Source organism: Diospyros lotus, chromosome 9 (assembly GCF_014633365.1).
Source record: "Diospyros lotus cultivar Yz01 chromosome 9, ASM1463336v1, whole genome shotgun sequence".
NCBI classification, from domain to species: Eukaryota; Viridiplantae; Streptophyta; class Magnoliopsida; order Ericales; family Ebenaceae; genus Diospyros; species Diospyros lotus.
This window is the reverse complement of record NC_068346.1, coordinates 14064399-14136487: the sequence shown is the minus strand read 5'-3', so window position 1 is coordinate 14136487 and position 72089 is coordinate 14064399. Positions and strand designations below refer to the sequence as shown.

At 37.4% G+C, this 72089-nt stretch overlaps 3 protein-coding genes across 3 annotated transcripts; 1 reads left to right on the top strand and 2 right to left on the bottom strand.

The window, feature by feature from the left end:
• Window positions 1-14806: 14806 nt before the first annotated feature.
• Window positions 14807-15214, bottom strand: LOC127809262 (uncharacterized). The gene has a single exon (XM_052348025.1). The coding sequence runs from the start codon at window positions 15212-15214 to the stop codon at window positions 14807-14809; it is 408 nt and encodes a 135-aa protein (XP_052203985.1).
• Window positions 15215-25741: 10527 nt separating this feature from the next.
• Window positions 25742-51863, top strand: LOC127809825 (ALBINO3-like protein 1, chloroplastic). The gene is made up of 11 exons (XM_052348956.1): window positions 25742-26277; window positions 27903-28013; window positions 28215-28289; window positions 41155-41215; window positions 43305-43378; window positions 43492-43596; window positions 44031-44138; window positions 44477-44580; window positions 44738-44938; window positions 45027-45393; window positions 51352-51863. The coding sequence occupies exons 1-11, from the start codon at window positions 25918-25920 to the stop codon at window positions 51427-51429; spliced, it is 1644 nt and encodes a 547-aa protein (XP_052204916.1). The 5' UTR covers window positions 25742-25917; the 3' UTR covers window positions 51430-51863.
• A 6232-nt stretch (window positions 51864-58095) lies between these two features.
• Window positions 58096-59073, bottom strand: LOC127809261 (uncharacterized). Its single transcript, XM_052348023.1, has one exon. It carries the CDS (start codon window positions 59071-59073, stop codon window positions 58096-58098), a length of 978 nt encoding a protein of 325 aa, XP_052203983.1.
• Window positions 59074-72089: the final 13016 nt, after the last annotated feature.

Sequence of the window (72089 nt, the reverse complement as noted above, 5' to 3'; positions counted from 1 at the left end):
CATTCAAGATAGTGGAGACAGTGGGGGCGAAAGCCAAGCTGGATGTAGGTGTTCATTAAGACTGAACCAAGGTAAATTCTTGTGTGTTGTGTGTTCTTGATTGGTTCTTGATTTGTTTTTTGATTGCTGTTCATTTGCGAATTTAGGAGAGATTTCGTTTGAGTGTTTTGAGTAATCATATATGGGTGAGATCTAGGTTAACAACTTGGTATCAGAGCTGGTCATCTCTGGATTGGATTAACGTCTCAAGAATCTCAAGTCGCAGAAGGCAATCTTAGGAAAATCAGGAAATGGCGTCGATTGCCTCTCGGTCAGATATTGACAAGTTCGATGGGAGCAATGATTTCGGCCTATGGAGGATCAAGATGGAGGCACTACTCTGCAGTCTCGGACTAGAAGAAGCTCTGGAACAAGAAGAAGCAGAAAAGGGAGAATCAACTGGGAAAGAACTCCAAGCCTTAACCGTAGAACAGAGTGAAGCACGGGTGCAGATTAAGAAGAAGGCCTATAGCCTTCTTATTCTGAGCCTTGGAGATATAGTGCTCATGGAGATATCTAGGCTGAAGTCTGCGGCAAAAGTTTGGAAGAAATTGGAGGATCTATACCTCAAGAAGACCCTCTCCAGCCGGTTATTTCTAAAAGCCAGGTTTTTCAATTTCAAAATGCATGAAAACTAGAAACTCCAGGATCATTTAGATGAGTTTAACAAGCTATGTTTAGACCTAGAAAACATAGATGTTAAGTATGAAGAAGAAGACAAAGCCTTAGTTCTCCTATATTCTTTACCCAAGTCCTATGAGAATTTTGTAGATATTCTTCAGCATGGTAGGGATAAACTATCTTTAGAAGATGTTATAGGGGTTTTAAATTCTAAAGATTTGAGGATAAAGATGGATAGTAAATCATCTCTAGCAGATGCATTAACTGCAAGGTTTAGAAATCCTAAGAAAGACTCTAAGAACAAAGGTAAATCTAGATTTAAATCTAAGAATGGAAAAGGGCCGATTAAGTGTTATTATTGTCAATAAGAGGGTCACAGTAAAAGGCATTGTCTTGAGAGGAAGAAAGACTACGCTGAAAAGGAAAAATCTGATGGTGGGGTAAATGTATGTGATACCGGTTATGATAGTGCTGATGCACTAACTGCTAGTGACAATTATGATAGCCAAGATTGGGTCTTTGACTCAGGCTGCTCTTTCCATATGACTCCTAGAAAGCAATGGATCCAAAACTTCAAGGAAATTAATGGGGGAAAGGTTCTGTTAGGGAATGATTTTGAATGTAAGGTCCAAGGGGTAGGAAATGTAAAATTAAAGATGCATGATGGGACACATGGAACCCTTACTGCAGTAAGGTATGTCCCAGAACTTAAGAGAAACTTGGTTTCTCTTGGAGAATTGGATAGAGGCGGATATAAGTACAAGGGTGAGGGTGGAGTAATTAAAATTCATAAAGGCTCCCTAGTATGCATGAAGGCTGCTTTAAGAAATGGAATTTATTTTCTACAAGCAACCACTCTAAGTGGTGAAGCTGCCAGTGTAAGTTTTAATTCCCATGATAAAGCAAAGTTGTGGCAGCTAAGGATGTCACACATTAGTGAGCAAGGGCTCAAGGAACTTGCCAAACAAGGGATATTAGAGAAAGGTCAGTCCCTAGACCTAGGAAAATGTGAATCCTGCATTTATGGGAAGGCAACTAAGATCAAATTTAGTAAAACAGCCATCCACTCATCAAAGGCACCCCTAGATTACATTCATTCAGACCTATGGGGCCTAGCTCAAACCATGACTCATGGGGGCTCTCGATACTTCCTATCCATTATAGATGATTTCTCAAGAATGCTTTGGGTATATGTTCTAAAGTCTAAGGATAATACCTTTGAATCCTTTAAGACATGGAGGAAAATGGTAGAAAATCAAGTGGGCAGAAAAGAAAAAGTTATTAGGACTGATAATGGGTTAGAGTTTTGCAATAGGGACTTTGATCAAATGTGCAAGGAGGGAGGCATAGTTAGACATTTAACAGCCCCTGGAAACCCTAAGCAAAACGGGTTGGCTAAGAGGATGAACCGCACCTTGCTAGAGAGAGTAAGATGTATGCTCTCTCATGCAAGTTTGCCAAAAGCATTTTGGGGTGAGGCTGTGTCTACAGCAGCCCATATCATTAATAGATCACCCTCTGTAGCCATTAACTTCCAAACTCCATATGAAAGGTGGACATGACACAAACTGAGTCTATCACACCTTAAAATCTTTGGATGTTTAGCATTCGCCCATGTGAAACAAGGGAAACTAGAGCCAAGAACCAAGAAATGCCTATTTATAGGCTATCCCTCAGGTGTTAAAGGTTATAAGCTCTGGAATCTAGAGTCAGATGGTCCTAAGACTATAATCACAAGAGATGTGACATTTGATGAGTCTTCTACCATTAATTTTAGTAACCTTAAATCTTAGCATAGTCTAGAAAAGAATAAAGAAGCTGTCCAAGTTGAAATCCCAGGTGTTAGCCCAGCAGATACCCAGAACCATCTGAAACTGCATATGAGTTTCAGGAAAATAACCTTGAAAATGATTACGCTATTGATCAAGCCCTAGAACCTTTCCATCATGATGAAGATGAAGAGGACAGTGATGCAGATTCCAGCTTAGGTGATAAACCAATTTTGGACAGATATAGTGTTGCTAGGGATAGGCAACCTAGGGTCCGAAAACCTCCCAAGAGATTCGGTTATTCTGATCTGGTAGCTTATGCATTTACTAGTGCAACCGAAATAGAAGGGGAAGAACCTCTCACTTATGAAGAGGCAATGTCTTTTAAGGATGCTGAAAAATGGCGAGAAGCCATGAAGTCTGAAAAAAATTCTTTGAATAGGAATTAGACTTGGGAATTGGTTGAAAAACTAAAGGGGCAGCGCATAGTAGGCTGCAATTGGCTGTTTAAAATCAAGGAAGGGGTAGGAATTAACCCTAAGCCTAGGTATCTGGCTAGGCTGGTTGCTAGGGGGTTTACCCAAGTTCAAGGCATTGATTTTAATGAAGTATTCTCTCCTGTTGTGAGACATACATTTATAAGGGTTCTTTTAGCCATAACAACCAACTTAAATCTAAAATTAGAGTAGATGGATGTTACCACTGCTTTCCTCCATGGGGACTTAGAAGAGAAGATTTTAATGGATAAACCTAAGGGTTTTGAAGCTAAATGAGAGGTGGAGAAGGTATGTTTGCTTAAGAAATCATTATATGGACTTAAGCAGTCTCCAAGGCAATGGTACTGTAAGTTTGATATGGTTATGATTAGCTAAGGGTATTTGAGAAGTTTCTATGATAGTTGTGTATTATAAGCATATTTCCCCTAACATTTCAGTGTATTTACTCCTATATGTGGATGACATGCTCATTGCAAGTCAATCCCATCGAGAAATCCAGCTTCTAAAGCAAAGATTAAAAGCTGAATTTGAAATGAAACAGTTAGGTGAAGCTAGGAAAGTTCTAGGAATAGAAATTTCTAGAGACACTCAACATAGGAAGATATACCTATCTCAAAAGTCCTATTTAGCCAAGGTTTTATCCAAGTTTAAAATGGTAAATGCAAAGGTAGTTGGTGTGCCTTTTGCGCCTTATTTTAAATTGTCTTCAGACCAGTCCCCTAAAAGTGAGGAAGAAAGGAAGGAAATGAGTCATATCCCACACTCTAGTGTGGTAGGAAGCCTAATGTATAGTATGGTATGTATTCGGCCAGATTTAGCTCATCTTATGAGTGTTGTGAGCTGGTTTATGGCAAATCCTGGGAAAGTTCACTGGAATGCAGTGAAATTGATGCTTAAATATCTAACTGGAACCCTCAATCATATTCTAACATATGATGGTGCTAAGATAGGAGTTCAACCTAGTATCCTAGGTTATTCAGATGCAAATTATGTTGCTGATATAGACAAGAGGAGGTCCACATCTGGTTGGATATTTAGATTATGGAACTCTACAATTAGTTGGAAATCAAATCTCCAACATATTGTAGCTTTGTCTACAACCGAGGCAGAATATATAGCTCTTTCAAAAGCTTTTAAAGAGGCTATATGGCTTAAGGGTTTAGTTAGTGAACTCCTAGGTTTAGATGTTAAAGCAACCTTGTTATGTGATAGTCAAAGTGCCATACATTTATCTAAAAATCAGGCTCACCATGAAAGGACAAAGCACATAAATGTTAGATTTCATTTTATAAGAGAAATGATTGAAAATAAATCTATTTTCTTATCCAAAGTGGCAGGTGAAAATAATACAGCAGATATGTTTACAAAATCAGTTCTAGCAGCCAAGCTTCATTGTTTGAAGATTATTCAACTGGGTCTTGTGGGAAATTGAAGATTGTTGGATTCGGGAGAAGCCTAATCAAGTCAAATGGGTGGAGAATTTGTTAAAGCATTTATTCTAGATTAAGGCTTGTAATATTAGGGATATTTTCATGTAATGTTTCTGCTGTATTTCTAGAAGGATTTTGTTATTTTTCTAGGGCTGACCGAGTTGGTTGTAACTGCCAGTTTTGGGTAGTCGGTCATGGGGCTTTTCTTCTTTTAGTTTCTTATATAAAGATGCGGAGGGGAAGGCTTTTGTGTATGGCTTTTCTTTCTCAGATTAGTGATCTGTCTTAGGATAAGATTGAGCAGTGAGGAAGAGTGTATATCTTTCTTGTATCAACTCTATATAGCTTTCAGGTTTTTGGGCTAGGTGAGAGTTGAGTTTGAGTGCTTTGTAATCTTGTATTATCATTCAAGATAGTGGAGACAGTGGGGGCAAAAGCCAAGCTGGATATAGGTCTTCATTAAGACCGAACCAGGGTAAATTCTTGTGTGTTGTGTGTTCTTGATTGGTTCTTGATTTGTTTTCTGATTGTTGTTCATTTGCAAATTAAGGAGAGATTTCGTTTGAGTGTTTTGAGTGATCATATAAGGGTGAGATCTAGGTTAACAAAATTCTTTAAATCTTGCAGTTAAACATTTGCCTAGAACCACTCTTACACGTACACATCATTCACTTTATAAAAAAAGAAAAAAGAGTTATAATTTTTTAAAAATTTAAATGATAAAGTTTTATTTGTAGTGATAAGTGGTAAATGGATTCATATATGGGCATTAATGTCAATGGATTGATGATAGTTGGAACATTCAAAAACATATTATTATATTTAGAGTTTTTGATGAAAGCATACAGCTGAAAATATTTATAAAATTATTAATTCAATTTTGTAAGAATATTTTTTAGTAAAAAATTTTTTTCTATTGGTTTTGACAATGCTTCAGTTAATACTGTTTCTATTAGAGATTTGGAAAATATTTATAAACCAAGTTTTGGTCATAAATTTTTTAATATAAGATGTTCATGTTGTTTTGCCTTTGATGATAAAAAACTTTATAAATTTGGCATTTGAAAATGAATTATATTTTATCTTTAAAAATTAAAAATGATAAATCCATTCAATGATAAAGAATAAATATACTTTCAATGTATGCAAAATCTTTTTTTATTTATTTTGAAAACAAACATATTTTTGGAGTGTGATAAAAACTCTTTGTATATCATATACTCTTTGTAAAAGTGTACGGCAAAACTATCGACTATATTAATAAAACTGTAGATCGTTTTGTACCTTTGATTTTTGGGCTGCCAAACCAAGGCAAAACTGTCAATCAATTTTTTAAAATTATCGACCGTTTATGGCCTTTTAGCACTTGAACTGTCGATAGGACAAATTTAAAGTATTTGTTCTTTCATGTAAGTTCAAAAATTATGGACCGTTAATGTATAGTGCCGACTTGTTGTCAAAATAGTCACTCATTTGTATAAAAAAAGTTGACCAATTGCCTAAAGAAAACTGTCGACTAGTTTGGTAAAACTGTTGACCTTTTCTTTGGTAAAACTGTTGACTTTTTCTTCATAGACATGTTTAACTGCTAGTTTTTGTAGACTCTAAAAGTCTCCAACTGCTCCAAATGACGGCTAGTTAATTCAAGCTTGGGAAAAGCCTATAATTACCAGCCCATGGATGCACTAGAGAGGCTAATTAAGTGATAAGAGCTTATAAGTGTATTCATTCTTCTCATTAGTGCTTATACTTTCATTTTTCTCTCAAAAAGGTTACATATATCATTTGTAAAATTTTGTTTAAACCTTTGTGCATTTATTTGAGAGATATTGTAACTAAGAAATTCATCTCTTTGATCATCTTTTTTATATTCATTGTTGTATAATTCTTAGCAGTTGTGCTAGAAAGTCTACTTGTATGAGTAGGAGATTGTAATTCCTAGTGATTTTGCTAGAGGGCCTATTTGGTTAAGTAAGAGGCCATAGTGAATTTTGAAATCTCTAGTGGGGAGTGAGAGTAGTGGAATAGGTTGGGTTTAACCGAACCACTCTAAATTTCTTATGTCTCTAGCATATTGTAATTGTTTCTTTTGCTTATATTTCATTATTTTGTTATTTATCTTTGAAAACTTTCATAAACTTTTAAAATTCATAAACACCCAATTCACCCTCCTCTTAGGTGTGAGGTGCCATTGTTTACGCAAAGCTAACAGTTCATGCCATGTATTAACTTTATGTGTTTAAGACGGATTAACGTCTCTTGAAATTTATTTTACCCCTATTAAAAAAAGTATTTCATATTTATGGTAAATGAATTCATATATGGGCATTACATGTTATTGGATTGATGATAGTTGGAACATTCAAAAACATATTATTGCATTTAGGTTGGAACATTCAAAAAAGTATTATTGAATTTAGAGTTCTTTGATACTTCTTTGGGATTTTTGGCTTGATTTTTCTAGAGTATCCCACAACAATAGCTCCCTACTCTTTCCTTTGGTTGCAAGGCAAATGGAAGAATTAAATGTCTCTGGGTGGAATGGTCCCCGAGGATTTGGAATACAGATTGGTTGGACTGGCGTGAGTCATCGAAGTGGAGTCTTTGGATGACTTTGCTTACACATGAGCGACGGTTTATCTTCCAAAGACTTGGTTACAAATAGGAGAGGCCCCATGCTGGCCATACCTTTCGCATAATCTTACCCGAAGACTCTGACTCATTCGGAGCACCCAAAGAGTCTCCCGACTCTTCCGAAGACTTGCTTTGAGCCTTCTAACTCTTCAAAAGAGTTCCTTCTTAGAGACTTTTCCTTTTGAAAATTTTCTATCTTTCAAGGTAAAAATCATGGCTTCTTCCCAACCAATTCCTAGGCCATGGACTTGCATGTTGGGTGCCATTAGGGTTGTCATTTCCCTAAGGCTTTAATGCTTGGTGCTAAGGAAAGAGGATACAAGGAATGTTGCATGGGCATTCAGCATCCTAGCGTTATGGCGGCTAAAGAGGACTCACAAGAAGGAATTTACGACCATTGTTGAAGATGGAGAGGTGGTCATTCATATGGATAGTCTAAGGGTAGGACTCAGACTTCCATTGCACCCATTTGGGATGTAGTTTTTGAATGATGAAATCTTATTATTGGCCCAACTGCACCTTAATGGTTGGGTTATGCTACCAGGATTCTATGTCTTGTGCAAAGAGCGAGGGGTAGAGCCGACAACGACCCTGCTTAAGTGTTTTTACCTCATCCGGACCATAAGGGGAGAGAAGAAATTCGTGACCCTCCAGAACATAGTGAATAAGGTGAAGTTGTTTAGGGGGCATCACAAAAGCTGGATGGCTTCGAGACCCGCAAGCTAGTGGTCCGACCACCCTTAAACTAGAAGGTGTTGCCATTTTGGCACATCATGACCCTGAGGAAGACAGTGTGCAAGTGGCAAGACGTAAAAACAATGGTATAGGATAATTAAGAGGAAATCAATAAACAGGCCCAAAGGGGTCTAGTGGCCTTATCTAATATAATTGTCGAAGAGCGACTAATGGCGGCAAGGTGGATGGTGATAGATGAGGACGATAAGGGTGTTAGCCCATCTAAACCTGCAGCTCAAGAGGCTAGTCTTTCAGAGCTAGCCAAACCCAAGAGGGCCATTCCCCAAATACCCCATTTAAAGGATGAGGACAATGAGAAAGATGAAGAAGACGAGGAAGAGGTTGATGTCGTGGGAGATGAGGACGAGGTGGGAGAGGAAGAAGAAGAATGATGCAAGAGGGAGACAAACTCTAAGGGCGCTCGCCTTACCTTATCTTTTCATTTTTCTTTAATTTCCTGCACTTTTTTGGTTTTTTTGAAATGCAACAGTTTGCTATTTTCTTGTTTTGCAAAGATGGCCCGGTTCCATCGGAATAGAATGGCCAAGATGGCCAAGGCAATGAAATTGGCCCAGGATGTAACACCCCTCGCTTTTCCAAAGGCGTGTCACTATGCTGGGATTTACTTTTCTTTTCATTACAATGAATTCCTCAATATAAAATCCCCATATACGTACAACATTCCATACGATAATCTAAGAAATGATAACTTGAACACTTGCGGAAACTAGAATCAAAACCTGATGGATATCATAATTTCATAAAAACCACAAAATTTACATTATTATTCTCAACAACCAATTACAATAACCGATAGGCAAAAAACATATAAAACTACTTTAGACATAGGAAACATCGTGAATTGAAACTAAACTAAGCTTTAGCCATTCATTTTCCCTTATCACAGCTCAATTCAGCTAGAATGTAGAATATTCTAGGGACAGTGTCCAAATTAAAAGATGAAACTTCTAAGTGAGGGTTAAAAACAATTTCATGAATGTATGATGCTTGGACATGAATAAACATACACCCTAGTGTAACTTTGACCTACATTGTAGCCTCAACACGGAACCCTAGGCAGTCACCCCGGCACTTACCCTTAGGGAAATTCATCCTCGACACGGGAGACTCCTGCGGTATCTTGCAACACCGGTTGGGGAAATGCGGCTACAGTACAAGGGTAACATCCCACCCCATCACAAATATCAATATGCTAACAATACCAAGCCAAATGAAAACATCCCAATTATCGATGCAATAAAACATGTATAGATATGATAAGATGCACATAAATTGCATGCAATTTCACAACCTTTGTGAAAATCATGTTCAATATAGGCAAAACATACCATATATAAATTTTTGAAGAAAACCAGTCACCTTGAAAGCAATTCACGCTAAAACCTCGAAGTGCATGTCGACCTTGATTGTCTTGCCAAGACTCAATAATCACACTCTTGCTCAAATCTCGATGCCTCAATGATCATTGGCCATCATATTTAATCAAGAAATTCAATATCCTATTTTTTTTTCCAATTTTCTCTTATTTTCTTCCCATTTTCCCTCAATAATTCCAAAATAAATACCTACTCAATGTTTTTTCCAAATTTTTCACCACCATAATTCATAAAATAATTTTCTAAAAATAAGAAAATTAATTTGGGATTTAAAATGTACCTCACGCGCCCTCATGTGCTAAGTGCATGTGCTGCGAATAGGATCTGCACGTGTACTGCACGCGTATAATCCTCTTCGGCGAACACTTCTCCACTAGCGACTACAACGATCTCTGATGGTCGATTTGATCCCACCACTTTGAATTATTCTTCATGTCGATCCTAAGGATGCCTTTGGATGCCCGAAACACCAACTAAAGGTTCCCCAAATGACTGATTTACAGTTTGGCTTTGGCGAGTCCTAATTTTCCAACAAACCTTCCGAAAGCTGCTTAAATCTATACCAAATCTCTCCAAATTTATCAGAATCACTTTCCAAGACACGAGGAACAAAATCCGTTTATCGACAACACTTGATTCTTCCTCAAATTGCTTCGTTTAATTTTTGAAATATTCGACTAACCTTAAGCCCTATTTATAGTCGATTTACACCGCCTTAAACATGAAATCCAACCATACCTCAACCTTTAAATGCTCCAAATTTCATCTTATCCCTTTAAATCATCCAAATCTTCAATATTCATATCAATTTTTGGATTTTTTTAGTGGCCGAAAATCTTCGGTTGGCTACCGTCCAATCGGCAGATTACTTAGCTAATATTCGACCACACAAGCCTTATGATGGCCGTCCTGTCGGTAGAATCCTTAACTTTCAACGGCGGCAAGTGGCAACCACGTGAAGTTGCAAGTTTCATACTTGCAACTTTTGGAAATTATATTGTGGCCCCTTCAGCTTTTCTTAATTGCATTACGGCCCTTTTCTTGAAGCCCATGAGTTTTTCAACAATTGTTCATTTCCCATAGATAGCGTCATATTGCTGCTGCTAGAATAGAAAAATTAAAATTTATATGTCTTTGGAAATAGCTCGGCAGGGCCTAGCTAGGAAATGGAAATAGCTCAGGTCTTCAGGTGCTAGGTCTCGAAGTCTCCAAATGGGTCTACAACACAAGTACAATCAAAAGGCACGTGGGGAACTCTCCCTCGTGGGCCCTTTGATGCCAAAGTAAGATGGTGTCATGATGTAGAATAAAATATGAATGTATGTTGTATAAGGTTCTGGGTGAGTGTCTTCGGATGAGAGTTTTCGAAAAAGAATCTTCGGATAGGTTTAGATCTGAAGTATTAGGTCTGGGTCTTCGAGTGCTATATTCGGATCCCCATGGCATGAACACGGAGGGTATTTATGGGCTTCAATGGTTGGGGGCCTCGTGGCAAGGTAGGACACGTGGCATGTTAAGGTGTCCTGAAAGACTCTTCAGGCAAAAAGGCAGTGGAGGAGGCCGGAAGGCTTAAAGGTACCTTCGGGGATGAGATGCCCTAGAAGAAATTCCTTCGAATGAGACTTCCCTGAAGATTCTCTGAGGTCATCAGGAGACTTTTCCCAAAAGACTCTTCGGGATGAGTTTTGGGCTTTGGGGGTCTAAGGACTTAAGGCATTTAATGAGGTTTGTCCCCAAAGTCTCTTCGGAGTCATAAGGAGACTTTGTCCAAAAGACTCTTCGAGCTTAAGGGCTTAAGGTCAGGGCTACCTAGAAGACTATTTGGAGTCATCGAGAGACTTTGGTTTAGAAGACTCTTAGGGGTCTTTGGCCTTCTTCGATACTTTTTTGGGATTTTTGGTTTGATTTTTCTAGGGTATCCCACAACAGTGCTAACCAAGCTTAGTGGGAAAAGGAATTCTCTATTACACAAGCTGAAGCAGTTGGGGATTATTGCCTTTAGAAAGATTTCCATGTGAGACTTCACCAAATTTGACTTCTACCTCTCTTACTCTTATTAAGAAGCACAACGCTTAGGGAAAACATTTCCCGAGCTGGTTCTCATGCATGAAGTGGAAGACTTCGACACCCTAATTGGTGACCAAATCCCATGAGCCCCAAGACTTATCTCACTTCTCACCTTGAGAATGACCTGAGTAACTTGACAAGCCCTTGGGAGCCGTATTCCCTAGGGTTGGAAGGCAACAAGATGATTAATTCTCTTTAAGACTTGGGGCCTATCGGTCAGGATGGGGCTAAGGAGCTGCCTACTCAGCACGCCTTCCTATCGATTGTGCATGAAAAGGGCGAGATCACGGGCATCTTAGTTGGCATCAATCCTTTACCTTCTCTCTTTGGCATCCCCAGCGAGCATCTAGGGTAGATCTTCGTAGAGATGTATTTTCTTTTTCATTTTTTTAACTCTATCATGAAGCTTTTTCCTTTTCTTGAATATAATTTAGCTTTGAGCTTCTCTTTTTCATTCATCTGCATCGTTGATTATTGCTACATCTGAATGTTATATGAGGCCAAAGATCTCTTAATTCAACCAATGAATCTCACTATAACTTTTATTTTACCTATAATTATAGAAGGTATAATTCAATTAAAGAATCTATAACCATCATTGCATATCTCAACACTTAACAGAACCTTGTTAAGTGTTGGCACATGCTTGACATGATTCAATGGAAGATTTGTAAACAACTTCATTTCGTTGTTAAAGTTATTGTTGTTGCCTAATACAATAATAAATTTTTAAGTGCAAGAAAGTGTCTTGATAAGCTTCGAGTGACCCTCTTTCAGGTGCCTCGATGGTGAATGACCTTCCCTCGGGTGACCTATGGAGAAAGAAATCAGTTAGGGGTGAGGGCGAGTGTCCCATGCGAACTTTTCAATGCTTAAGTCAATCTTTAGATGAGCATAAAATGTTGAAAGCAAGAAGAGTTGAAATGGTATCAAAGTTTTGAGCGTACTTGAATAAGGATGGTGGCTCTACCATTATAGAGAGATGAATAACAGAAAGGCCACATTTTTTCGTGGGCATATTAGACTCATTTGGATTCATTGACAAGTGTTTAGGAGGTAGGTTTAACCAATTCTTCTTGGTCTCGTGCTTGTAGATTAGGTCTCTCAGGGTCTATAGTCTTCTAGAAGAGTTTTTCACATGGCTTAGAGAGAGGCTCTCGAGCTTAGCTGGCCCACGAGAGCATCTCATGTTTCCTCTTGTGTGTGAGTGATTTGTGAGATCCCCTAGAAATGTCTCTCGGCAGTGTCTCGAAAAATCCTTCTAGGAGCTTACTCGGCTATATCCATTTATTTAATAGGCTATTTTTTGGTGTGAGTAGCTTTACTCGGTGTGTGAGTAACCATATTTGACTTGGTGTTATCTCATGTTTGTTCTCTTAACCTTGCTTAGCTACATAGCTCTCGACCTTGTGCACAATCTTTTACATGGCATGGTCTCTTGGGGCAAATTGCATGGCTCTTGGGCATGCCACGTGGACACCGACCTCTCGACCACTTAGCCATACTTAGCCATGAATCTTGGCTCATTCGGCCATACTTAGCCATGAACGTTCGAATATTCCAGGGGCAAAACCCCAAGTTCGAATATTTTGTGCATGAATGCAAAATGTCATTTCCTTTCATTTCGGTTTGAGCAGACCGTACCTTAATGCTACTCTCTATTTTTACAGTCTCCTTCCCAGACCGAGGTGTATGGGTGCATTCTTGAAAAAGCAGCGGTCCCAGCCCGTACTCTCAAACCCTTATGCAGATGTGTGTTCAATAATTTCATTGTGTACATATGCACATTTCATCATAACATGTAATGAAATCTAGGTGATGCATACCATATCAAGGCATGCCAACATGGTATAAAATCATTTTCATGAAATCAAGTTTAGGGTAGAATCACTTAGTAATAAATCCAGTTTTTAGATAAGAGTCATCACATTTACCAAGGTTTTAAATCAAGACACTCATATTGAATCAAGTCTTTGGTATGAAACTACTCACCTTTGACAGATTTAATTTTTTTCTCGAAATAAGCTTCACCTAGATTTACGTGTAAAATAATCGAAGCTTAAACCGACCCCCAAACTCAAGCCCTAAAGCACCCTAAACACCATATTCAATCCATAAATATCAAACCAATTTTCCTTTTATTTTTCTCACATTTTTCCTTTAATTTTTCTCTATTTTTCCTCACTAAAGTTCTAAAATAAATATCTACATCCAAATTTTTCTAAATGTTTTTGCATGAAAAATCCTAAAATATTTTTCTAAACATTTTAAAAAAAATTTCAAAAAAACCTTGATGCGCACGCGCTCTCACACGCTAGGCGCGTGGACTGCATGTGGGGAAGACGCGTGAAGGCCACGCTCCTGTTGTCTTCTCCAGCAATGGCACACCGGAGTTCTGGGATTTTGCTTCTAGATTGATCTCCATCTTCAGTCGATCACTTTGGAGTGCTTGGAAGCTCGAAAGGACACTTGGAAGGGCCTCAACCGAGGCTTCGAACTCTCGGCCGACAGCACCGCCTCATTCTCCGGCGATCCCTCAAAACCCCTCCAAACGCACATGAAATCCCTCCATTTTCTCCTGAAATGATCTCTACACTTTCTAGAGCAAAATCCCTCTATTACTTACGCTCGATTCGGCCTCTAACACACTCGATTTTAAGCCTCAATGCCTCAAAATCCTCGGCCACTACCTCTTATTTATAGCTCAAAATCGGCCCTCGAAAATGCCTATGGCCACTTACCCGATGCCTTAACACCTCAACCTTCCATTGGGCGACCTCAAAAGCATCTAACCGCCTCCCCAACGGCCCATTTACAAGCGTTGCAACTCGGCCACCCCTTGCCCGAATTTTTTGAAGTTTTGCCCCCCCCCCCCCCGTGTGCTCGTTTGCAGGTTTGGGTTGATGCTCGAGCTTCCCCAACTTGCTTCCTCGGAATTCCCAGGGTCAGAGACGCTGAAGGATGGCCGGCTAGAGTTGCTGTCAGCCATGGCAGCTTCAACTTTCCTGAATTTATACTTTAGCCCCCCTTAAATTTTGACCTTTTCACTTTTGGTCCTTCACACAAGCCCCTAAAATTTCCCTTGCTTCCAATGAGACCCCCCAAACCAGGAATTTACATTCACACCCCGAGAATTCAAAAATGACAACGTTTAGACCTCTCTCGGGAAATTTTTGAAAACTGCATTTAGGCCATACTGACTTATTTTATAAAAATTATTCTCATTTCAATCCAAAAACACTTAAGGGTTGCTTTACTTGAAAAATCGAGGCCCCTTAAGGGTTCCATCACTTTTCGGAAACCCCCTCTGATGATTCGATTTTATCAGCTCAAACTGAAGCTGTACTAGAAACTATCTCCAATCTGATTTCTTTCAGCGGTTAAAATCATGTCTTGACTCGAGGAACGATGATGTGACCTTGCTTTTGATCTTTCGAGCTTCGAGATACTCCATTCGATTGATTCGGCTATATAACAACGACAATCTATTTTATAAGGCCCTAATTTTTTAACCATTCTAATGCTACGAAATTATAAAACATTTCCCATTTTTATTTATTTCAAAACGGGGTTTTACATTCTCCCCTCCTTACAAAAATTTTGTCCTCAAAATTTGCTTAGTCTACATCCATCCTGCTTATTGTCTCTTCAAACAAAAATGGAAAATTACGCTTCATATCCTCTTCTCGTTCCCATGTTAGCTCCTCGCTTATTGGATTCCTCCACAGCACTTGTACCAGTGGTATGGACTTGTTCCTCAATACTTGATCTCTTCGGTCCAAAATTTTAACTGGTCTCTCGAGGTATGAAAGATTCTCTCGAACCTCGACGGCTTTTGACGGCATTATCTGCGATGGATCGAGCTCATGTTTCAGGAGTTGTGACACGTGGAACACATCGTGTAGATTGGATAGAGCCATCGATAAAGTGAGTCGATAAGTAACTGGTCCAATTCTTTCTGTGACATCGTATGACCCAATATACCTGGGGCTCAACTTACCTTTCTTGTGTCCTCGAGTTGCCATCCTTAGAGGGGATAATTTTAGGTACACCTTGTCACCAACTTGAAACTCTAACTCTCTTCGCCTGACGTCAGCATATGACTTTTGACGACTTTGAGCCTCTCAAATTCTTTCTTGAATTGTCTTTATCTTTTCAGTAGTTATCTGCACAATCTCTGGACCTAATATCTGCCCTTCTCTCACTTCGGTCCAACATACTGGGGATCTACACTTGCGTCCGTATAATGCTTCATAGGGAGCCATACCAATACTACTGTGGTAAATGTTATTATATGCAAACTCCACTAACGGTAGATGCTCTTCCCAACTTCCCGTGAAGTTTAAGGCATATGCTCTCAACATATCTTCCAAGGTTTGAATAGTTCTCTTTGACTGACCGTCTGTTTGGGGATGATAGGCCGTACTTAGCCTAATTTGAGTGCCTAAGCACTTTTGCAGACTTTTCCAAAATCTTGAAGTAAACCTTGGGTCACGATCTGAGACAATACTTATTGTACCCCATGAAGTCTAACAATGTTGTCGACGTACTGTTGGGCCAGCTTATCTATAGGTTGACTTACCTTCATTGCCAGGAAACGAGTAGACTTGGTTAACCAGTCAACAATCACCCATATGGCATCATTTCCTCTAGGGCTCTTTGGTAACCCCGTTACAAAATCCATGGTGATATGTTCCCACTTCCATTCTGGGACTTCTAAGGGATGCAAACTTTCACCCGATTTTTGATACTCAATTTTTATCCTATGACATGTATCACATTGACTAACATATCTAACAATGCTCTTTTTCATTCCTAGCCACCAATACATGGTTCTTAAATCTCTAAACATTTTGGTGCCTCCTGGGTGGACTGAATACTTAGATCGATGGGCTTCCTTCAAGATCGATTTCCTTAATTCCTTTACCCGAGGTACATAAATTCTTCCTCGGAACCGAATGATACCATCTCCTAACTCTAATTTTGGAGTTTTTACCTGGCCTTGTTCATCTACCCATAATTCTACTCTGCGGTCTTCGGGAAGAGCTTGACGAATCTGCTCCATTAAATCTGACTGGATGGTGAGGCTGGCCACGTAAGCTGAATTTCCTGTCGGGGTAGCTTCTACAGTCATTAGTCTGAAAGCTTCGATTAACTTCCATTCGAACACCATCATTCTAGCCATACACATAGGTTCCTTCCTACTTAGGGCGTCGGCCACAACATTGGCTTTACCGGGGTGGTACTGGATAACGCAGTCATAATCCTTTCAAAATTCCATCCACCAACGCTGCCTCATTTTAAGATACCTTTGGGAGAACATGTACTGCAAACTTTTATGGTCGATAAAGATTTCAAACTTCTCGCCGTACAAGTAGTGTCTCCAAACCTTTAAAGCGAACACCACTGCAGCTAACTCTAAATCGTGGGTCGGGAAATTTTGTTCATGCCTCTTAAGTTGCCGAGATCCATAGGTGATCACCATTTCATGTTGCATCAAAACACAACCCAATCCATTCTTCGAGGCGTATGTGTATACCTTAAAACCTCTAGGCCCATTTGGCATTGCTAAAATCGGAGCAGTGGTAAGTTTTTCCTTAAGCATATGGAAACTTTTCTCACATCGATCATTCCAATCAAATTTTACATTCTTTTGAGTCAGCCTTGTGAGGGGTGAGGCAATCTTCGAAAACCCCTCAATGAATTTCCTATAATACCCAGTCAAACCTAGAAAACTTTTAATTTCGGTTACGGTACTAGGTTGGGTCCATTCTTTTACTGTCGTCACTTTTGCTAGGTCTACTGATATTCCTTCAACTAAAATAACATGTCCTAGGAAAGCCACTTGACTCAGCCAGAACTCACATTTGGCAAACTTGGCATACAACTGATGTTCTCTTAATGTTTGCAGTACTATCTTTAGATGTTTCCCGTGCTCTTCTTCAGAGGGTGAGTAAATTATGATGTCGTCTATGAATACAATTACGAACTTGTCCAAATATGGCTTAAAAACTTGGTTCATCGTATCCACGAATGCTGCTGGAGCATTAGTTAACCCAAATGGCATAACTAGGAACTCGTAATGATCGTATCGAGATTGAAAGGCTATTTTTGGAATATCATCCGCCTTGATCCTCAATTGATAGTATCCCGATCTTAGGTCAATCTTGGAAAAGACCTTTGCTCCTTGCAATTGGTCAAACAGTTTCTCAATTCTCGACAGCGGGTATCTATTCTTGATGGTCACCTTATTCAATTGTTGGTAATCTATACACATTCTTAAACTCCCATCTTTCTTCTTAACAAAGAGGACCAGTGCTCCCCATGGCGATATACTGGGCCTAATGAACCCCTTATCCAGTAACTTTTGAAGCTAAATCTTTAATTCTCTCACTTCTGCGGAAGCTATCTTATAGGGTGGTATGGAGACTGGGTTTGCTCATGGCATAATTTCTATGGAAAATTCAACTTCACGTTGTGGGGGTAACCCTGGCAATTCCTCAGGAAACACATCTTCAAAATTTTGGACTATTGGCACGTCTTTTATTTCTCTGGAACCTTCTATTTTTTCTTGGATGTGCGCTAGGTACCTGAAAGCTCCATTTCGCAACATTTTATCTGCCTTTAGAGCAGAGACCCATTTCTGCTTGGTTATCTTACCTTGCCCTCGAAATTTAACAATCAAGTCTTCATTCTGAAGACTAACTACTTTGGTCTTACAATTCATCGAGGCATCGTACTTGGTTAGGAAGTCCATTCCTAAGATTACGTCGAAGTCCTGAAATTCAAGAAGGATTAAGTCCACCAAGAACTCGGTTTCTCCTATCTGGATTTTTTTATTCTTATAACCTGATGAGCTTTCTAGAGACGTCCCCATTGGGGTTGATACAATCATACGACAGTTTAGACTCTTCGGTTCTTCTCCTAGTATTTCGGCTAATGCATGTGAAATGAATAAATGGCTTGCTCCTGAGTTTATCAGGACATACATAGGAAAACCAGAAGTAAACATGGTACCTTGAATGACGGCCAGATCCTCGGCCGTGTCCTGGCGTGTCAGGTTGAATACCCTCTCTTGGATTCTTGGATTCCCTGTTGGTCCTTGAGGCGGTCCTATCTGCTTTGGCTTCGGACAATCTCTTGAATAGTGCCCCGCTTGATTGCAATTGAAGCAGTTGATTCCCTTCTTAGGACAACTCTAGAAGTGACATCCTTGCTCCCCGCAGTTGTAACAAACACTCATTCCTTGCCTACAGGGCTTCTCGGGGTGATTTTTCCCGCATTTCAGACAGGTCTTACTAGGCTTAAATTGAACCTTCTTGGGGTCCAACTTCTTTCCCGTACCTTGCTTAGAATTTGAAACTAGTTGGCTAGCTCTCTGGATTGAATCGATTCTCTCCCAGTTAGCCTCAGTAGCCATTGCTTGCCGTACCACCTCAGCATAGGACTCTGCAATTATATTACCGAGGGTTTTCTGGATCCTTATCTTTAGTCCCCCTAGAAATTTTTGAGCTTTGATTCTTTCATCCGACTCATATATCGGCATGTACTTGATTAAACGAGTGAAAGCGTCTTCGTATTGAGCTACCATTGTAATACCCTAAGAACCTAGAGAAGAGTAGTATATATCAAGGATAAGTAAGGAAGGAAACAACACCAGCTGGATATCTTTTGGGCTGAATGTAGGTAAATAACTCCAGAGTTAAGTATGCTTGAGCTGGGGAAGCTCAAGGATGGGTGACCCTCATTGGGAAGTTCGAGTAGGCCCATCAGGGTAAGTTGTTCCGGTCCTTCCTATCGCTCGATACGGGATGTTACAAGTGGTATCAGAGCCGACCCTTGGTGAAGATGGTCCGATGAGGGCAGGGAGTGGCGTTAGGGCTCGAGGGCTTGTTCAAGGGGCGACTTCTGACAGGCTTCTAGGATGGCAGCCTCCCAAGGGGAGAAAGTCTGGAACCAGTTGTAAGGTCGCATGACGAGAATGTCATGTGCTCAAGGGGGGGAGAATGTAATACCCCAAGAGCCTCGAGAAGAGTAGTATATATCGAGGATAAGTAAGGAAGGAAACAACACCAGCTGGATACCTTTTGGACTGAATATATGCAAAGAACTCCCGGGTTAAGCGTGCTTGAACTGGGAAGTTCGAGTAGGCCCATCAGGATAAGTTGTTTCGGTCATTCCTATCGCTCGATATAGGATGTTACAACCATCATGCCTTCAGATTGCTTTAATTCCATGAACTCCCTCTCCTTCGCCATCCTCAAGCTAAGAGGAAAGTATTTCTCATTGAACAACTCCTTGAACCTCTCCCAACTAACGTACTGAGGTCCCACTTGAGTTGGGGCGATCATCGTTCTCTTCATTCCCTTCCACCATCTATTTGCTTCTCCTTGCAACATGAAAGTTGCATAGTTGACCTTTTCATCCCCGTTGCAGTGGAGATGATCAAGCAATTTCTCAGTTTGCTCGATCCAGAATTCTCCCTCACTAAGATTGACCCCCAACCTTCCTTGGAAGATGGGTGGATTCTAACGGCGATAAAGATCTAACATGCAAGATGGGCGACCGCTTTGCGTTTGCATTCCTTGCATAACCCCGGCCATACTCCCCACAATTCTTTTAACTTGATCCAAACGACCGCTATACGTCCTTTCCTCTTCCTGACTTGAGCTGCTCCCTGGAAAATTATTAGCTCGTCCTTCCATATTGCCTTGGCTGGGGTTCAGTGTCGTAGGTTCCGTCAGGTAAGTTCGACGAGTGTTCACCATCTGAAAGCACTGTTCTAATTAGACACTAAAAAATTTAACTAAAATAAATCATAAATCCGAATAGTGATGTAGATTTCTTATAGATTCACAAAACATGATGATTACATCACTACTTAACACAACATCTAATAGAAACTTAATAAACCTACTACATGACTTTTCTTCTAAGGTATTTCGAACTTCCAAACCCATGCATTTGCCTCATCTTCGGACTTATAAGCAGGTCCTTCGAGGTCATCCCGAGTCTCTGCTAGGTCTTCCTCATTGTCAGAACTGAAGTATTCGAGTTCAGGAGGCTCGTTCTCAATTTCCATTTCCACTAAATTTTCTTCTCCTGCTTCGTCTTCGCTCGTGTCCTCTTATTCCTCTTACTCTTCCATTGGGTCCTCTTCCTCCACTTCTTCATACATCTCGTCCATTTGGAAACAGAGTCTTTCACAAAAGTAGAAAAATAAAACGAAGTCTTCATCTTGCTGAATCCGCTCGGCAAGGGTCTTCACTTCTCCTTCTAGGACACCGACCATAAAATTTATCTGGAAAGGAACTAAGGCTGGACTTTGGCGATAATTGGGTGGGACATCTTCGATAATGTCTTCCATCTTAGCTACAAATCCATAGGCATCTTCCTCGGGATCTGGCTCCCTAGTGTTAATCTTATTGGCCTAATGGTCGACTAGTACCTGCTCAAAAAAGATCCCAGCCATCCTGACATTTACCCTAGAATTCATTAGCAACCCTATATGTGAAAACCTCAAATCTCTAGATTTCTAATTTCCTCAAGCCATGCTAGATTTTCTACTTAGTTCGCTCTAATACCAACTGTAACGCCCCACAATTCTTGGGCATGTTATAACTAGGACAAATTGGGGATAATGCATTATTTATATAATTATTATTATCTTTTTTTTTTGAAACATCACATCATTCCTATCCCATAATTTCCATCAAAGATAAATATAACATTAATGCGGAAGCTAAGAATCGAACCTAATATATCAATAACCACGGTTCAGATAATACATCAACATCTTTCAAATGTTCAAATGTTAAGTAGCAGAAACTTAAATACATTACTTCCAACATCATAATTATCATTCATCGTGCACTTGTAAGGTGCCGTCACATGCTTCTTCCGTACCTGGTTCTGTTACAACAACATCTGGAACGTTCGAATATTCCAGGGACAAAAGCCCAAGTTAGATGGTGAATCATCTAAGTGAGAGAATCATAAACACATTTCGTGCATGAATGCAAAATGTCTTTTTTTTTTTCATTTCGGTTTGAGCCGACCGTACCTTAATGCTACTCTCCATTTTTACAGTCTCCTTCCCAGACCGAGGTGTATGGGTGCATTCTTGAAAAAGCAGCGGTCCCAGCCCGTACTCTCAAACCCTTATGCAGATGTGTGTTCAATAATTTTATTGTGTACATATGCACATTTCATCATAACATGTAATGAAATCTAGGTGATGCATATCATATCAAGGCATGCCAACATGGTATAAAATTATTTTCATGAAATCAAGTTTAGGGTAGAATCACTTAGTAATAAATCCAGTTTTTAGATAAGAGTCATCACATTTACCAAGGTTTTAAATCAAGACACTCATATTGAATCAAGTCTTTGGTATGAAACTACTCACCTTTGACAGATTTAATTTTTTTCTCGAAATAAGCTTCACCTCGATTTGCATGTAAAATCCTCAAAGCTTAAATCGACCCCCAAACTCAAGCCCTAAAGCACCCTAAACACCATATTCAATCCATAAATACCAAACCAATTTTCGTTTTATTTTTCTCACATTTTTCCTTTAATTTTTCTCTATTTTTCCTTACTAAAGTTCTAAAATAAATATCTACGTCCAAATTTTTCTAAATGTTTTTGCATGAAAAATCCTAAAATATTTTTCTAAACATTTTAAAATTTTTTTCAAAAAAACCTTGATGCGCACGCGCTCTCATGCGCTAGGCGAGTGGACTGCGAGTGGGGAAGGCGCGTGAAGGCCACGCTCCGGTCTTCTTCTCTAGCAACGGCACACCGGAGTTCTGGGATTTTGCTTCTGGATTGATCTCCTTCTTCAATCGATCACTTTGGAGTGCTTGGAAGCTCGAAAGGACACTCGGAAGGGCCTTAACCGAGGCTTCGAACTCTCGGCCGACAGCACCGCCTCATTCTCCGGGGATCCCTCAAAACCCCTCCAAACGCACATGAAATCCCTCTATTTTCTCTAGAAATGATCTCTACACTCTCTAGAGCAAAAGCCCTCTATTACTTACGCTCGATTCGGCCTCTAACACACTCGATTTTAAGCCTCAATGCCTCAAAACCCTCGGCCACTACCTCTTATTTATAGCTCAAAATCGGCCCTCGAAAATGCCTATGGCCACTTACCCGATGCCTTAACACCTCAACCCTCCATTGGGCGACCTCAAAAGCATCTGACCGCCTCCCCAACGGCCCATTTATAAGCGCTGCAACTTGGCCACGCCTTGCCCGAATTTTTCGAAGTTTCCCTCCCCCCCCCGCGTGCTCGTTTGCAAGTCTGGGTTGATGCTCGAGCTTCCCCAACCTGCTTCCTCAGAATTTCTAGGGTCAGAGACACTGAATGATGGCTGGCCAGAGCTACTGTTGGCCATGGCAGCTTCAACTTTCCTGAATTTACACTTTAGCCCCCTTTAAATTTTGACCTTTTCACTTTTGGTCCTTCACACAAGCCCCTGAAATTTCCCTTGCTTCCAATGAGACCCCCAAACCCAGGAATTTACATTCACACCCCGAGAATTCAAAAATGACAACGTTTAGACCTCTCTCGGGAAATTTTTGAAAATTGCGTTTAGGCCCGGTTGACTTATTTTATAAAAATTATTCTCATTTCAATCCGAAAACATTTAAAGGTTGCTTTACTTGAAAAATCGAGGCCCCCTAAGGGTTCCATCACTTTTCGGAAACCCCCTCTGATGATTCGATTTTATCAGCTGAAACTAAAACTGTACTAGAAACTATCTCCAATCTAATTTCTTTCAGCAGTAAAAATCATATCTTGACTCGAGAAACGATGATGTGACCTTGCTTTTGATCTTTCGAACTTCGGGATACTCCCTTCGATTGATTCGGCTATATAACAGCGATGATCTATTTTATAAGGCCCTAATTTTTTAACCATTATAATGCTACCAAATTACAAAACATTTCCTATTTTTATTTATTTCAAAACAGGGTTTTACAAATAAGGTTCCTTATACATATCAGTTGTAACCAGCCCCTGGGATAGTTTCTCCAGAAGAAATCCTCGAGAAGCGTGCTCGTGGCCAAATGAGCGTTTGCTATGGTACCACATTTCAAAGCCAAGGAAAGGCCAAAATTAATAATTATAGTCATAAATAATAAGAATAATAAACAAGAAAAAATAAAAAAAGAATAGGGAAGAAGAGACAAGGTAGCCCTGCCCCTATAAAAGGCGCAAAAGACTTGTGCACACATATGCACACGCGGGCACAAAGGCTACGCGCATGGAAGACTCTTTTGTTTGCACCGACCCCAAAGACTCATGCATTAGTGCACCACCCCGAAGACCTATTCCAGTCTCTCAATGCCTTAGTCTTTTGTGGCCAGGCTCCTTATGCCTCCACCATTCGAAGACCCTTTGGCGCGCCCCATGAGCACTTACGTGTACCTTAATGACGCATGCTAGCATGCCATGCATGCCACACGTTCGTTACATTTATTTTGGCCATCATGCCCACGTGTTGCCTAGTGTTGTATCATGTGCTTCACCACACCTTGCATTGAGCCACAAGTTTTTCTCTCACGGGCACTCATGGATGACTTTTTTGGGCATTCGCGTAATCATTTGGTTAAGTCTTTGGTGACCTCCCAAGTCACTCGAAGACCCCTAAGATCTCACCCTTTGTCGCCCCACGATGATGATGCTTGTTTCTTAAGGTTTTCCTTCCTCTCGGGACCTTTCCTGGGGTGGGTTTCTTATCTACGTCCTCCATACATGCCTAACCTCAAGACCACTAGATGTAGGGGGAGAGTTATGCGTTTCCTACATTTGTGTGTCACGTGTTAGCCACATGTCCCAGTCACGACCGATCTTAATAACTACCTGTCATTCCCTCAGCTTCAAGCGAGATACTCCAACCATAATCTCTTTCTCTCTCTTTCTTTACCTTTCTATATCACTCACCCAAAAGGTTCACATGCATAATTCACTTATACTACTCACTCGTGCACCTTTTCACATTGCTCCCACAGACTCTATTCACACATGACACCTCGATATACTACATCATATTATATCTTTACTACTTCATGAATTGTACTGACTTAGATATCGAAGGGCCCGCAAGGGAGAAATTCTCTCATGTCTTTTGATTGTCTTCTGTCTTACAGACCCTCCTGTAATTTACTTGTAGACTGTACATACATGCTTTGGAGACCCATTCAAGGCCTGCCTTCCTAATGCTCAATCCTCCTACTCTTTTGATGTTCCACTCCTGTGTTCCCCCAGACAATAGGTCGAGCCTTAGATTGTCGATCTCTTCCGGTGGTTTCCTACCTCGTCCTTCTCGCGCGAGCCCCACTGACTGTTTGCTAAGGTTTCCGAACAAATAAATTCTAATTCTTGTATCCCTAAAACACAATATCTTACATTGATATATATATATATATATTATTTAATTATATATTAAAACCTTATATTAAAAAACCCAAATAAAATATATTCTCATAAACTTAACATAATTATGATATCTCTTGCCTCTTACTCTTGCTAACAGTAAACTACTATAGTATTCTTTATTACTTAATATATTAAAATAATTTAAAATATTATAATCATTACTTTTTAGGTAGAGTTTTTTATTAATAAGTTGTTGTAAGGTTATTAAAATTGTGAAAATAAATTTGTTAGAATAATATACATTAAATATGTAAAAGAATGTAATTAAATAAAAAATCTTAAAAAATATGAATAAGGTACAAAAATAAAAATAAAAATAAAAATAAAAAATAAATACAAAAACAGATTTAAAAGGAAAATTCCATATAGGTAGCATCTCGCTACATATCTTTTCACCCTCACAGGGCATTTAGTATAAAAGAAGTTTTTAAATTCATAAGATTCATGATTGCTAAAAATACTCTTGAGAATCTTTGATTTTTATGATTTATATAATTCTATATTTAATTAGTTTTAAATATTTATAGAAACATTGAATATTTTTTTATGAAAATTTTTATATTTGGTTTAAATGTAACATTCTTGAGAATTCATGTTATTTTTTTAAAATTATTCTTATTTAATTTTTTATTTAAAAGTAATAAATTTTTTCTATTATAAAATTATTGAGATCAACAATCTTTTAGAAAGTAAAAAAAATTATATTATAATATACATAATATATATATATATATATATTTGTAAGAAAAAAATTATGATAGAGATAATCGTCAAAGAACTATAAAATTATAAGAAGATAAGGGATGTTTTAATTTTTTTATTTGTTAAAAACTTTTTGGAGTCAGAATTCAAGATTCCCAACTCTCAGAAATTTGTTTTATAAAAAAGGTTATGAAAAATAAATTTTAGTAATGCTATTTTTTTAAAATTCTTCTTTAAAAAAATTATATCAAATATAAAAATATAGATATCAGCCTAATATTCTAAAGAATCCAACAACTTTTCTTTTACCAAACACCCCTCCCCTCTTCCCAATGCCTTAAACAATCTGACACGTTTTTTTTGAAGGGATTTTTATTTTCTTCGCCAACGCCAGCCCCAACTCCCAACTCCTTCGCAGTCTGTCCAATTGTCCGTTCTCGCCCTTTTTAAACACGCAAAGAAACTGCCACTCTGAGCCATTTTCCCACACCATCTCATATCCAGCACAACTGGAGCGATTCCCATCCTCTGAATCTGAAATTTCATTCCATTCTAGGGTTTAACACCACCACCATGTCCAATTTCCTCTCGATTGCCCCAAACTTGGTGCTCTCGCCATTTCCCGACCGAACCAAGCCTGGAAATTCACTTCTCCATCGAACCCAGTTTCTTGGTTCATCGAGCCAGAGGCCCTTCCTTCGCGGCACTCTAGCTGTGGCCAGGTTCGAGTTGAATCGGGCGCCGTTTCTCGATCCTGATGGTGCGGAGGCCCTGCTTCGGGGCGTTCTTGGGCGAGCCGAAGGATTGCTCTTCACGATTGCCGATGCTACCGTCTCCTCATCGTCGCCGGCGGCTTCGGATGCGGCCACGAGCGTTAAGCAGAGTGGCGATTGGCTCTCTGGGATTACTTATTACATGGAAAGTGTTCTTAAGGTGAGCATGTTGGCTGAGGCAAATCAACAAACTCCTGATGAGTTGCTGTTTTGCCAGCTGTTGTGTTTGCCCGTTTTTGAAGTGGCTAAAAACAAAAGGCCAATTTGGCTTAGTTAGTATAAGAGGTGAATCATCAAGCGCTTGATTGGAAACCAATGTCTGAAGTGGTAGGGTTTTTTAGGTAGTCCATGTTTGATTCATATAAACACGAAGGTCAAAATCATGAGTGAGTGTAAGGGGCAAATCATCAAACACCTGGCTAGCAAGCAAACCAGTAGAGCTGAACTTTTAAACGTAGGTACAACTTTCCAACTTTGCCACTCATTTTTTGCAAGTTAATTAGAGCCAAATCGAAAAAAAAAAAAAAAAAGCCACATAAGTAATCTAATATGCAAATTATTGAATCCTTAATAGTGACCAAACTAGTAGAGAATTTTGATTGTGGAAAGGCCAGGATGAACTTGAAGTTGAAGAATTGAACAACTATCAGAACGTTGATGCGTTAAAACCTCAATTTTTTTATATATGGAACAATTTAAGCAAATATGAGCATCAGGTATTCAATCTTGAAGCATCTTGAAGTTTTCCATTTCTCAGCTCGAGTATGGTAGCAATACTGTCCTTTTGTCAAGATGATCTCAAATCCCATTTAAGCACAGTGCTGTCATGGGCACATGTGGTGGGGAAGTTCTGCTAGTAAAGTGCTAAATTCAATCTCTTTAGTCCTTTGTTTTTCATTTTTCAAGATGAAGGAAAGTGGAGATGAAGAAGGTATTTTTTTTTTGAGTTGCATTAATAATTGACATATTGTGTTAGGTTTAAATGCGGTTTATATTCTTATTTTTGTTAATTTCCTTGATTGTCAGGTCATTTAAAGATTTAAACTTTCTTATGAGCACTTCTTGTTGTCTTCATGGAACAATTTCTTACATACAGCTCTTTTAGATAGCTGTTGGTTTTTTTTTGGTCACCCTTTCCCTTATCTTTTTCAGAAGTACAAAGTCCTAACTAAAAGTCCCACTCCCCCCTCTCTGGAAAAAGAAAAGAATTGAATTTTGGTTACCAAATCTATGAAAAAGCTACTCTATGACTGCCTGAAAGCTGCAGGTTTGTTCATTGTTAGTTGGTGTCGGACCACCTATCACTTGTCATTTGTAACTATGAATCAATTGTTTCTCTATGGTAATGTTTTTTGTTTTCTTTATTCCTACTACTCTACTCTAATATGATTATTAGTTGCATGCACATAAATGTCTAATCACTCTTTAAGGAGGTTGTCTCTGAGAGATTGAAGTATCATTTTTGATATATTCTGTGCTACTGTTTATCGCCTTGGTTGAACCCTTTTTCTTGCAAAATTTGTGCCTTGCTTGCTAGGTATTTGTAACTGAGTAGTTTGATGTTGCTTTGTTTTGTTTTGGTCTTGATCAGGATGTTATTGGGATAACTATTTTAGTCATTATGGAACTCCCAACTAATTACATTGAAAGAAAACTTTTATTTAAAGTTTGTGTATAATTTTTCAACTCTTGAATTGATGTGCCTCCAAAATCATACAGATTCTCTCTCTCTCTCTCTTCCCCCCCCCCCCTATTTATTCTTTATTTATTTTTTGACCTTTTCAGGTTTTGAAGGATGGATTGTCTGCTTTACACATTCCTTATTCTTATGGTTTCGCCATTATTCTCCTAACTGTGCTTGTTAAGGCTGCCACCTTTCCATTGACAAAGAAACAGGTTTCTTAATTTTTAGTAAATTTTAATTCATCCTTTTTTTTTTTTTTTTTTTGCATTATCACCTTTCGTTTTTCTTGTTTTCATTAAGCTGATGAATTGAGTTTCTCAAATTTGAACTGTTTCTTTAAGTTGGAAAAGGTTTTCCATGTACATCATCTTCAAGTTGTGCTGAAGTGGCAATTAAATGTTTTATACCATCAGGTGGAATCTGCAATGGCAATGAGATCCCTGCAACCTCAAATAAAGGCTATTCAGCAACGGTACGCGGGAGATCAGGTTACATTTCATGCTGTTGTTTTGCTGGAGTGTTTTCTTCTTACCCCCTGACTTCTTATGCATGATCTGACTTATAAAATAGCACATACAAGCACACATATAGGGAGGGAGATTAAGCATATAGATGCTTGGTGAAAATTTTATTATCTAAGGTTTTTTGTTGACCAGTTGTGGCTCCATGTCAAGCTTCATATCCAATATAATGGCCATCTAGCATTACAACAACAACAACAACATATCCAGCCTTTATCCCATTATGTGGGGTCGGCTACATGAATTCTAGACTTCCATGTATTTCTGTCTTTTGTCATATCCTCATTTAGATCCATATATTTCATATCAAATTTTAATGTCTCTCCCAAAGTCTTCTTGGGTCTACCTCTACCTCTTTTTGTGACTAATTGTTCCATTTCATCAACTCCCCTCACAGGAGCGTCTCTTAGTCTCCTTCTCACATGACCAAACCATCTTAGTTTAGTTTCTCTCATCTTCTCCTCGATTGGCACTACTCCTACCTTATTACGAATAACTTCATTTCTAATTTTATCATTTCTTGTATGTCCGCACATCCATCTTAACATCCTCATCTCCGCTACACTCATCTTTTGTTAATGCTGGTATTTGACTGCCCAACATTCTGAGTCATACAGCAAGACTGGTCTTATAGCTGTCCTATAAAATTTTCCTTTCAATTTTAATGGGATTTTACCATCACATAACACCCCCGATGCATTTCTCCATTTTAGCCAACCTGCCTTAATTCTATGTGCGACATCCTCGTGGATTTCTCCATCTTTTTGAATCACTGATCCCAAATATCGAAAATGGTCTTTTCTTTGTAAGATTTGGTCTTCTAATTTTATTATAACATCATCCACTCCTGCATTTTTACTAAATTTGCATTCCATATATTCTGGTTTCTTTCTACTTAATTTAAATCCCTTAGATTCTAAATTGTTTCTCCACAACTCAAGCTTAGTGTTCACTCCTTCTTTTGTTTCATCCACCAACACTATGTCGTCTGCAAATAGCATACACCATGGCACATCTGTCTGAATATCTTTAGTGAGTTCATCCATTACTAGGGCAAATAAGTATGGGCTTAGTGCAAAATCTTGATGCAGTCCTATTGTAGTTGTAAATGGTTTAGTATCCCCTCCGCATGTTCTAACCCTTGTCTCTACACCATGATACATGTCCTTAAGGGCTTGACATTAAAAGAAACGAATTAGTTTCTTAGTCTGACCTCTAGTGGGCGTGCCATCAAAAGAAATAAATAGATTCTCACGCTTACATTGAGTTGAGATTTTGAGACTACCGGCTAACTAATAAACGCTCATCTTATTCTAGTCACCAGTGTAATAATGCCTTTTTTGGACCGTTGAAATAGTGTCATGACCCAAGGAACAATAGAATGGTATCATTGTAATAAGGTTGCACTAGTTTGTTAGGATATTTTTCTCTTTTTGTCTTTTCCCTTCTGTCTTGTAGCTTAGGTGGTTGGAGAGCTTTGTTTGGTAGCTAAATGAGGCTATATATATATTGCCTTAGCTATAGGAAGTAGGCATGATGAAAATGAATTGAAAACTCTATTTCTCTCTAATATATCTCTCTCTTTCTCGATGATCTCCTCCCTTATCTCTTGTTGTTCTCTCCCTCCCAACTGATTTCTCCCCCAAGTTCTTCTCTTAATATTCTCGATCTTCCTCTCATACCCTAGCTCATCCCTAAGGATCATGACAAATTGGTATTAGAGCCGTACCATCCTTGGCTGTGATTTGGTTGTGACTTCGATTTGAGGGTGAATCCGATTGGAGCTCAGTGGTGTGTTGCTCATTTGGATCGGAAGGCGATTATGACCAGAGCCAATTGTTCCTCAGTTGTAAATTCAATCGTTCTTGTAAGTGAGTTGGCCAATTTTTGTCGGCCGTAATTCCGTCGCTGATTCATAGCGGAGCCAGCGACCTCTGTTAATCGCAATAGAACTGACGGTTTGGGCAGCTGAACAGAGATGGGTCGACCGGCCGGCACATCGGAGGCGACGCGAATGGATGGTCATTCATGAGAGGCGACAGTTTGTCGAAGGTGACGCGGGCCAACATGCGCTCGTGATTGTAGCGGACGAAGAGTGTGGACGTCCTGAGGCAATTTCGAGTCCATCGGAGGTTGACGTAGACAGCCAAGAGGTCGTGACTGGGAAGGGGTGACGCGGTTTGGTTGGGCGACTGGAGGTTGATACGGGCGGCCAAGAGATTGCGACTGTTGCAGGAGTTCCGAGCGATCATGATTGTGCAGTGGGTTTCTGGTGATCCTAGTTTGGGCGAGGAAGTGGGCGTCGCGGCCATTGTCAAATTATAGCCGGTGATTGGGCAGAGCCAGAGGAAGGAAGCTTTGATGCATCACGGGCTGGGCTGTCATTGGCAAGAAGTTTGTGATTGGCAGCAATCGTGACTGGAGCGAACAGATAGTGAAGCTTCCGACTGGTGCGTTGCTGGTGCTGCAACTAACTTGCCATAAGCTAAAGCAGATTCAAGGCCAGGTGATTGTGAACTGGATGGCGTCACAGAGAGGGGCGGCTTGTAGGAGGCTGATTAAATCTTTGGCCATTGAATTGGATCTGGACAAATCTAGGTAGAATCGCTTAAATTTCGAAGCAACTTGAAGCAGTGCAGGAGATGGGTGATTTTCGGAAAATTGATTCCGATGCCTGGGATGATAGATGGTTGTCGTAGCACTGAGGTTTGGAGTTCGAGAGGCAGACTTCATCAGCAAGCTAACTAGGTGAATTCTGATCCGTTTAGACTATTACCGGGCAACATGGTTAATTTCCAAGCGATAGAACAACCCTCGGTTTGGACATGTGAATTTGGGATGCGAAGCAAGGTGGACAGAGTTCCAGTTTCTTGGCATGTGGCTGGTTTCACTCGTGAAAGTTTTGCCAAGATAGATAATATACACGTGAGGCCGTGGGAGACTCAATTGTAACAGAAGAATGTTGCATCTTCGGTGGGGTGTCCTATTCGGGAAGCTAGGGGAGGCAGTTCACACATGAGGCAATTAGAGCCTCGATGACAACAGAAGAAGGCTGCATTTTCAGTTGGCAACAGCAAGAATCATGATCATTTTATCTAGAAGAATCAAGCAAAGGAAATGTGGAATAGGGAGCCTAGTCAAATTGATAAAAAACCCAATAACGGGATACATGAAGCGTGCAAGGAATTCGGATGTATGTTACACGAAAAATTGCGAGAGTTCGCAATGATACTTACTAAGAAGTATCATTACAACTTTCCCATTGAATTCTTCGAGGATTATCATGGGAGTCTTAACAAAGGGGACTTTCTTAAAATGGAGCAATCGAAAAATGAGTACCTTGATGTAGGCTTAGGAATTGACAAGGAAGATGGATGTAACAACAATGCTGGCAGCGACATCAGGGGCTTGGTCCAGGGTGTTTGGACAAAAGGAGCATTAAAGGAACACACCGATCCCCTTGAAAAAGAAGTTCTTGATAAAGATGTTCCAAATGATAATCATGGAAGTCCTAAACTAGAGCTGAATGGTGCAGCCAGTTGGATGACAGGGATAACAGGAGGCAGCAAGGAGTTTCTGGAATTGGAGAGGAATTCTCCTGCTGAGTATTGAAGGCAAGTCGGCAATTTGCCATTGCTGCATTTCCAGGATGTTGCTGGAAGTTTTGTAGTAAAATATGGCAGTGGGTTGCATGGAAATGAAATCACGGCAGCTAGGAATATGTGCTTACCTATGGAAGTTCTAGGGAAACTTAGGCTTGGGATTGATCTTGGGCACTTAAGAACAAAGAAGAAGAAGAGGCCTAGAAGGAGAAAGAAAGAAAGGAAGATAAATTAGCTAGAAAAGGTGGGAATTGGATGAAGCAATGGCTACTTACTGCAAGTTCTTGGGGACAAGAACTCTCTTAAGAAGGGGGGAATGTCATGACCCAAGAAACAATAGAAGGGCATCATTGTAATAAAGTTGCAATAGTTTGTTAGGATATTTTTCTCTTTTTGTCTTTTCCCTTTTGTCTTGTAGCTTAGGTGGTTGGAGAGCTTTGTTTGGTAGCTAAATGAGGCTGTATATATATTGCCTTAGCTATAGGAAGTAGGCATGATGAAAATGAATTGAAAACTCTATTTCTCTCTAATATTTCTCTCTCTTTCTCGATGATCTCCTCCCTTATCTCTTGCTGTTCTCTTCCTCCCAACTGATTTCTCCCCCAAGTTCTTCTCTTAATATTCTCGATCTTTCTCTCATACCCTAGCTCATCCCCAAGGATCATGACAAATAGCTGAAGCTTTTTGTCTGGTTAATAATTACATGTGAAGTTGTTTTCTTAGTATTGTTTAACCTATTTGGATTAACTTGAACTTTTGGCAAAATAACTGCTTTGGAACTAATAGTTCATTCTATTGTTCATAAGCCTACTGTCAGATCCTTGAATTTGACAAGGGAATTCTCGACCGAATTGGCGAGAATGGGGAAGAGAATTTGGGGGAAATGTAGGGAGAGAAAGAAGAACAAAGAATGATAGAGGGAAGGATCGAAAGAAGAGAGAGAATTTGGAGGTGGGGAATCGGAAATATCTCAAATGTATTAATCAATGCCCTTGAATTATGCTGGATCAATCTTATATACTAATCCAAATAGTAGTGATTTGGCACCAATAGGGCTGCCAAATATTCAAATCAAGTACAACTGAAGGCACCTTCTGGGTGCAATTGCTGGTTACTTCTAACTACAACTGGTTCAATCAAAACTAACAGTAGGTACAAACAAAAGAAATACATCTATTATCTATTACTACCATACCCTTGGGGACATGACAATTTCTCCCCTCCATGGGAGAGTCCCAATCTCCAAGAACTTGCAGCAACTGATCCATTGCTTCAGCCAATCTCGACCTGCTCTTCTTTTTCATCCTCCCATCCTTCTATATTTAGTAACTATTTCCTGCACTTGTGGCTTGGGCTAAATTTTTCTCCACACTGATAGCACAACCCTGCCTATCTCCTTTGTTCCACCAAAAGAGAATTGGCTAAATTAGGGTTAGTATGAACCCTATGATTTGGATTTCCTTCCAGCTGCCAACTGTTTGTAGGATGAATTTTGGTTAGGAGCTAGTGTTTTTGCATAAGGGCTTCCACGGTCATTTTGTGTAATTGTGCACTTTTTGCAGCATGTTTGTCAGATCGTGGCTGAAGCATCTTTATGGTAGGCCTCAATTCTTCACTCAAGCTATTGATGAAGCTTCAGATGAAGTAACCCTCAGTCATATGTGGATTAAGGATCAACACAAGTGAATTCAGCTCCTCAAACTTGAGCTGATAGGCCTGCATTGACCCTTTCCTGTCATAACTTGTTGAATTCCTCCACCAGGACCACCACATTCATCATACTTCTATCTCCAAATCTCTCACACAAGTCTTCTACGAAGCTTGCCCAATGGCAACCATCCGTAACCCGGATCCACCCTTGGAACCATGCTGTAAGAGTCTCACTTGGACAGGGGTGAATTCTCCTTGAATTGGGGAAATTGAGAGGGAAGAACACATAGAATTGAGAGGGAATAGACGAGAGAGAGAAAAAAGAAGAGAATTAGGCAGGAGAAATGATATTGGTATTGATCTTCAATCCTTTGGGGCGTGGTATCAGTGTGTTTATATACTGATCCGGCTCCTTCTAGTGGCACCAAGTGAAGAAGAATGCCAACATTTGGTGTATCATGCAAGGGTTTTGTCGGCTTTCAAAAACTTTTTCCGAAAACACATACAAGCACAATGGAAGAAAATCAAGAATCATCTTGGAAGACTCGGTTTCCAATGACTATATGCAAACCAAACCATAGAGGGATCAAAAATATACCTCATTGTTGGTCTGGATTTGAAGTAGAGGTTGGATATCCTCTTGGGCAGCAACCTTTGCTCTCCACGCAGCTCCCAAATAGCACCTCAGGTGACTAACCCGACCCTTGAAAACACGAGGGGCCTAGTTGGTCCACGCTCCTAGTGGTGGATGAGACCAACAAGAATGCCTATGTGCTAGCCAGGCTTCTTGTTTGTGATTAAACAAAAATTGGGTTCAATGGAATGGGGATTCCATAACAATAACAGTCTCACTATTATCTTGGAATTGCTACAATAGCAATGAAAGAACAAGGAGCAATGGAGATGGGGTTCAAGGGCTTTGAAATGAGAAAGAAAACGAGCTACCAAGAGAGAATCGCACACACAAAAGGCACCAAAAGCTCTTCTCATTTTCTTCTTCATTCCTTTATATATGCAGACTCAAAAATCCTAATCGTCCCAAAATAGTACAAACAATGAGGGGAGAGAGAGGAGACAAGGGAGAGACAAGTCATAACCCTCTAATTGCATGCCGTCCTCCCTTCGTCCTTCCCAGCCACGCGTCGTCCGATTTGGTTGCAGAAACGACAAAAGATCGTGCTGAATCGCGACCCTCGGTGATAAAAACGGTTGACAGTTATAAGAAATTGTTGACCATTTGGCATGAGACTATTGACTGGTTCTCAACTTGTCGATTGGCTCTCGCCTTTTGATCTGGTCGATAGCCTCCAAGGCTTGTCGACCATTTTTGGCCTTTTTGTCCTAGTTTCTAGAAATTGCATTTAAGCCTGCCATTAACTCTTAATGACCCTTTCATCATATGATGAAACCAAGGTCCCTGCTAACTCTTAACAACATGCATGTTAACTCTTGACAGTTGCTCCTATTAATAACCTTTAGAACTCGATCTGTTAACTCTTAACAGTGACACCATTAACTCTTAATGATGATTTTAACTTTAATCGCTTAGTCAATCATCACACTTGGATATGCACGTGACCTTCTGGGTTCACTATTAAGCAGCAATCAGGACACGTCAAACCCCTTTGACGCCGACCAAATATTTTGGTCTATAACGAGGATCTCTCCATCTCCTCCATGTATCCTGAAGGGTAAAATTAATAAATAGTCACTGAACTTTAAAGTTGTAATTATTTGCTCATTCAACTTTAAATTGTAACCATTTACTCACTCAACTTTACTCATTGTTAACCATCCATTACTCGTTATAACTCCGTTAAATATTATAAACGAAAAATACTAATAGAATCTGACGTGGCTAACGGAATCTAACGTAGCAAAAATAAATTTAACAAACACTCATTGAACTTTAAAAATGTAACTAATTACTCACTGAACTTTGCTCAACGTTAACCATCAATTACCACGTTACATCACCGTTTGATATTGAAAAACACCCATTACATCATCATTTTATCTTGAAACATATTAAAAACTTTTTATATGTTTTTAAGATCACTTACTTTTCAAACCAAAAGTTAAAAATTAAATTAATAATTTAAATTAAAAAAATTACTGATGCAAATCAAAAGTAAACAAAAAATCTATTTAAATTTTTTTATCTCCATTACGAACAACGAAATTCACAAAAAAAAATATTCAATAATGAGATCAATAGCCAAAAACTAATTACAAAAATCGTATTTCTAAGAAAATGATATCATATGCATTTTTTTGTATAGAAGAAATACGATTTTTGTAATTAGTTTTTGACTTTTGGTCTCATTATTGAATACTTTTTTTTGTGAATTTCATTATTCGTAATGAAGGTAAAAAAATTTAAATAGATTTTTTTTTTACTTTTGATTTGCATCAATAATTTTTTTAATTTAAATTATTAGTTTAGTTTTTGACTTTTGGTTTGAAAAGTAAGTGATCTTAAATGTATATAAAAAAATTTTAATATGTTTCAAGATAAAACGGTGATGTAACAGGTGTTTTTCAAGAGCAAACGGTGATGTAACGGGTGATAGATGGTTAACGTTGAGCAAAATTCAGTGAGTAATTAGTTACATTTTTAAAGTTCAGTGAGTGTTTGTTAAATTTACTTTTGTCACGTCAGATTCTGTTAGTCACGTTAGATTCCGTTAGTATTTTCCGTTTATAATATTTAACGGAGTTATAACGAGTGATGGATGGTTAATGATAAATAAAGTTGAGTGAGTAAATGATTACAATTTAAAGTTGAGTGAGCAAATAATTACAACTTTAAAGTTCAGTGACTATTTATTAATTTTACCCGTATCCTGAAAGACGTTGATTGATAACTAGTATTATGTCAGGGCGATCCTACCAGTAATGGAGTCTTACTTCAAAGAGAATCTATTTGGGCTTTCGATTCTCATGTACTATAATCATTCCATCGACTAACATTCTGATCGAGTGAGAGTCATGGATTGATCAAACTCACTAACTCGATAGTTATGCCAAGAATGGTGTGGTGTGATTGAGATGACACATCGAAATTTTTTTCGATATTAGGAACACTTTCCAATCAAGTGTATCCTGCACAGGGGTTTTTATAATCAAAACCACCACTAATTGCATAGGATGTTCACTTTACGATGGAGGTCAGTGGATCCCATTAGCAATCACCTGCCTCTATACGCCTTTGCACAGAGACCACACAGTGCATCTCCCACTCGGTAATCAGATAGTTCTTAGTAAAGGCAAATCTCTGGCATCGACATACAGGGCACCTATGTTGCCTTTGGTCTAAGGACCAGTAACATTATCAATGCCTGTGATCAAGGTTGTTAAAATCGAGATTTTAAGTGGGATCGAATGAGGGATCATAAAATCAAATCGTGAACTTGGATTGTAAAATCGTAAGATTTTAGAGACAATTAAAAATATCATTTAATCTATGTAAATATAAGTTTGTAATAACATAATTTTATAAAAATGAATTAATATTACTTAATAACATGATTATTTCAACCTTATTCCTTATTATAAATGAAATACATGTTACCTATTTCAAAATAACTTCATCTATCAATTTCAAAAATATTAAATAATATGAAATTTCTAAATATTAAGTCTATTTATCATCATTCGTGCATCCATAATAAAAAATTTGAATATTAGTTCATATAATGTAAATTGTCAAAAGTCATATGAGTCATAACCTAATATAAATAAAAACAACACACATTGGTAAACTTTTACATTACAAGTAATAATTTAATAAAAGCTTCAATAAACATTCAATTCTTTAAGGAGACCAACAATAATTCACTTTCAAATTAAGAAGACCAACAATAATCAAATTAATGAAGGTAGACAAAGTAGAAACAGATAAAGCTGTGGTGGTAGGAATCACCGAATCAGACCAACAAAATGTAAAATAAGAAACAGATGAACCTGTATACCTCTTTAAGCTGAATCGACGACGGTGCCAAGGAAGCGAGCACAGAAACATCAATTCGTGTTTGTGAATCAACGTTGGCTCAGCTAACAGTTTGTGTTTGTGAATCGACAACAACACTGAGCAATTAAAGTTGTGAATCGACGGCGACACTAAGCATTGAGCAATTGAAATTGTGAATCGATAGCAATACTAAGCACCGAGCAACCATGCGACAAGGGGGAATGACAGAAGGCTGTGACGAAGGTGTTTGAGAGATTTAAGAGTTCGCAGAGGATAAAGGCATCCCTCGAATCATAATTAATATTATGTTAGCTAGAGATGGTTCCATCTCTAGACGAAAATTTTTCCGTCTCTATCCTTTCTGTGCATGAAAGTTGAAATCAATAAAATTATTGTCCAACTCGGGATTCTACTGATTGTACCGAGTTGAATCGAGATTCACTCCGATTCTACTACAATTTATGTTTTATATGGGCGTTGAGTCGTTTAGATTTGATACGTAAAATCGTAAAATTGTTAAGAGTTGAATCGAGATTTTAACAACCATGTCTGCGATGGATCATAGATCCTCCCAGCCATGTAATTTATCACGTGCGTCACATTCAGTAGATGTTCAACTAACATTTGCCCACATGTCTATTATATCCATCTTATAGATTATGACATGCGACTCACCATCCTTTATCATTAGTATCTTATGCTAATCAAAGGTAATAACCCATGTGCCAATTTGTAATCAATTAATCATAGCCCACTTCTGAGAAATCTAAGGACTAAGAATACTATTAAGAAATCTTTAATCCGAAAGTTTTTGTCACATATTCTTAACACTTAAAATAAGATTTTCACTAGGAAATCTAATGGCTCATTCATATAAATTGATTGGAAAGTTATGAATGAAGATATGACTTTAAAATATGAAAATATATTTTATTATATTTGCAATAATTACATCATTAGTCCCTTAATTATATATATGCTAGAAGCCACCTAAATCCAGCATTTAGGGCACTAACACCAACACCAAGGCCCACTAGATCAACAATAATATGAGTAGTTTGAATTTTAAATTCAGGCCTAACCCCCTAACTACTCTTCCCGCCTAAACAATCAATTAATCCAATTTCCCCCCAATTATTACAATTGTATGCCCGTGATAATTACCCCTCCCTTTAGCAGCTTCTTGTCCTCAAGAAGGTTAGAGTAGTCCGGCCACCTTAGGGAATTGCTTGAGCATGTTGGGGAGGTACTCCCAAGTGTTGTTTTCTGGGTGAAGATTGGACCATCTCACAAAGACTTGTGTTAGGAGGGCTCTTTGTCGGTATATGATCCTTTTGTCAAGGATGGTCATGGGTTCTGCGGCCTCAGTAGGGTTTGGGAGTAAGAGAGGCGAGGCTGTGCTCACTAAATTGGCTCTTACTGATTTCTTCAATGAGGACACATGGAACACCGAGTGTATCTGGGAGTTTGGGGGTAGTTGAAGCTTGTAAGCTGCCTTTCCAATCCTGGCTACAATGGGGTAGGGCCCAAAGTACCTTCGACTGAGCTTGGAGTGCTGTCCCAGGGCTAGAGCCTTTAGATGAGCCTATCTAAGTCTCAGGTAGACTTCTTCTCCTTCCACAAATTCTCTGTCACTACACTTCTTATCTGCATGTTGCTTGGTTCTGTTCTGAGCATGGGCCAATTCCCTCTATAAAACCTTGAGCACTTGTTGCCTCTGCTGTAGATAGGAGTCCATTGTGTCTATTGTGGTTTCTCCTGATATAGTAGGGAGTTGAGGGGGTTTATACCCATATAAAGCTTTGAAGGGAGTCATCTTGATAGAACTGTGATGGCAAGTATTGTACCACCACTGAGCCAATGATAACCACCGGTGCCATTCCTTAGGCTGCAAGAAGCATAGGCATCTCAAGTGGGTCTCCAAGCATTGGTTCACCTATTTAGTCTAACCATCGGACTCGGGGTGATAAGCTAAGGACATATGCAACTTGGCCCCCAGCTCCTTGAACAACTCCTTCCAGAAGAGATTGGTAAATACCTTGTCCCTATCAGATACAATGGATTGGGGCACTCCATGCAATTGCACCACCCTATCTAGGAAAGAGCGTGCTACCTCTTGAGTAGTGAAGGGGTGGGTTAACCCGATGAAAGACTGGTAAATACCTTGTCCCTATCAGATATGATGGATTGGGGCACTCCATGCAATTGCACCACCCTATCTAGGAAAGAGCGTGCTACCTCCTGAGCAGCGAAGGGGTGGGTCAACCCGATAAAATGAGAGAATTTAGTGAGTCTATCCACTACAACCAAAATGCAATCCTTCCCCTCAGACTTTGGGATCCCTTCCACAAAGTCCATAGATATGTTAAAGACCATGCTTGAGTAGGTATAGGGAGTGGTTGCAGTAGCCTAGGGGCTGCTACTGTTTCTGTCTTGCACCTCCTACAAGTATCACAATGAAGCACATACTCCACTACCCACTTCTTCAATCGTGGCCAACAGAATAGTTGCTTGACCCACTGGTAAGTATTTTGCATTCCAAAATAGCCCCCAAGTGGGGATCCATGGAGTGTGTCCAAGATCTTCCTCTTTAAGGCCTCACTGTCCCCAATGACTAACTTTCCCTGATACCTCAACACTCCATTCTTGATGGTAAACCTTGGTCTCGTGGTAGGGTCTAGAATGAGCTGTTCCATAATCCCCTTTGTCCCCTCATCCTGTTCATAGCTAGCACTGACCTCTTGATGCTAGTCAGGGACAACCGCTATAATAGAGGTCACCATGGCTTCTTTGGTTTATCTGGATAAGGCATCAATTGCCTTATTCGGCGCTGATTGCTATCGCTTCAGATCAACAATCCTCCAGTTCAGAAACCTCAATTTGCTGGAACTGCCTGTCTCAGCATCGCCTTTCAATTCCGAACAAAAATACCAACACTCGCAGCCGAGAGCCAATCCTCCTGCTTGGCCTTCAAAATTTGATCTGAGAGTCACTTGCTCATTCAGAATCTGCTACTGGAGGCTGCAGCCAGAAATCGTTGGAATAACAACCGGAATAGTAGGAATCACCGCCAAGAATCATTGGCTCTTATACCAATTGTTAAATCCTTGATTCTGACAAGGGAATTCTCAACCAAATTGGCGAGAATGGGGAAGGGAATTAGGGGGAAATGAAGGGAAATGTAGGGAGTGAAAGCAGAACAGAGAAAGATAGAGGGAAGGATCGAGAGAAGAGAGAGAATTTGGAGGTGGGAAATCAAAAATATCTCATATGTATTAACCGATGCCCTTGAATTATGCTGGATCAGTCTTTTATACCGATCCAGATAGCAATTGTTTGGCACCAATAGGGCTTCCAAATATTCAAATCAAGTACAACTGAAGGCTGCTGCCTTCTAGGTACAACTGTTGGTTACTTCTAAGTACAACCTGTTCAATCAAAACTAACAGCAGGTACAAGCAAAAGAAATACATCTATTATCTATTACTACTATACCCTTGGGGACATGACACCTGCAACATCAGATGATTCTTTTATTTTCCTTTAAAGAGCCAATATTGGTTGAAAACACGGTGGCTGAGGCTCCTACACATCTATGTAATTGCAGGAGAGGATCCAGCTCGAAACTGCTCGGTTATATAAACTAGCTGGCATAAATCCACTGGCAGGTACATATATTGCTTATTGCTAGTAGTCGTTTTTTTGTTGTGGATGGGTTTGATGGCATATACGTATTCATGAAACCTCAGCTGTTTAATTGTGAAATCATTCTGAATTGATATTGTATTAATGAAAGAAACATATTATGTACCATATATGTTGATTTGGAATCATGAAAAGGAATCCCCATTCCTTTTTCAGCTTAAGAGCCCAAGAGCTGAAGGGATTTTGTGTGCTTTTGTTTTCCTATCAAACTTAACGAATGTAAGTAGTTTGTCACATCATTGCTATCGGTACAAATGTTTGCAATTAATACTAATTTGCAAAAATTGACTGGACTACCGAATGGAACCCTTTGTTGCTATTTGTGTCAAATCATGACCTTCATCTTGTAAGAAATATAGCCCTTTTCCCAGTAGGAGCCTATTTGGTAATAATGATCAGTTTTATTCTCTTGCTGTCTTGTGCTAAATTTTAATTGTAAACTTAGAACTACTTTATTGTTACCCAAAAATAGCACTTAGAAGAAGGCCGCACTTCCGTGTTGGATACCAGCAGCCGTTGAATACTTCCTAATATTGTGATAGACGTTTGTTCAGATTTGTCCTATGATCTTATAATTACATAGAATGGCACACTCTTTGGATACTTGGTGACGGAAGTGTTATGGGAATGGATGTCCATTCTTAATACATGTACAGAACACATTTTATCGTTGAAGATTCCAAAAATTCTTAGTGAAGAAAATATGGGTTTGTACATATTAATTTCCCTTCTTTTAGGTTGTAAATTTGAAGAATTCTAAAGCCAAGAATTCCAATTTATTTATGGATATATATATCTAAAATGAATTTTAAGCTTATGTTATTCACAATCCTTTTTCAATAGGTAAAATGTGGAAATGCTGTTTTTCTTTGTTATTTTATTTATGAATGTATTTATAATATGTGAAATGAAGAAAGTTTCAGATGAGTTTATGTACACAGTGGAGATGGTAATAGGGGCAGGGATAAAAAAAATTTCATGTATATTAAGAAAAAAATTTATAATAACAACAATTTTACTAAGTATCACAACCCAACACAATTGTATTACTAAAGTAAATTAATTGGAGTGTTGATATAACTTTGTGTCACCACAAGTAAAGTTAGGTTGTCCTATCCTATTAAGTAGTGGCTATCTCTCCCCTTTAATTTCTATTTCATAAGACACCCAAATTTTGAGACACTCTCAAATTCTCCTTGCCAAAGCAAAAGCCAATTTTTTATTTTCTTGTTCTCCAAACATTAAAAAGCTTTCATTGCCATAGCTTTAAGCCTTCAAAGTTTAAAGCCTTCAATCTCTTCTGCAAAATGAACTACAGTAGATCTCAAACAAAAGTGACACTGTTGCACTATAGTAGACCTTGATCAAAAGCTTCAATTTCTTCAATTCTGTGATTGGCATGGTTTCCTTCTTCATTGAAAAAGGTTACTTTCTACTAGAATCTTATTTTCTCATATTCTTAACCTAGTTTCGGGCTTCACTCTTCAGCTAATTAAGATTTTTTTTGTAGTTTTTTTGTTTATTATACCTTTGTTTTTGTAATTTTATTCTGTTTTTCTTTTGACTCTTAGATTGTTTGAGACTTGAAAGTCATTGAACATACTTGAGACTATAATTTTTTCCCTTTTGGAAAAATTGGCATGCCAACGACGTCAAAAATAAATAATAAATGAAAAAATGGTAAAAAATGAGAATTCTACAAATTTTCACATGCTTGTTCAAGATTCTACGAGCTTTAAACCAACAACTTGCCTTCTGAACTGAACATCTACATTGTAAACTTTTGTTTTTATCTTACAAATTGTATTTTGATTAAGTATGTGCCAATATGTATGAACACATGTAGTTGTATTTATACATTTTCTTTGGACTCCCAAAACTTAATGTCACCCTCCGCCCCTGGTACATACATACATGCATATATTACCATATCAATGATGTACACATTTCACTGTGTCCTAGTATTTTTGTGAGAATTATTTATCATGTCTATTACCTTGTTTCTTAGCTTCTTAACCCCCCCCCTTCCTTCCTTCCCCTAAACTGTTCCAGGATGTCTGCCAACTCTAGCCACCATACCAGTCTGGATTGGGCTTTATAGGGCCCTATCAAATGTCGCAAATGAGGTAACATACTATGTGCTGTTTGAGTTCTTGTGGGCTTCATTCCTTCAGCTATCCCACCCCCATCCTCCGTGTTAATGATCTCTCATCTAATTTATGTGCCTTACAATATCAAGGGACTCCTGACAGAAGGCTTCTTCTGGATACCCTCCCTAGCTGGCCCAACAACAATTGCTTCTCGACAAAATGGAAGTGGCATCTCTTGGCTTTTTCCCTTTGTAGTAAGTTTTGCAACCATGTCACATTTATAACTTTCTTAGTTTGTGAAGCTGTATTACTATATGATTTTATAGGTAACTTCTCATCTAGGTTCTGTTCTTCACTGAAACTCTGCTATTATGTCATTTCTAAGTTAATTTGGAGTTAGTTTTGATAAGTTATTGCTTGTTGGAAGTTACAATTTCACAAGTTGCAGTTTCACAAATTATGATTTGTATTGATGCTGTAAATTCTGCCCATGATAGTGTGGGAGCGCCTAATATCATTTGCCCTTAAGTCAGAAATGTCTCATTGTTGAGGCTGTAACCCATATCCTAAATTAGGATGACTTGTTTATGTTACACTAGCATCTCTGGTGGCCCTGCACTATGTTTTTATTACTCATATAATATGCCTTTGATTATTCTGATCCTTGGATACTCAAATCCCATTGCAGGATGGTCATCCTCCCCTTGGATGGTCAGATACATTGGCATATCTTGTATTGCCTGTGTTACTGGTTCTCTCACAGTACATCTCTGTCCAAATCATGCAGTCATCACAGGTTAGTTCCTTTGTAAATGATGTCTATGATCTTTTTTTCCACATCCCAAAATTACTTCTGTTTTATTTCATTGCTTCAACACTATGCTTATATCTTTTCATGGTGGGAATTGGTGTTTACAGCATATATAAATAGGTTTTAAGAGAATTCATGGGGAAAAATAATAAATGTATATATGATTGGTCACACTATTGTGGTTACTTAGATACTTCTTATGCAACATCCCTTGACTGAAAGGATAAAAGGATTGTCTGAATGAACTCTTTTTTTTTTTTAATGGATGAGTAATTGATGGAATTATGAATGACATTATTATATAATGGGTCTGTGACTTTCAGGGTAATGATCCAAACTTGAAGAGTTCTCAAGCTATTACGAAATTTCTGCCCTTAATGATTGGTTACTTTGCTCTTTCAGTTCCTTCTGGGTTAAGCCTTTATTGGTAAGCAAATTGGATGCCTCATTAATAATAACTGTAGCATTTTTTCTTAGAACTTTGTTCCATGATGAAGTTCATCTGGAAAACCTTTGTATTTAACCCAACCACTAGGTAGCTCAACTTCCATGATAACAGAACAACATTAGTTATGCTTTTGCAGGTTCACAAATAACATATTGAGCACAGCACAACAGGTCTTCCTCCAAAAACTGGGCGTGGCCAACAATCCCATCAGTAAGATTGGTGATAATATTATCAAGGAGAAGCAATCCCAAATTCAGGAGTCTGTCTTTGAAACAAGCACCACTAAGGTGGCTGGCGAGGGAAAGGTGAATAAAGACGGAATTCGTCCTGGGGAAAGGTTGATAATAATTGATTATTGTATCCCAAACACATTGTTGCTCTAGGAAATCTTTATTTTTTTGTCTTAAGCTACTGGTGCTTCCCAGGTTTAAACAAATAAAGGAACAAGAGGCAAGAAGAAGACAGCAGAGAGAGGCAGAACAGAGGAAAGCTGAACAAGCAACAGCTAATGTCACTCAGATGACTAATGGGGGACTTAAGAAAGAAGCTAATTCAGTTCAGAGGGAAAGTGGATCTGGGGCTGAGTCAAGCGATTCTAGGAATGGGAGTGGAAACTCCATGACTGGGATTACCAATTTGTCCAATACCAGGCATCAAGTTAATGGTGAGCTTTCAACTGTGGAATCAAAGGAAGATGGAAGTACTTCTATTCTTGAGGTGGAAAGCATTGATCTTTCTGTGAAGCTCGAGCATGGGAGAGGTGATCAAAATCCCCAAGAGCCTCCAGAGAAGGTAGCCTCATAAAGATATTTATTGAAGTTTAGAGAATTAACTACATCTAGACAGCCAGAGTTTTTGAATTTTTGTCTTTGTACAGTTAGATCCACTGCCTTTAAGAATCCTCTGGAGACACTTCCTTCTGTTACCTTTAGTTTACCACTGTAAGATTTTAAGGGCAATTCAGTAATTTAATTTGCTAAATGCATAGCACATAGGATGAATTATGGTGACGCCCTCCTAGGTTAGTTTTGGTCTTTGCACTGCCAAATCCACCACTTTTTATAATCTGAAGTTCAGGTTTTTGTTTTTGAAAATTCATTTTTTTTTTTTGGGTGTATATTTGTATATTCTGAAAATCTGAGTATTAGTTTTTGTCTATTTTTATTTTTTTTAGTCTATATGTTGCTGTACTTTGGAAACCCAAGAACATTATTTGTTTCCTTTTTCTTTTTCTTTTATCATTTTTGTGAAAATCTAAAATTCTCATTTTCATTTTATTTTATTTTGAAGTTCTGATTGGAATTTCATATAATTTTTTATGTTATTTTCTATTTTGCAAAAGATTATATACTTATGTGACTAATAGATTGTAATGTAATTCTTATAGTTATTTAATTTTAGTATTAGGGAAATATGGATTGAATCATTTTTTTTTTATCAGGACCTATGAAAGTTTTATGCGCTAGGATAGATACGATTGGATTCTACAGCTAAGTGTATGTAGTTTTATTTTGTATGCTATTATATCTTGGTATGATATGTGTAATAATTTTTGCATTAATATCCAAAGCATATTTGCTTGTGAATCCTTTTCTGAAGGAGAAGGGTTGTGTTAGGTAGTCGACAGCCAACGTAAAACTTAGTCGGATCCAAAACATGAACTCTAGACAAATTATGAAAAATCGTTTGGGCGTGGGCATAACCCTTCATAGTGACGAGCTACACTGCCCGCGTGTAGTGTCCAATGAGCTAGGGCCGCTACATCGGCGCCTAGATGTAGTGACAAATGAGCAAGGGTTCCCACATTTGCTTGGACGAACGTGGGTAAAGAAGTTAGTCCAAAATCAAAATCAAAACCAAAACCAAAAACAAAATCAAAATCAAAAACAAAATCAAATTCAATGTCAAAGCCAAAAACAAAATTATAGATTAAGGATTGGGTCATGGAACATAGGAACATTAACAGGCAAAGCTATGAAAGTGGTAGATTAATATTATGTGCCTTCAAGAGACGAGATGGGTAGAGAAAAAAGCAAAAATTTTGCCAAAAAATGGATATAAAATATGGTACACAAGAAATGATCGAGCAAAAAATGGAGTGGGGATTATTATGGATAAAAGCTTAGTAGATGAGGTAGTGGATGTAAAGAGAATAGGGGATAAGATTATTATGGTGAAGGTTATTCTAGGAAGAATGACTATGAATATCTTTAGTACATATGCACCACAAGCGGGGTTAGGTGAGGAGATAAAAGCAAAATTCTGGGAGGACCTAGAAGGACTCATACAAATGATACCAAGAGGAGAGAAAGTGATTATAGGAGATGACTTAAATGGTCACGTGGGTAGAGACGGAAACAGCTATAGAGAGGTACATGGAGGGTATAGATTCGGGGAAATTAATAATGAGGGTAAGTCTATTCTAGATTTTGCAATGGCATATGGGCTTATCATAACCAATACTAGGTTCAAAAAACGGGACGAACACTTAATCACATATAAAAATGTCACATCAAGCACTCAAATAGATTACTTCCTCATGAGACAAGAGGACCGGGTATGTTGTAAGGATTGTAAGGTGATACCGGAAGAGTGTTTGATTACTCAACATAGACTTCTAGTACTTGACGTCCAAGTAAGAAATTGGAAGAGAAAAAATCACATAAAACAAAATCCAAAAATCAGGTGGTGGGATTTAAAAGGGGAGAAACAACTAATCTTCAAAGAAAAATTAAGGGGTAGAAGAGAATGGAATGGAGAAGGACAAACAAACCAAATGTGGAGAGAAATGGAAGCACAGCAAAGGTAGTGCTTGGAGAGACAAATGGTAGAGCCCCTAACCTTAAGGAGTCTTGGTGGTGGAATGAAGAAGTACAATTGAAAATTAAAAATAAGAAAAATTGCTATAAGGCTGTATATCAGTGTAACAATGAAGAAAATCAAAAAAATTACAAAGAATCTAAAAAGGTAGCAAAAAAAGCTGTTAGTGAAGCAAGGTCAAAAGCATACGAGAATCTATATAAATGACTTGATACAAAAGATGGAGAAAGGGATATATATAAATTAGGTAAAGCAAGAGAAAGAAAAACAAGGGATTTAAATCAAGTGAAATGCATAAAAGATGAAAATCAAAATGTATTAGTGAATGAGGGAGCGATTAAGGAGAGATGGAATGAGTATTTCACAAAATTATTCAATGATGATGGCGACACAAGAGTTGGGTTGGGACATCTTAGTAACTTCGAAGGGAACGTGAGCTATATATTTTATCGACGCATAAGTCCAAATGAAATAAGACAAGCATTAAAAAAGATGAAAAATCATAAGGCGGTGGGACCAGATAATATACCAATAGAAGCATGGAAATGCATGAGAGAAGAGGGCATCTCCTGGCTAACGAAATTATTTAACGCGATTCTTAAATAAAAAAAAGATGCCAGATCAGTGGAGGAGGAATACTTTGGTTCCTATATATAAGAACAAAGGAGATGTTCAAAACTGTGAAAATTACAGAGGAATTAAGTTAATGAGCCATACCATGAAACTCTGGGAGAGAGTAATAGAGCAGAGGCTCAAAAAAGAAACAGAGGTTTCGGAAAATCAGTTTGGTTTCATGCTTGGTAAGTTAACAATGGAAGCTATATACCTACTGAGACGCCTAATGGAAAGGTATCAGGAGCATCAGAAGGACCTACATATGGTGTTTATAGATCTAGAAAATGCCTATGATAGGGTCCCTAGAGAAGTATTATGGAGGGTTTTAGAGAAGAAAGGAGTCCGAATAGTCTATATACAAGCCCTTAAGGACATGTATCATGGTGCAGAGACAAGGATCAGAACATGCGAAGGGGATACTGAATCGTTTAAAATTATAATAGGATTGCATCAAGGTTCTGGACTAAGTCCATACTTATTTGCTTTAGTAATGGATGAACTCACTAAAGATATTCAGACAAAGGTGCCATGGTGTATGCTTTTTGTAGATGACATAGTGTTGGTGGATGAAACAAAAGGAGTGAATACTAAGCTTGAGTTATGAAGAAACAATTTAGAATCTAAGGGATTTAAATTGAGCAGAAAGAAAACAGAATATATGGAATGTAAATTTAGTAAGAATGCAAGAGTGGAGGATGTTATAATAAAATTGGAAGACCAAATTTTACAAAGAAAAGATCATTTTAGATATTTGGGATCAGTGATTCAAAAAGATGGAGAAATTCACGAGGATATCACACATAGAATTAAGGCAAGTTGGCTAAAATGGAGAAATGCATCGGGGGTGTTATGTGATGGTAAAATCTCATTAAAATTGAAAGGAAAATTCTATAGGATAGCTATAAGACTAGTTTTGTTGTACGGCTCAGAATGTTGGGCAGTCAAATACCAGCATGAGCAAAAGACGAGCGTAGCGGAGATGAGGATGTTAAGATGGATGTGCGGTCATACAAGAAAAGATAAAATTAGAAATGAAGTTATCCGTAATAAGGTAGGAGTAGTGCCAATAGAGGAGAAGATGAGAGAGAATAGATTAAGATGGTTTGATCATGTGAAAAGGAGACCAAGAGACGCTCCTGTGAGGAGAGTGGATGAAATGGAACAATTAGTTAAAAAAATAGGTAGAGGTAGACCTAAAAAGACTTTGAGAGAAACATTAAAGTTTGATATGAAGTGTATGGACATCAATGAAGATATGACAAAAGACAGAAATACATGGAAGTCTAGAATTCATGTAGTTCCCACATAGTGGGATAAATGCTGGATATGTTGTTGTTGTATTAATAGTTCTATGTTGATGATTATTGTATACTAAAAGTTTGTTTATTTTGTTATTGTATGCTGGTTGCTATATTTTACTTGTATATTAAAATTTATATAATCATTGGTCATTTGTGAATTAAAAAAAAAAAAATCAGCGAGGGCATTATTGTCTGTTTGCAAATCTGCTTCTGAGGCTATCTCAATCCTTCATTACCTGTACAAAGGCTAAATCTCAGGAATTCTAGCTGCAGTTAACCCAAGTTTAGAAAATTGCTTTTTGATTGAATTTATAAGACAAATGTTGCATTATTGCTGGCATTCTCACAAGTTCCAACTTTTCCCCTTTTTTCATTCTATGATCTTAGTTTCCTCAGTTGGAACCCACTGTAGCACATAGGTGAATATTAAACTGCACCCACTTGCTTGTAAAAGAATAGATAATGAAAGTCCTCAATCCCTTTGGTGTGTGACAAGCAAATAGCATAAGTTTGAAAGGTGAAAAATATTTTGGATATAACTCGAGCAGAGATGAGGCAGCATGTATGGGTTAAAGTTAATTGCCAAGTCTTTGGCTGTATGGTTTCTTACCTGGTGTTGGGCATGGATTTTTGATGGGGGTACATGTCTAAAGTGTTGGACCCATGAGATTCTAGTTCTAAGGTGATTGGTAAATTTTATATGTCTAAGTAGCTATTGTGATAAGGATAAACTCTTCTTTAAAGCTTCTACTGCTTTCCCCTTCTCTGCAGAGTCTTCCCTGGTTGGGCGTATTCTTTGCTTTCTTATCCCTTCTGTTCTTGTCTCCTATTTTCTTCTTTTCTTTCTCCCTTTCTCTTTCCCTTCAGATTGTTCACTATCCTCAGCTTCTTCAATTATCCCTTGCTGTTGCCCTATTGTATTTATGTCCTATATATCATATTCTTTTATGACTGCTCTGTTTTTCTTTTCCTTGCTGTTACCGGATATTGTAGTACTGCATGACACATTTCCCATATCCTATTCCATGTGTCAAGTGTCTTATAATGGGTACTTCACATGCATTATCGTGTCTTCCAAGTGAAGGAGGGCCGTCTCTGTGGGGTTTCAAACTCTCAATGATCTTGATGGCAATGTCCGAAGGACGATTGACTAGGTCATATTAAGTACCTAGTGGTGGGGGTGATTCATGAACTGAATGTCTCTCCCTTCACAAATCCTAGAAGAGACCACGTAACTTTGAACTTGTGGGAAAATTTATGTTTCACTAATGCTTTTGATTAGGCTGCTTAGAAATATATTTCACATTGTTAGCATGCCCTTGGAGCAAGGGATCAAGTTGTCTTATAGCAAACCCTGTAATGGCAGGTTCTTACCTTCCCAAAATCTGTAATGGCAGCAGCCTTGTGCACTAACTAGGTTAGGTTGCTCTTTACCCTTGTTAGAATTTTGTCCTTGTGAGCTGATGGTATGGAACTTGTAAGCCAATATGTCTGCTTGCTGGTGATGGCCTTGAGACTAGGATTGTCAAGATCTTGTTCAAAGCTGGTGGAGGAATTGATTGAAGATAAAGAATCAGCATCTAGTTGAATTTTTCTTTCTTCCTAATTAGGTCATAACCATGTCTTTGAAATAGCAAAACAAGGCAGGTTGTCGATGCACTTAAAGTTGCCCATGACAAGGATGAACTCCATGAATTCCAATTGGAGAACTACTTTTGACATGGTATTCATTTCAGGGTTCTTTTAAATGTAAGTTGTGCGCTAGGGGTTTTGTTCTTTTTACTTGTCTGTTTATTATGATTTGATTTTTCCTTGGGAAACAATAATGTGTTAGTTATGGTAAAAATGAAGGCAAAACTGGTTATTATTGTGATTGGACTCTTTTGTTTGGTCTAAAGCTAGCAATTTCTTCTGTTGGGCATCCAGGTGATTGAAAGTCCCCACATTTAATGGTTTTATTGTGTAAAAAGTTAACAGCAATTTAACATAATCTCATTCATAACCCTTTTTCCAGGAAGAAGCAGTCGCATCCATAGGCAAGGTGGATGACAAGCTTTCTGGTGAAGATGTAGGCCAAGACAGAAGTGAGTAAGCCATAGAAATAGAAGTCGGCTCTTCCTGTTGGAACACATTTACAAGTTCACTCGCTGGCAAGTATATGTAGTTAATTTTATACCGATTGATGCAATAGTATGCAAGCAACTTGAAATGGATCCCTGCAATGGCAGAACCCCCTAGTTTAAGTCAACTTCTGAGGATTAGCAAACAATTAGAATGGAGCATGTTCTTTGCGGTCAGTGGGTTGCAGGATTATCTGGTAAATTATCGTCAACGTGGACGGATATTGGGGTTAGTGAAGTTTTGAAGGGAGTTTCTTGTAATTGTAAGTTGAGAATAATGTAAAAAGTGCCATCACCAAGGCTCTCTAGTTTGATTTCTGAACCCTTGATTTACTTGTATGATTGACAATAAAACCTAGTTATTTATGCTGGAAGAAAGTTGTAATGAAATTTCTGGTTGAGAACATTCGTGGGTCCTTTTTTGTTTTTGTTTTATAATTATTACGAATAGGGTGGTTCATTTATGTTTTGCATTGGCTCAAGCCTCTTAACTAAAACTATTAGGCAGATTGTGACAGAAGGCAGGTTGGTCTGGAAAAAAACCCATCCTCTTTGATGAAAACCCTGACATGTTTGATAATTATAATTTGTTTTCAATTTTGTACTGGTGAGTATCTCCGGTGGGGACAGCTGCAGTGCTTGCGCCAATGTGGGTTGAAGATTTAGATTTCATATAATTCGTGGAAGATTACAGAGCCAGATCACAGAAACAGAAAGAAGGTACCTATCATCAGCCTTCTTCGTTGTTGGCTAAGACGCTTTTATTCTCGTTTTTCTTTTTACCTTTTATGTTGATTAATTTTAATTAGTTTATTTTTAACCCAAAACCACAAGCGCTGGGGTAAGCTACCCTTGATAGTAGGGTTCCAAATTCACAGTTAACAGGCGAAGAACTGATCAAAGCAACAAGCTGTCTCCCAAGTCACCGGATTGCATCCTCCGCACTCAGCCCACCGACAAAAACAAAATGAAAAAAAGAAAATCCTGGGTTCAACCCCATTTGAAGAACCCCACCCCCAAATAGTTTAAGCTTCACAGAGAGACAGAAAATTCTGGGTTCAAACCATGCACATTAAAAATTGAGTTCATCTCTGTGGCAGAGAAAAGGGAAAGAGAAGCAAGAAATGACAAGCGGCCAAGCCAAGCCACTGGTAGTCAAGGGTTTCCTCAACTCTGTTCTTGTTTCTGCCATTTTCTTCCTGCTTTTCTCTTTCCCACCTTCCAAACAGCCACCCACGGACCTCTGGACGCGACCCGGCTACACCTCCTACCAACCCTACGATCCAACACCAGCTCAACAAGACCCTGAACCCGAAGCTCCGGAAAGTGTCGGTGACCGGAAGAACTGTGTTTTCCCTGAGCTGAAGAGCCAAAGCCTCCTTCCCAATGGGTCACGGGCACTCAGTATCGGGTCCCAGGCCCGGCAGGAGGTGTGTTGAAGGTTGAAACTTTTGCTATTCAAATATAATGATTATTTTTTATATGAAGTTCAGTTTAAATTGTGAAATGTTGCTAACAATTCTAAATTGATGTGTAGTTTGTGGAGGAGCAGAAAATTAGGAAAAATTAGGTGGTTAGATTGTAGATTTTAAGAAAGCATGTTTTGTACTTTATTATATAAAACCTGAGAGAGTTTAGTCATAGCCTCAGTAGTTTTTCATCACCTTTTGTTCCTATATTTTCAGGAGAAAACTATGTTATTTGGGCCATAAAGATGAAGACTTACTTGAGGGGTCGACCTTTGAGATGTAGTTGAGATAGAAAGAGATCCTCCACCACATAGAGCCAACCCTACCATAGCACAATTAAAGCATCATTCAGAAGAGTCAACCAAGAAATTCAAGGCTTTACCATGTTTGCAAGCAATTGTGTCAAAAGCTATTTTCAACAGGATAATAACATGTAAGACACCTAAAGAAGCCTGGGACAGGCTGACAGGCTAAAGGAGGACTTTCAAGGCAATGAGAAAATAAGACAAATGCAAGTTTTGAATCTTAGAAGAGAATTTTAACTGCTCAGAATGAAAGATTTTAAGACAATTAAAGAATATGTTAGTAAACTCCTAAGGGTGGTGAAAAATATCAAGTTGGTGGGGGAAGAACTGCCAGAGAAGAGAGTTGTGGAGAATGTATTAGTGAGCTTACCTGAAAGGTTTGAGGCAAATATCTCATCTCTTGAAAATTCAAGAGACCTTAATCAGATCACCCTACTAGAATTGGTGAGTGCCTTAGAAGCACAAGAGTAGAGGAGATCCATTAGGCAAGAATAAGTTGTGGAAGAAGCTTTCTTGGCTCAACTGAAGGGTAAAGCTTCATCCATCAGTGAAGGAAAGAAGCATAATGGTGGCAGAAAAGACAAGGAAAAGAAAGAAACTCAAGAAGGTAAAGGAAGAGGCAAGAAAGGAAGGTACAAGCCATGTCCCTATTTGTTGGAAATGAGAACAAGCGATATAGATATGCAAAGGATAGAGAGAACACAAAGGCTGGAATATTTTATTAAGCAGTAAAAACACATATTTATACATCAAAGATGTAAAACTAAATTGCTGAAAATTAGCTAGAAATTAGCTAACAAACGACTTAAGAAATCTGAAGTGTATCAGGTAGTTGCTAATTTATTAGTTATGGATAAGACTAACTTTAACAGCTATTTTGACTCTTTTAAATCACATCAACAGTTTTTAAGTCACGTTTTCAACACTCCTCATTGACTTTGGAGTTACATAGTCCCAGCTTCAGCCTCAAATTTTCAAAATGAGCTTTAGGCAGTGCTTTCGTAAATATATCAGCATTTTGGTCTTCAGTTTTGCAGTAAACCAGCTGCACTTCTCTTAGAAAATAGAGTTTTAACCTTGAAATGCTTTGTCTTACCGTGGAACATTGGTTATTAGCAATTGAAATTGCATCTTGGTTATCCACAAAAATCTTTTTACCTTGTTCATGCTTCATCTGCAAATCAGCCATAAGTTTCTTGATCCAAAGAGCTTGATTTGCCACAGCCACGACTGCTACATATTTTGCCTCAACTGTGGATTGTGCTATAATTTCCTGTTTCTTTGAACACCATGAAAAAATGCCAGAACCAAAACTAAACCAATAGCCAGAAGTGCTCCTCATATTATCAACACATCTAGCCCAATCACTATTAGAATAACCATGAAGATTGAAATCCTTGACTTGACTGAATTTTAAGCCATAATCAACTGTGCCTTTGATATATCTAACAATTCTTTTTGTTGCTCGTAAATGAATTTTGCTAGCAGAATGCATGTACCTTGGAAAAAGGCTTACAGCTTGCATGATATCTAGCCTGGTTACTGTTAGGTACATTAAGCAACCTATTAGGCTTTTGTACAGTGTTTCATCAACCTTTTTAGCTCCATCTTCTCTGCATAATTTTTCCTTTTGATTCATTGGAGTAGTAGTTGGCTTGCATTCTTGTTGAAACTGATGAGAAGCTGAAATCACTCACACACTTTTTATTAAATTCACAGAAGCTTAAATACAAGAGATTTGTAACTAAATCAGCTGCTAATCCTGAAAACCTGCTACAAATCCCGTAATCAGCTATAGTCTTTCAACAGAAAGCTAAATTTAAGCAACTAAACTTGACTTGATAAGCACATAACAAACTCCTAAAAAATCTGCAACAGAAGAAAAAAATAACAACCTCCTAAACTCATGGATGACTCAACAACTAAAGCATAATTATCAACACTCCTTCTTGCTTTGGTGGCTGCACACACCAAGCCTAGTCCTTAGAGTTTCAAATATGTCCCTGGGCAAAGCTTTAGTGAAGATATCAGCTAACTGATCATTGGTTCTGTAATGTAGCAGAATAACTTCTTCTAGCTTCTGCACTTCTCGAATGAAATAAAGTTTAATATTGAAATGTTTTGTCTTTCCATGAAACACTAGGTTGTTTGAGATAGATATGGCTGCTTGATTGTCAACATAAATCTCTGTCCTCTCCTTTTGTTCCAGCTGTAAATCAACTAGAAGCTTTCTTAACCACAAAGCTTGATTCACTGCTGATGTAGCTGCTATGAACTCAGCTTCAGCAGTAGACTGTGCAACTATATCTTGCTTCTTTGAGCACCATGAGAAAATCGCTGAGCCAAGTGTGAAACAATACCCATAAGTACTCTTCATGTCATCCACAGATCCTCCCCAATCTGAATCAGTATACCCTAGCAGCTTGAGCTCCTGATTATGACTATATTGAATTCCATAATCTAGAGTTCCCTTGACATGCCTTAGCACACGCTTTGCAGCCTTGAGATGAGACTCTTTTGCACAATGTAGGAACCTGGATAAAACATTGACCGCCTGAATAATATCATCACGTGTTACAGACAAGTACATTAGGCAGCCTATCAGACTTCTGTAGCTATGTTCATTAGCTTTCTCAGCTCCATCTTCTTTGCATAACTTTTCCTTTTGATTCATAGGAGTGGCCATGGGTTTGCAATCTTCCAACTTAAACTTCCTTAGAATCTCCTTAGCATATTTTTGTTGGCTCACAAAGATTCCTTGCTGATCTTGTTTAACCTCCATTCCAAGGAAGTAGGTCATCATTCCAAGGTCTGTCATCTCAAAAACCTTCCTCATATCTTCTTTGAACTCTTCAACAAGCTTGACATTGCTTCCTATTACTAAAAGATCATCAACATATAGGGACACAATCAAGATGCCAACATTCGAACTCTTAGCATATAATGTGGATTCACTTAGAATTTTAGCAAACCCAAGCTCTTTGAGATAGTCATCAATTCTGCTATACCAAGCCCTAGGGGCCTGTTTTAAACCATACAATGCCCTTTTCAGTAGACATACTTTATGCTCCTGCCCCTTCTTTGCAAAGCCTTCTGGTTGTTCAACGAAAATCTTCTCCTGCAAGTAGCCATTTAGGAAGGCAGATTTGACATCTAATTGGCATACCTTCCATTGTTTCTAAGCTGCCATGGCCAAAAGCAATCTAATGGTGTCTAGCCTTGCAACAGGAGCAAAAGTTTCTGAAAAATCAACTCCTGGTACTTGTGCAAAGCCTTTAACTACTAACCTGGCCTTATGTTTATTGATGGAGCCATCTGCATTCAACTTGGTTCTAAAAACCCACTTCACACCAATAACATTTCTATTTTGAGGTCTGTCTACCAGCTCCCATGTTTGATTTTTCTCTATCATTGACATCTCCTCCTTCATTGCAGCCTTCCATTTGGGGTCATTTTTTGCTTCACTGAAAGTTGCTGGTACTAGTATTGCAACACTGCATCTTTGGTAAATATCAGTGAGCAATCTCGTTCCTCTAACTGTTAGATCATCCACAATTTCATCCGGAATTAACTCAGGTAGTATAGTTTGCTTTGCTTCCTTTTTTTTCCAACACCATTTCTCATCCTCAACAAAATGAACATCCCTGCTGATTAGAATCTTTCCAGTCTCAGGTTGAAAGACTCTATATGCCTTTGATTGTGAGCTATAGCCAATGAAAATACCAGGTTCTGCCTTCTTGTCCAGTTTATCCCTCTTTGCCTGTGGAATATAAGTAAAACAAAGACAACCAAACACCTTAAGATTCATAACTTGAGGCTTACTGCCAAACCAAGCCTCATATGGTGTTTTTCCTTCTATTGCCTTTGTAGGCAATCTGTTGAGGAGAAATATAGCAGTGCTAGCTGCCTCTGCCCAAAAACTTTTAGGAAGATCCTTCTCATGAAAGAGGCACCTCACCATCTCACCAATAGTTCTGTTTTTCCTTTCACTTACTCCATTTTGTTGTGGAGAGTAAGGAGCAGTGAATTGATGCTCTATACCAGCCTCTTCACAAAATTGAGTAAACTGGTTTGAGATGTACTCTGTCCCATTGTCAGATCAAATGGCTTTGATCTTGCATCCACTTTGATTCTCAATCCAAGCCTTGTATCTCCAAAAAATACCTGCAACTTCAGACTTAAACCTGAGAAAATAAATCCAGCTCTTCCTTGTAAAATCATCAATGAAAGCTATATAATATCTACTCCCTTTCAGTGATGGTTCTATCTTTGGTCCACTCAAATCAGTGTGAATGAGCTGCAATTTTTTTGTTGCCCTCCAAGCCTGTTGTGGAAACGACAACCTTGTTTGCTTACCAAATTGGCAAGCTCTACAATTTGGTAAATGCTCAACCAGAGGTGGCAATCCATGCACCATTTCTTTTGTCCTCATCAGCAATAGTGCTGCTTGATTGAAATGTCCCAACCTCTTGTGCCATAACTCAGTTGTCTGTTCTGAAATATTGTAGGCATCATGTTCCTCTTTCATAAGATCCAAAGATAAACTTTTGTTCTTCATCTTTACTCGAAACAGTTCATTTCCTTCTGCATCCTTAATCAAACACATCTTATTTTCAAATAGGACTTTGTATCCTTTTTCAAGCAGCTGTCCAACACTTAAAAGATTTTGATTAATGTCAGGAACATAATAAACATCAGGTATAAGCTTGGTACCTGAATAGGTTTCAATGGAAACTGTTCGTTTTCCTTTGACTTCAATACACTCTCCATTTCCTATTCTGACTTTAGTGGTAGTTGACTTGCTTAGTTCCTGAAATAGCTCCTCATCATTTGTCATGTGATTAGTACAACCACTGTCCACCAACTAACTTTCTCCAGAACTGACAGTGGAAAAACAAGTAGCTACAAACAATTGTTCCTGCTCTTGCTCTTGTTGATCTGCTACTTGTGCACCTGTCTGCTGCTGTTGATTTTTGTTCTTGCAAATCTTAGCAATATGGCCTAATTGCTGGCACTTGTGGCACTTCACATCAGGTCTCCTCCAACACTTAAAAGGAGAATGACCTTTTTTTCCACAGTGCTGGCATGGAGGATAATTTAATTTGTTTGCTCCCCCAGGTGTGATTGAATTGCAAGGCTGATCATCACTTTCTTTCTTCCGCTGCTTCTTCTTGCCCTTGATCTGCAATTTGGCCTGTAAAGCCCCTTCAATGGTTCCTTCTTGCCTCATAAGTCTTCTCTGCTCTTGTGCCTGAAGAGCATTCAACAATTCTGCCAAAGAGATGTTGGACAAATCCTTTGAGTTCTCCAAAGCAGAAATTGTTGATTCAAAACGTTCTGGAAGAGTAACCAGAATCTTTTGGACTATTCTAGAGTCAAGAAACTCACCACCAAGTATCCTTACCTTATTTGCTATGCAAAGAAGCTTATCAGAATACTCTTTCACAGTTTCTGAGTCTTTCATTCTTTGCATCTCAAACTCTCTGATTAGGTTCAGCATTTGCATCCCTTTGATCTTCTCATTTCCCTCATACTCTTTCTTGAGAAAATCCCAAATTGCCTTTGCTGACTTGAGAGTCATAATCCTGGTAAAGATAGTTGATGAAACTGCTGTAAAAAGGCAAGCTTTTCCCTTGGATTTCTTTTGCTTCTTCTCTTTGTGATTTCTGATCTGTGCCATTGTTGGATTCTCTGTTAAAGGTGGAACTTCGTAGTCCTTTTCCACTGTTTCCCAAAGATCATTGGCTTCCAAGTAGGCTTCCATCCTCACTGCCCACATTTGATAGTTTTCTCCGTCGAACATAGGAGGTGCCGCAACTATAAATGATGTCTCAGATTGCATTTTTTACACTCACAAGGTCCCTCAAGATATGACGGCTCTGATACCACTGTTGAAACTGATGAGAAGCTGAAATCACTCACACACTTTTTATTAAATTCACAGAAGCTTAAATACAAGAGATTTGTAACTAAATCAACTGTTAATCTTGAAAACCTGCTACAAATCCCGTAATCAGCTATAGTCTTTCAACAGAAAGCTAAATTTAAGCAACTAAACTTGACTTGATAAGCACATAACAAACTCCTAAAAAATCTGCAATAGAAGAAAAAAATAACAACCTGCTAAACTCATGGATGACTCGGCAACTAAAGCATAATTATCAACAATTCTTCCATGTTGAAGTTTTTGAGAATTTCCTTTGCATATTTCTGCTGATGCACAAAAATTTCATGTTATTTTTGCTGCACTTGCAGAGAAGATAGAGTTGAAAAGGTTGATGAAACGTTGTTCAAAAGCCTAATAGGTTGCCTGATGTACCTAATAGCAACCAGGCCAAATATCATGCAAGCTGAAAGCCTTTTGATTCATTGGAGTAGTAGTTGGCTTGCATTCTTCCATGTTGAACTTTTTGAGAATTTCCTTTGCATGTTTCTGCTGGTGCACAAAAATTTCATGTTGTTTTTGCTGCATTTGCATACCAAGGAAGAATGACATCTTCCCAAGGTTTGTCATCTTGAACATGTCTTTTATACTTTCTTTAAATCAGCCAATTAACTCCTCATTGCTTCTTGTAACAAGCAAATCATCAACATATAAAGACACCACAAGTAATTCATCATCAACTTTCCTTACATATAGAGTAAATTCACTTAGACACTTTTCAAAGCCTAAGTTCACCAAGTATGCATCAATTATGCTATACCAGGCCCTTGGTGCTTGTTTTAAACCATAGAGGATCTTTTTCAACAAATAAACCTTCTACTCCTGTCCTTGAACAACAAATCCTTCAAGTTGTTCAACAAAAATCTTTTCCTCCAAGTATCCATTCAGAAAGCTGACTTGACATCCATTTGGTGTGTAATCCAGCCCCTTTGAGCAGCAAGGGCCAGCAGCATTCTTATGGTATCTAATCTAGCAACAGGGGCAAATGTTTCCAAGTAATCCACTCCAAACATTTGTGCATATCCTTTGACAACGAGTCTGACCTTATGCTTGTTTACAGAACCATTCAGATTGAACTTGGTTATGTAAACTCACTTTACTCCAATAACTTTCTTATGTTCAGGTCTGTCCACCAGCTGCCATGTCTATTTCTTTTCAATCATCTTAAGCTCCTCTTTCATTGCAGCCACCCATTTCTGATCTGTTACAGCTTCTTCATATCCAACAGGCTCCATCATAGCAACATTGCATATCTGATAAATATCTGAGAGAGATATGATTCCCATGACTGGTGAATCATCAATATCATCATTCTCCTCCCAAACTTCAATCTTCTTCTCATTGTTCCAACTCCAACTGTCTGACTCAAAAAATATGACATCTCTATTGATGATCATTTTGTTGCTTTGTGGCAAGTAGATCCTATAGGTCTTTGAAACTGAGCTATAGCCTACAGAGATTCCAAGTTCTACTTTCTTGTCCAACTTGTCTCTCTTAACTTGTGGAATGTAAGAGGAACACAAGCAACCAAATATTTTCAAACATCTTTGGTTTGTATCCATACCATGCTTCAAACAGAGTCTTTTTCTGGACAGCTTTTGTTGGAAATCTGTTCAGCAAAAAAATTGTTGTATTTGCAGCGTCAGCCCAAAACTTTTTTGGCAACCCTTTGTCATGCAACAAACACCTTGTTATTTCCATGATAGTTTTGTTTTTTCTCTCCTCAACCCCATTCTGTTGAGGAGTGTAAGATGCTGTCAGTTGGTGTTCAAGGCCTACTTTTTCACATAATTTATTAAATCTTTTTGAGGTATACTTAGTTCCATTATCAGACCTGATCACCTGCAACTTGCAATTGCTTTGAGTTTCCACCCAAGCTTTGAACTTCCAGAAAATGTCAGCAACCTCTGATTTAAACTTCATAAAATAAATCTAGCACATTCTTGTGTGATCATCAATGAAAGCAATATAGTACTTATTGCTATTCAAAGATGATGTTTTTTGAGGTCCTCTCACATCTGTGTGTACTAATTGCAGTTTTTGTGTAGCTCTCCAAGCTTTATTTTTTGGAAAAGGAAGCCTTGTTTGCTTCCCATATTAGCAGGCAGCACATGCAAGAAGTTCCTCTTCTAATTTAGGCAAACCTTCCACATGATTATTTTTCTTCATGTACATTAGAGCACCATGATGAAAATGCCCCAACGTCTTATGCCAAAAAACAACGTTAAAATCTTCTTTGAGTACAACAACTTGTTCCTCTCCCTTAAAATCCAAAGCAACGCTTTTATTTTTCATTATGACCTTGAACACTTCTCCATCTGTTGCATCTTTAATCATGCAGCACTTGTCTTCAAACAACACCTTAAAGCCTTTATTAAGCAACTGGCTAACACTTAACAGATTTTGATTAATTCATCTGAAATTAATTTCAAACCTGAGTGCCCTTCGATTGTTATTGTCCCTTTTCCTTTGACTTGAATGTAATCTCCATTTCCAATTTTAACTTTGGAGACAACACTCTTGTCAATTTCTCTAAAAAGCTCTTGATCATAGGCCATGTGATTTGTGCAACCATTGTCTATAAGCCAACTTTCAATTGAGCTACAGGTGGCTAGGCTTGAAGCTGTGAACAATTGCTCCTTCTGAGGTTGATTCTCAGATTGCTTGGCTTCTCCCAAGTGTTGTTGAGACTTGCATACTCTCTCCATATGCCCCAATTCCTTGGCTTCTCCCAAGTGTTGTTGAGACTTGCATACCCTCTCCATATGCCCCAACTGACCACACTTGTGGCATCTTGCATCTAGCTTCTATAACACCCCACTTTCTCGGGCGTGTTATAACTTAAGACAATTCTGAGATAATAATTTTTTTTCTTCAAATTTAATGCTAAATTATATAATTTCTCATATCCATCCCAAAATTTCCATACATTTATCTTGAAAGAGAATCATCACAACATCAAATGCGGAAGCTAGAATCGAACCTGATGAGGGAATATTTTACTAAGGGCAAAAATACTATACTACCCTTGGAGATCTCCAATGTGGTGCTGCCACGTGCCTGCCTCAAGAAGTGCCACGTGTCACCTATATCTTCATCATTCATCTCATATTTGATTTTGAACGAGGTTGACCCAGTCAACCGAGATTCTCTCCAACGTCCGGTTCAAAAGTTATCTTATCTCTTCAGAGTGTGCTTTACCCCATCTTTAAATAGAGGTCGACTTCTACAGGTACGGATCATCTGACTCTTGGTTCAATTTCTATTTTGGGCATATTTCTTCTACTGACTTGAGCGTCGGAGTTCTCCCGGGGGATTACAGCCCCGCCCTTGCAGTACTTGGTTCGAGGCAGACCTCGGTGATCGGTCCAGTATCATCAGAACCTAACATCTTATCATTAATCATAAATCAATTTTTACATTCTCATTGACCATAAATAAGGTTATACATCATCATTCCTCAAAACGTTCAGAATTCGAAGTAGCAGAACTTAAATACATGGGCTACATAACATACATTTAATTCATCACGCACTTTGCTAAGTGTCATTTCATGACTCATTCATCTTCGTTTCTGCTACAATCTCTATCTGGAACGTTTGAATATTCCAGGAGAAAATCCCAGGTTAGATGATAAATCATTTAAGTAAGGATACAAAATATATTTCGTGCATGAATGTAAAATGTGATTTTCCATTTCATTTCAATTTGAGCCGATCGTACCTTAATGCTACTCCCCATTTTCACAGCCTCCTTACCAAGCTGAGATGTATGAATGCACCCTTGGAAAAACAGTGGTCCCGACCTGTACTCTCAAACCCTTATGCGAATGCATGATCAATAATATCATCGTGTACATATGCAAATTTCATCATCAATACATATAAATGCAATCTATATGACATACTCACATCAAAACATGACAACATGATAAACCATATACTTAAAATCGGGTTTTGGGATCAAACCACTTACCTTGAACGTATCTCATAATAACTTGATTCGCGTGTTAGGCTTCTAATGTACTCAATTCGGATCCTTAACATGCCACGACGATCACATTTATTTAAGGATATCAATATCCTATTTTTCCTAAATTTCTGATATTTTTCTTATTTCTTCCTATTTTTCCTCAATAAATCCAAATTAAATATTTCTCAAATATTTCCCCAAATATTTCTCTATAATGATTCGTAAAATAACTCTCATAATTTTCTAAGAAATTTTACTTACCTTAACTTAACCTCTCAGGCTTCCCCAGTATCTGTGCACAGCCTCGATTTTTGCGTCAACCTCAAAATTTGCATATGTTGCTTCACCTCAAGCCTTAAGGCACCCTAATTATAAATTTATCCAAATAAACATGAAAATATATTTTTCCATAATTTCTTTGCATTTTTCTCTATTTTTCTTCCATTTTCCTTACTAATATTCCAACATAAATATCTACTTAAATATTTCACCAAATATTTTTCTATAAGAATTCATAAAATATTTTTCTAAGAATATTAAAAATTCCAAACTCACTGAGACTTAGCTTTTAAAGCCTTCTTAATGCGCATGTCTTGACCTCGAAACACGTGCCAGATCAATTTCCTAGCTCCGGACATGCTCTTCAAGCCCTAAATTAGTTTTTAGACTTTTCCCGACCTTTCTGGATTTTTTTTGATATTTTTCCATTTTTTTCTTTTTTTTCAAAATTTCTATTTCTTTTATTTATTTTTTCTCTTTTCCAATTCTATTTCTATTTCTTTTATTTTCTTGTAGTAGGGACATGATGGAAAAGTTTGAGAGCTGTTGTTCATCTTGTTGTTCCCTGAACTTTTGGGCTTGTTATAGTCTTGCTTCTTTTTCTTGTTCTTGCCACCATTGTTGCTTTGTGATTTGACTTGAAAAGCACCTTTAATAGATCTTTCTTATCTCATAAGCCTCATTTGTTCTTGTGCCTGTAAAACATTTTGCAATTCTGTCAAAGTAATACTTGACAGATCTTTAGTATTTTTCAGAGATGAGATTGTACCTTCAAACCTTCCTGGAATAGTAATAAGAATTTTTTGTATAATTCTAGAATCATCAAATGTGATACCAAAAAGCCTTACTTTATTAGCAATACTGAGAAGTCTATCAAAGTAATCATTGATTGTCTCTGAATCCTTTATCCTTTGTATCTCAAACTCTCATACTAGATTTAACACTTACATACCTTTGACCCTTTCATTTCCTTCATATTCTTACTTCAAGAAATCCCAGATTTCCTTGTTTTTAGCGTCATAATTCTGGTGAAGATGGATGAGGAGACAACTGCAAATAGGCTTGCTTTTGATTTTTCCTTTGACTTTCTCTGCTTCTTTTCTTTGTGACTCTTGATTTGTGTCATTGTTGGATTGTCTGACAAAGGAGGAACCTCATATTCATTTTCATCAGCTTCCCAAAGATTATTTGCTTTAAGATAGGCTTCCATACGAACAACCCAACTTTGATAATTTATTCCATCAAACACTGGTGGTGCAAGAACAGTGAATGGAGGTTCTGAATCCATTTTAAATGATTTGTAGGGTTTTGTGTGTTGTGTAAGATAGGTGATAATTGTTTTGGGTTGTGTTTGGGCACACTCAATCTCACAGGTCCCTTAAGAAAAAAGCTCTAATACCAATTTGTTGGAGACGAGAACAAGTTATATGAAAAGATATGCAGAGGATAGACAGAACACAAAGGCTGAAATATTTTATTAAGCAGTAAAAGTACATATTTATACATCAAATATGTAAAACATAATTGTTGAAAATTAGCTAGAAATCAGCTAACAAACAACCTAAGAAATCTGAATTGTATCAGGTAGTCGTTAATTTATTAGTTATGGATAAGGCTAACTTTAACAGCAATTTTGACTCTTTCAAACCACATCAACAGCTTTTAAGTCACGTTTTCAACACTATTATTGCAACAAGAAAGAAAATACACCAAACTGGTGTTGGTTTAGACTTAGAGTCCAATGCAGATGCTACAAACAATATAGACATATGGAAAAAGTATGCAAGAATAAGGGAGAGCAGCAAGCACAATAGGCTCAAGTCTCTGAATGACGTCTGCAACAACAACAAAAACAACAACAAGAGCACTTTTTTGTTGCAATCTATTATGCAACAAGCAGTAGCCATGGAGCATGGCTCATTGATTCAGAATGCAAAAATCACATGACACTTGATGACAACACCTTTATTGACTTAAATAGAGATTTCATTTTTAGAGTGAAAGTGGGAAATAGAGAATTTGTGGAAGTTAAAGGTAGAGGCATGGTTGGTGTCCATACACCAAAAGGTACTAAATTGATCTCAAATGTCCTATATGTACCTAACATCAGTTAAAATCTTCTTATTATATCTCAGATGCTGGAAAAGTGTTACACTTTGCACTTTGAAGATAATGCATGCATAATCACTAATACAACTGGTGTTGAATTACTTATTGTTTTGATGAAGAACATATGTTTTTCAGTAAATTTAAAGCAAACTAATTTGAATGCTCTAGTTGGTTGAGTTAATAAGTCATCTATTTGGCATAAAAGATTAGGGCATTTTAACTATGGTGCTTTAAAGTATATGCATGATAAAGAGCTTGCGCAAGATTTGCTTGTTGTTCATGATAACAAGAGTGTATGCAGTGTATGTCAGTTTGGAAAGCAACAATGGTTGACATTTCCTAAAAATCAGCCTTGAAGGGCATCTGACAAGCTGTAATTGATTCATATTAATATGTGTAGAACCATGAAGACACCCTCTCTTAATGGTAGTAGATTCTTCCTATTGTTCATTAATGATAGCACCAAAATGCGCTAGGCATTTCTTTTCTCAAATAGAAGTCTAAAGTGTTTGGTGAATTTCAAAAGTTCAAAGCACTTGCTAAAAACCAATGTGAAAGAAAAATTAAGGTGTTGAGGTTTGACAATGGAACTGAGTTTACCTCCTTGCAATTCAAGAAGTATCTTAATGAGGCTGGAATTAATCATTAGTTAACAGTCACATATTCTCTACAACAAAATGTAGTGAGTGAAAGAAAGAACAGGCCTATCATGGAGATGGCCAGATATCTATTGTTTAAAAAAAATCTTTCTAAAAGCTTTTGGGCTGGGAGAGTAAACACTCCAATGTATCTCTTCAATAGGCTACCAACCAAGGCCTTAACAGGAAGACTCCATCTGAAGCATGGTTTGGAGTCAAGCCTTCAATAGCACATCTCAAGGTTTTTGGGAGTGTATGCTACATTTATGTGCTAGAAACAAAAAGAGATAAGCTAGAGCAAAGTGTTATAACATAGGTGTTCTTGGGGTATAATTGGCTACCAATAGGCTACCAACCAAGGCCTTAATAAGGAGGACTCTATTTGAAGCATGGTTTGGAGTCAAGCTTTCAATAGCACATCTCAAGGTTTTTGGGAGTGTATGCTACATTTATGTGCTCGAAACAAAAAGAGATAAGTTAGAGTAAAGAGCTATAACATAGGTGTTCTTGGGGTATAATAGCAATAGAGTATTTGATTTGCAAGCAAATAACATGGTAATTGCAAGAGATGTTAAGTTACATGGTAATTGCAAGAGATGTTAAGTTAGATGAAGCTGGCACTCGGAATTGGACTAGAGAAATCACTATAAAAATTCAAAATTTAGCGATGAATCTTGTGACGAAAATTTCACTTATTATTTTGCGACAGATTGTAAATTTTTTTTTTTTTGTAAGGATTAGCAACGGAATTTAGCGACACAAAAAAATTCTGTCGCTAAAAAAAAAAATAATTTTTTAGTGATGAAAAAAATAATCCGTTGCTAAAATTTAATAATAAAAAATAAAAATTAATTTTTTATATAGTGACGAAATTTATTTTTTCTCTAATTTGGAATATAAATTCCGTTGCAAACATTGCGATGAAAAATAAATTCAGTCGCTAAATTTTAAAATAAAAAAATAATTTAAATATTAGATAAAATAACAAAGAAATAAAAATTAATTTTAGCGACGAAAAATTATTTCTGTTACTAAAAAATAAAATTTAAATTTAAATTTTTTTATTATTAAAAGTTAGTGACGAAATATTCAATCCGTCACTAACATTATTTTTTAAAATTTTTTATTTTTATTCAATTAATTTATAAATATTTAAATTTGAGATAAATATTTAAATTTTATAAAAAAATTAATATATTAATATATATTTAAAATTTTAAATATACATTTAAACTTGAGATGAATATAAAAAAATTAATTTATAAAATTTAAATAAATATATTAAGTTTAAAAATCATAATATTATTAAATTCTAAATATATCAATTAATATATTTCATATGCATAAAATAAAAAATATAATAAATGTATAATAATTAATTATTTATAATATTTATTAAATATGTACAAAATGTATAATAATAAATTATTAAATGTGTATAATAATTAATATATTTCATGTGCATGAAATAAAAATATAATAAATGTATAATATTTGTAATATTTATTAAATGGTTTAATTTTAACAATATTAAACCATAATATTGTTAAAATTTTTATTATTTTAAATTTTAAAAATCATAAAAAAGAAACAATATCGAGAGATTACATTATATGGAAAATGAGTGTAAGAGCTATTTTGTCAATCTCTTTCCCTCTATAAATAGGCGAATTTTTCACTAAGTTAAAAAATTTAAGAATCATAATATATAGATGACGTTGTGTCTTATACTTTATAATAATATAATATGTCACTATCTAATATGTAGACATTGTAACACAATTAAATGTACAATTAATTCTTTCATAATAAACAATTAGATGAAATTCAACAATTTGGAACCCACTGTGTTGATCAGATGGGTTTTGCCATTAACTTAATTTTCTTTTTACAAGCCTCTCGAAGACGCCAAGGGATGACTCTTTAGCATCTTGATCGAGCCATTATCTCGCATAAAAAAAATATTATTATATATTAATAATAATAGTGTATATTCAACCTATAATAATGATTCTTAAAACTTAACTCGAATATGCAATTTTTATTAGAGAGAAATTATTTTTAAAATAAATTCACGAAATGTTTCCTTATTTTTTATGGAAGTATTATTAAAACAATTTCTAAACTCTCTAAATGTTCATATTCGTGCGTCAGGCTCTTCGTTGTTTTGTTGATTATCGTTTGACTTCTTTGTATGAATGTAACACCGAGTGTTATTTTATATGCATTTATAAATTTTGCATAATTTTATTACTTATGCCCATATAAATGATTTAATTATAATTATTACTATCAATTATTGAGCCTTGTTATGCAGTGGAAGTAAATGGACGCCGTCACGCTCAATGTGCCAATTAGAAAAAAAATATATAATTTATTATTATGCAGTTCAATGTGTTACTATTGATTTAAAAATTTCTAAGTGTATTATAATTTTATCAAATTCAATTCAAGTGGCTAAATATATTTATTTGGGTTTGAAATTTTTAAATAGCACTCAATAGGATTTAGAACACAAATTAATTTAATTTTGGGTTTAATTTATAAAAGACTCATTATTGGTCCAATGGGTGAGGAAAAAATAAATAAATAACCCAAAAGCTCAATTAAAGCCCACCCAACTCAAGACCTAATAAAAAAAAAAGAGAAAAAAACCCTAATACATCTCTTTTCCACCTCCCAAACCTCACCTCTCCCTCTTTCCCTCACACATCTCACTTCTCTTTTCTCTCAACACACAATCACCCCTCAAGAAGAAGAAAAAGAAAAAGAAAGTAATTTTTCTTTTATTTAGTTTTCCCCAAAACAGCCTTTAATAAGATGAGTATTTTACATACAATATATATACATAGATGTGGCAGAGTACATATGATTGGTTTGATTTTATATTGATTGGGTATTATAGGCATGTAATTTTGATGATCTAATGGAATAACAATATTGCCCAGATTTAACAGTTTTTCTACTCTTATTTTAAAAATTTGTCAAAAATTGTATATGTTGAATTTTGGGGAGATTCAAATTGGAAAATGACCCCCTATAAGTTATCTATCATCTAGACTTGGAATGACCTCATTTGGAGGCTCGTATAAGTTTTTATGACATCTTTCGTATACATTGACAAATTCATACGAGAACAATATTTTTGGAGAATAGAAAAATATTTTTGAATCCCAAACGTTGTTGTAATGAGTTTATTTTTTTATATGATGAACTTATAAGAGTTCACTACATCCTGTGTAAATTGTATAATTTTACGACATCGTTTCCTATTTTTAAATTATTTTTGAAATATTTTACTACATACTGCCAGAAAAAAAAATTATGTTTGTGAATTTGGAAAAAAAATATTTTGAGGGTCTTGTAATCTGAATTTTGATGTGAATTTAATTGAGAATGTGTCTCTATGAGGTATTTAGCCCACCAAATTGGGTTCACATAATTTTGTGCTAAGAATTTAAATTTATGCTTGTCTTCGTAAGGGTCGACAATTTGAATTCGTAAATGGATAGTGTTTCACTAGTAGGTCTCTATTGTAAATGTCTTTTTTATGTTTTTGCATTGAATGTTATTTATACATGTATTATTATAATGAATTAACTTAATAAAAATAGTAGTGAAATGGAGTCATGTTTAGAAGGTAAGGATTATTGAAAATTTTAAAATGATTGATAATGAATTAGGATTTTTGGCACATTGACGTCGTGGGCAACTAAGACTCCTGCACTTGCAAATCCAAGAAGTGAAATTTAAAGACTTCAGGTAAGTAAACTCTCTCTAATTTTCATCCCATGTTGAACGGTTAATGTGGAAGCATTGTGCCTTATGGTTGGCTTGTAGATATTTAATGTTAAATCTTCTCGTTACTTTGTGTCATTTCCTTACGTATAATGAAAATGATTAAGCATGTATATATGACATGTCATTGCATCAATGAGCATGAATAGGCATTGATTAGAGAAGGTTAAATGTTTTTCACATGAAAGATGTGTAAAGGTGCAAATTTTCTTTCAAAGATATGTAACTCAAGTTTTAAAGGAAATTGGTGAACGTCTATACCATGAATAATGTGAGTGGGAAATGGGGCGTGGGGGACCGGCGCACCTGACCTGTGAAGAAATGTGAATGTGAAAGTTGAAAGTAAAAAGAAATTTTAACCGCTTTGCAGTACTACCAGTGGAATGAATCTGGTTTCAAATAAGAATTGCCTATTGCATTCTGATTGGCTAGATGACACACCCTGTGAGCTCACGATAGTAATGAAATATTTTGAAAAGTTAAAATAAATGGGGATACATTTTCCAAACTTTATTCAAATTTTGCATGTCACAAGCAAGTATCATGTGCATGGAGTTTACTTGCTGAGCTTTAGCTCACCTCTTTACTTTCCCCACGTTTCAGGTGATGAGAGTTAGATGAGTTGAGAAGATCGCTTGGAGATAGACTCACCCAATAACTAATGGCATAGGATTTTAGTTTTGGACTTGTCTTGTTCGTTATTCATTTATTTACCCATTTCCTTTAAAACTTGAGTTACATATCTTTGAAAGAAAATTTGCACATTTACACATCTTTCATGTGAAAAACATTTAACCTTCTCTAATCAATGCCTATGCTTGCTCATTGATGCAATGATATGTCATATATACATGCTTAATCATTTTCATTATACGTAAGGAAATGACACAAAGTAACGAGAAGATTTAGCATTAAATATCTACAAGCCAACCATAAAGCATAATGCTTCCACATTAACCATTCAACATGGGATGAAAATTAAAGAGAGTTTACTTACCTGAAGTCTTTAAAGTTCACTTCTTGGATTTGCAAGTGGAGGAGTCTTAGTTGCCCACGACGTCAATGTGCCAAAAATCCTAATTCATTATCAATCATTTTAAAATTTTCAATAATCCTTACCTTCTAAACATGACTCCATTTCACTACTATTTTTCTTAAGTTAATTCATTATAATACTACATGTATAAATAACATTCAATGCAAAAACATAAAAAAGACATTTACAATAGAGACCTACTAGTGAAACACTATCCATTTACGAATTCAAATTGTCGACCCTTACGAAGACAAGCATAAATTTAAATTCTTAGCACAAAATTACGTGAACCCAATTTGGTGGGATAAATACCTCATAGAGACACATTCTCAATTAAATTCACATCAAGATTCAGATTACAAAACTCTCAAAATATTTTTTTTTCCAAATCCACAAACAAATTGTTTTTTCTGGCAGCATGTAGTAAAATATTTCAGAAATCATTTAAAAATAGGAAACGATGTCATAAAATTATAAAATTTACACAGAATGTATTAAACTCTTATAAGTTCATCGTATAAAAAAATGAACTCATTACAGTAACGTTTGGAGTTCCAAAATATTTTTCTATCCTCCAAAAATACTATTCTCGTATGAATCTGTCAATGTATATGAAAGATGTCATAAAAACTTATATGAGCCTCCAAATGAGGTCATTCCAAGTCTAGATGATAGACAACTCATAGGGGGTCATTTTCCAATTTGAATCTCCCCAAAATTCAACATATGCAATTTTTGACGAATTTTTAAAGTAAGAGCAGAAAAACTGTTAAATCTGGACAACATTGTTATTCCATTAGATCTATCAAAATTACATGCCTATAATACCCAATCAATATAAAATCAAACCAATCATATGTATTCTGCCACATCTATGTATATATATTCTATGTAAAATACCCATCTTATTAAAGGTTGTTTTGGGAAAAACTAAATAAAAGAAAAATTACCTTCTTTTTTTTCTTCTTTTCTTCTTCTTGAGGGGTGATGTGTGTGTTGAGAGAAAAGAGAAGTGAGATGTATGATGGAAAGAGGGAGACGTGAGGTTTGGGAGGGGGAAAAGAGATGTATTAGGGTTTTTT

Coding starts and splice junctions, on each gene's coding strand:
- LOC127809262 (XM_052348025.1), bottom strand. CDS start 15,214: ATGGCAACTCGAGGACACAAGAAAGGTAAGTTGAGCCCCAGGTATATT.
- LOC127809825 (XM_052348956.1), top strand. CDS start 25,918: ATGTCCAATTTCCTCTCGATTGCCCCAAACTTGGTGCTCTCGCCATTT. Junction 41,216..43,304: donor TGGCATAAATCCACTGGCAG/GTACATATATTG, acceptor AAACTGTTCCAG/GATGTCTGCCAACTCTAGCC. Junction 44,139..44,476: donor AAATCATGCAGTCATCACAG/GTTAGTTCCTTT, acceptor TGTGACTTTCAG/GGTAATGATCCAAACTTGAA.
- LOC127809261 (XM_052348023.1), bottom strand. CDS start 59,073: ATGCAATCTGAGACATCATTTATAGTTGCGGCACCTCCTATGTTCGAC.